General features: G+C 35.1%; 4 protein-coding genes and 1 long non-coding RNA gene across 20 annotated transcripts in view; 3 read left to right on the plus strand and 2 right to left on the minus strand.

The window, feature by feature from the left end:
• The first annotated feature begins 3,663 nt into the window (after nt 1–3,663).
• LOC109184648 lies at nt 3,664–7,823 on the plus strand. 8 transcript variants are annotated; one of them, XR_002054830.1, is made up of 11 exons: nt 3,665–3,815; nt 3,962–4,065; nt 4,285–4,930; nt 5,049–5,117; nt 5,375–5,473; nt 5,685–6,036; nt 6,196–6,355; nt 6,480–6,871; nt 6,964–7,011; nt 7,137–7,201; nt 7,433–7,820. It is a non-coding gene; the product is annotated as an uncharacterized LOC109184648 (long non-coding RNA). The 8 variants fall into 8 exon arrangements; XR_002054832.1 differs by having other exon boundaries at nt 6,523–6,871; nt 7,433–7,819; XR_002054828.1 differs by having other exon boundaries at nt 5,685–5,754; nt 5,867–6,036; nt 6,196–6,871; nt 7,433–7,819.
• A 9,815-nt stretch (nt 7,824–17,638) lies between these two features.
• On the plus strand, nt 17,639–20,652 carry LOC109184660 (auxin response factor 1-like). 3 transcript variants are annotated; one of them, XR_002054841.1, is made up of 7 exons: nt 17,643–17,863; nt 18,505–18,578; nt 18,826–19,071; nt 19,489–19,596; nt 19,702–19,785; nt 20,094–20,226; nt 20,306–20,652. XR_002054841.1 is itself a non-coding variant. In XM_019334686.1 (7 exons), exons 4-7 carry the CDS (start codon nt 19,562–19,564, stop codon nt 20,422–20,424), a joined length of 363 nt encoding a protein of 120 aa, XP_019190231.1. In that variant the 5' UTR covers nt 17,653–17,863; nt 18,505–18,578; nt 18,826–19,071; nt 19,489–19,561; the 3' UTR covers nt 20,425–20,652. The 3 variants fall into 3 exon arrangements, 1 of the variants encoding a protein (XP_019190231.1); XM_019334686.1 differs by having other exon boundaries at nt 17,653–17,863; nt 19,710–19,785; XR_002054840.1 differs by having other exon boundaries at nt 17,639–17,863; nt 19,702–20,226.
• A 13,516-nt stretch (nt 20,653–34,168) lies between these two features.
• On the minus strand, nt 34,169–48,639 carry LOC109184659 (putative pentatricopeptide repeat-containing protein At1g77010, mitochondrial). Of its 6 annotated transcripts, none has more exons than XM_019334684.1 (4): nt 48,605–48,639; nt 45,699–47,831; nt 45,322–45,392; nt 36,170–36,226 (listed from the first exon to the last, which is right to left on the minus strand). In XM_019334684.1, the coding sequence occupies exon 2, from the start codon at nt 47,789–47,791 to the stop codon at nt 45,926–45,928; it is 1,866 nt and encodes a 621-aa protein (XP_019190229.1). In that variant the 5' UTR covers nt 47,792–47,831; nt 48,605–48,639; the 3' UTR covers nt 36,170–36,226; nt 45,322–45,392; nt 45,699–45,925. The 6 variants fall into 6 exon arrangements, with proteins under 6 accessions (XP_019190227.1, XP_019190226.1, XP_019190229.1 ...); XM_019334685.1 differs by lacking the exon at nt 48,605–48,639 and having other exon boundaries at nt 45,699–47,652; nt 47,708–47,777; XM_019334682.1 differs by lacking the exons at nt 36,170–36,226; nt 48,605–48,639 and adding an exon at nt 34,169–34,544 and having other exon boundaries at nt 45,699–48,040.
• An 11,311-nt stretch (nt 48,640–59,950) lies between these two features.
• LOC109184647 (AUGMIN subunit 4-like) lies at nt 59,951–64,785 on the plus strand. 2 transcript variants are annotated; one of them, XM_019334672.1, is made up of 14 exons: nt 59,951–60,232; nt 60,427–60,689; nt 60,777–60,824; nt 60,973–61,098; nt 61,406–61,759; nt 61,954–62,053; nt 62,389–62,434; nt 63,207–63,300; nt 63,443–63,514; nt 63,674–63,732; nt 63,976–64,044; nt 64,125–64,176; nt 64,267–64,344; nt 64,438–64,785. In XM_019334672.1, the coding sequence occupies exons 2-14, from the start codon at nt 60,555–60,557 to the stop codon at nt 64,513–64,515; spliced, it is 1,311 nt and encodes a 436-aa protein (XP_019190217.1). In that variant the 5' UTR covers nt 59,951–60,232; nt 60,427–60,554; the 3' UTR covers nt 64,516–64,785. The 2 variants fall into 2 exon arrangements, with proteins under 2 accessions (XP_019190217.1, XP_019190218.1); XM_019334673.1 differs by having other exon boundaries at nt 60,003–60,232; nt 60,527–60,689.
• Nucleotides 64,786–70,210: 5,425 nt separating this feature from the next.
• Nucleotides 70,211–72,089, minus strand: part of LOC109184654 (WAT1-related protein At1g43650-like) — a 3,753-nt gene continuing 1,874 nt past the window's right edge. Inside the window, exons 5-7 of the mRNA XM_019334678.1 lie at nt 71,729–71,887; nt 71,466–71,617; nt 70,211–70,373 (exon numbers count right to left, since the gene is read on the minus strand). Coding sequence (XP_019190223.1) covers nt 70,241–70,373; nt 71,466–71,617; nt 71,729–71,887 — 444 coding nt within the window. The 3' untranslated portion in view covers nt 70,211–70,240. The remainder of the gene's footprint in view (nt 70,374–71,465; nt 71,618–71,728; nt 71,888–72,089) is intronic.

The following is a 72,089-nucleotide window of genomic DNA, read 5'->3' on the forward strand; positions in this document are numbered from 1 at the left end:
TCAGTTCGTTGTCTCTTGCTCCTTCTGAGCTGATCAGGCTCATTCTCACTCTGCGGGAAACGCAACTCAGTTGGTTCATCCCTTTGAGAGCTATTAGGAGACTTCAAGGGAAAGATGTTTTCAAAAAACTCGGCTTCCCTTGCTTCACACATAGACCGACTGTCTAAGTACATAAACCGGTATGCAGCACTATTTTTTGCATACCCAACAAAGACTGCATCTGCCGTCTTTGGCCCAAGATTAGGTCTTTTAAAGGAAGGCAGCCCAACCTTTGCCAAACACCCCCACACTTTGAAATATTTCAGATTTGGGGTGTATCCTTTCCACATCTCATAGGGCGTTTTTTCGTACCCTTTATGAGGTATCCTATTTAGGATGTGATTAGCTGTAAGTGCAGCTTCCCCCCACAGCGCATTGGGGGCACCTGAGCTTATTAAGAAAGCGTTTATCATTTCTTTTAAAGTCCGATTTTTCCTTTCGGCTACACCATTCTGTTGAGGAGTGTATGGTGCAGTTACTTCATGGATAATTCCATGATTTTCACAAAGAGATTTAAAAGACAAGGACTCATATTCACCTCCCCTATCTGAACGTAATCTCTTAATTTTTAGACTTAGTTGATTTTCTACTTCATTTTTGAAAATCACGAATTTTTCTTCGGCTTCATCTTTCGTTCTAAGCAGATAAATTTTAGAAAAACGAGTAAAGTCATCTATGAAAGATATGTAATACCTTTTTCCACCTTTAGTTTCAGTATTTCTAAAATCTGCTATATCCGAATGAATTAAGTCTAATGCACATTTTGAATTATGCTGCGCTAAGGAGAAAGGTTTTTTCGTAAACTTTGCCTCGACGCAAGTTTCGCATTTAGTTCCGTTTTCACTTGACACATTATGTAATAGATTCATACTTTTTAGTCTAGTCATGCATTTAGAGCCTATGTGTCCTAACCTAGCATGCCACATATCATAAGAGATAACAATGTAAGCAGAATTGCCAGTACCACTGGCCACATTATTTACTTTATTGGCATTATTTGTAATGTTCTCGTTGGTAAGTGCAATGAGAGGCAACACAAACAGCCCCCCACGCAAATACCCTTTTCCCAAGTATTCCCCCCTGCGACTCATAATCATTTTTTCAGATTCAAACACCAACTTGATCCCGGCTCTGACCAACAGCGGCCCCGAGACCAAGTTTCTACGCAGAGTGGGTACATACATTACATTGCTCAATAGTAAATTTTTTCCCGAGCACAACTTTATTTCTACACTACCACTACCTCTTACCTCAGCCATGCTATCATTGCCCATGTAGACTTGATCACCTTGTCCTCGAGCAATCGCCTGGAAGTTTTTGAAGAGGCCTTTATTGGAGCATAAATGACGTGAAGCTCCGGTGTCCATTACCCATTCCTTGGAATCTTCTACTATGCAGGCTTCAAGCGTTATTACTGCTGCTATCACTTCACTTTCTTCCACCACATTGGCTTGTTTCTTGGATCCGCCTTGATTCCCCTGCGAGTCATCTCCTCCTTTCTTGAAGTAGCACTGTGCTGCTTGATGACCATGCTTCCCGCAGACGTAGTATGCTCCCCTTTTACCTGTTTTGTGACTTTTATTCGCCTTGAAGTTGTTGGTGTTATTGGCTTTCACATTCTTCTTCCAGTTTTTATTTTGGCCAGCATTTCCATTTTTTGACCTGTCACTTGTTACTATTACATTAGCCTTCATTTTTTCAGAAAATGAAATTGTGCTTTGCCTGAGGCGAAATGCCTCCTCAATATTGATATGGTTTACCATTTCTTCCCATGTACATTCCTTAGACTCGTGTTTCATTTTATTTTGGAACTCTGACCATGATTCAGGTAGTTTTTCAAGAAGTGAATAAGTTTGAAGAGCGTCACTTACTGGTATACCTTCGGTGATTAAATCTCCAACCAAATTTTCATATTCATGCACTTGATCAATGACTGGCTTACCATCCATCATTTTGTAGTTCAACCAACGGGCAACGGCATATTTCTTCCGCCCTGCGTCGTCTGAGTCGTACTTCTTTCGCAATAAATCCCATATGGTTTTTGCGCACTTCTGGCTGGCATAAATGTCCAGTAGTGCATCGGACATATAATGAAGCAGAATACCCCTTACCGTTTTATTATCGCGCTCGTATTTCGTATGAGTGTCTTGGACTCGATCGTCTGTCTTGGACGAAGGAGGTGTCTTCGGATCTGCTGCTGCTGCATTCTGTTCAGTGACCGCATTCTCAGATTGTTCATTGTCAGTCGTGGCTGGTTGTGCAGGCAGGACCGCATCTAGCAGGTTCGCTGGTGGACCGTTGATGACGACGTAATCAATTTCGAGGGCTTCGAAATGGATCATCAGTTTCACCGCCCACCTGCGATAGTTGAGGCCGTTGAGTGGTTCGATCTTCGTGAGATCAGCAGCAGCTTTGGCGACAAAGGAAGACATATTGGTTTTTTGGTACGGAGGGATTAGCTTTTAACTATTGTGGTTTGGGGGTGTTTTGGAATGCGATATTTAAAAGGAGTTATTTGTTTAATTCTGTGACGTGTGTATAGACACACTGCCTTAAAAGCTAATTCCGGAGACCGTGCGAGTCTTTTATAACCGGGGCTTTCGACCAGCAAACACAGAGGATACTCACGTATAAATTGCACAGAGTATACGTATATTTAACGCGTAGTTGCTGAATGAATTGCAGTATGGGAAGGCTGGGTATTTATACTGGGTGTATACCAACTGCCTTCCCACTACCACCACAATAAAGAGCGCAAAAGACGGATAGGTTGCGCACAAACCATCCACTATGTGGCTCGGATTACTCCTGTCCACAAGAAGGTTTCAGGAGCGCAAAAATCGGACAAGAAGACTGATTCAAGAGCAAAAAATTAAGACAAAGAATAAAACTTTGACCTCACCACACCGCGAACCAAGCTGGGCGGGCGGCGCGCAAGGCTCCCCCTTTCCTCTCTCTAGAAAAGACTTCAAAGGACCCATTTGGGTTGGTAGTGAAATAGTGGGAAAACTATTCTTGGGAAACCAATGTGGGACAAACTTGTATGCAAAACCTCACTCTTGAATGTCTTATTCCCAACAGTAACTTGTTTTTCCGGATGGCCTGAAAATGATAAAATTATCAAATCATTAGTTTAGAGTTATTAGAATTATATCTCAACAAACATAATAAACTTTATGTAATTTATAGTGTAATACGATTGTAAAGAATTAAAAAAAAAAAAAAATCACCTTGATAATCTAATTATTTTGTACTGAAGCAGATTAGACTTAAGAACTGTCAAACCAAACCAGTTTAGAAATATTTCTCGTCCCCTTGGAGTAGGCAACTCAACACATTGCCTAGTGCCACTGCTGAAAATTTTCAATTTTCTGACCACTTTTCCGACCACTCACAAACATGGTCGGAAAAAGTGATTTTTTTTAGTTTTTTCGTCAAAGAATTAAGTGGGACGGAAAAGGATCGGAAATTCCGACCACCAGTTAAAATGTGGTCGGAAAATTTCGACCCATTTACATTTTTTAATTTTTTTTTTCTTTCGCATAGTTTTATGTAGCTTATACTTTGACGGTCAATATAACTTTTAACACTTCAACAAATTTATTAAAGGAGCTTTTGTTTTCGCCTCAGCCTTTCGCAACTCACCTCTACTCCGCTGCCGTTCCTCCACCTCCGCCTATCGTCCCTCCACCTCCGCCTGCCATTCCTCCATCTCCACAACGTAAATCTATTGTCCACAACAGGAAGTCTTCGCCGTCGCGCTTCGCCTGCTACAGGTTAGTTCTTCTATTACTCTCTAAATTTTAAACCCTAATACCTAAATTCCTAAATCTTAAACCCTATCTTAGACGAATTATTCTCGTGAAGTGCTCACAACATATTTCAGTGTTCTGGTTTTACGGTCATGTCATCTTTTGTATAGTGTGTGTGCGGTGGGGGGACTATTTTGTTCAAGATCAAGGCATTGTTCTGCTGAAAACTTGGAATGCTTATTTGCTTTTGAGAAGTTCCGATTCTGTTGCTTTTGTAAGTGGTTGCTCTTATTCCGAAACTTGAGATTGATAGGTGTATTAGTGACAGTGACTCACACAAAGATGTACAATCCAAAATAATAACACCAGCACTGCGAAAAATTCATTATTCACTCTGCAATTCTAATACTCTTATTATTTTTGTTAACCTTCTTCCTTCTGATCTTTTATTTCTTAGATAATTGTCAATTACATATTAACCTTTGATTTTTAGAGGAGGTAACTTGTGGCAGAAATGCATTGCCATTTTATGCTGCTGTGAGATTGAGAATGATTAGAAAAGAACTGCTCAGTGCTAATGACGAGGTAATGATTCCAAGTTACAATTTGTTAACATTTTGGCCTAAGGGTAAATTCTTAATCCCTTAAGTTTAATATTTTTCATTTCTGGTAAATACCATAATTTTTGACAATTTTGTACAAGGGAGATTAACTGATCAGTGTTGCCCAAGACTCCAGTTGTCTGCAAACCATCTGAAGCTAGATCAGTTTTGTACATGGCAGAAATTGCCACATTGCATCATGTGGGGAGACGATGCCAAGGCCCCATGGTCTCCCTTGCGAATCTTCGACGACAAAGGATGCGAGCGACGAGTCCGACGAAGCCTGCGAGTGACGAGGGCACTATTCCAGTCTCCAACGAACAACGGCTTGGCGACAGCCGACATGTATTTTTTTTTTGCTAAGAAGAATGTGTGCTTGCTAAGAAGAAGAAACAACATCCATCCTTACATGTGATTTTTTCTTCTTTTTAACCTTGTGCATGCAATAGTTGAATCTCTTCAGGAACATCATCCCCCTGTTTTTGATACATGTGATTTGATGAAGACAGATGATTTTTGCAGGCACACTTGTGTCGAGTAAGGATTAAATACAATACTATGTTAAAGTTCCTCTTTAATGTACCAATTATTTTGATCTGTCATATATTTTCATTAATTTGTTCTTATGTTCTCTTGTTTTTTGTGTTTGATCTAGATTGCTAATGAGCAAACTGCAATCTGTAAAAGCTAGACAAAAAATTGGTTGTATTAATAGACTTAGCAGGTACGATGATCTGAAAAACATAACTTTATATGTTGGGTTATTTTATTTTCTGTTAGAATGCAATGCACTTTTATAGCTTCATAGCTGCATATTGTAATTGGTTAGCTATTTTCTCTGGAGGCAGGACCTATTATGCTGCAGTTATTGAGAATTGTTCAGATTTTTATAGCTATTTTCTCTTGATGCAACATTAGTCATTCATGTTGATATTTGTCTCTTTTTGGTTTTTTTCTTTTCATCCTTCCGTTTTCTTATAGGCTGGTGCAAAACATGTTTATGCTGTAGAAGCATCTAAAATGGTAGAATATGCCTGAAAGTTGATTGCGGGCAATCTATTATATGCTGAAAGAATTACAGTAAGGCTTTCTCTTGTTTGATTAACCTTGGAATAGCTGTAGTATCATTCCGAGAAGAAAGGATGTAATAATAAAATGCATTTTGTTGTGTTAGCTACAATATCTTTCACTGTATGTAGTAACTGCCTCAAGAAGAGCACTTTCATTGTGTAAAGTTTCTATATGATAACTACACTCTGACCTTATGGTTATCCTCTTCTACCATATTCAGGTAATAAAGGGAAATGTTGAAGATGTTGAGTTACCAGAGAAAGCAGATATTTTAATTTCTGAGCCAATGGGTAAACATTTCGGTCACCATTCTTTTACTAGATGACAATGTCTTTGATGTCTTTATGCTTGCGATACCAATTGTAGTTCAAGCCAAGACACTAGTAGAAAAGTTTTGTACAGGAAAATTTTATAAAGCAGTGTATTTGTGGACATTACGACTCTCCATAGAAATGATGTGCACTGAAAATGGGTTCTCTTCAAACAAGGCTGCTCTGTTATCATTGTTTGAACTCCTTAGGAATGTTCTAATGAAGGTTTCTATATCAAAAGCAGAAAACTTGTGGCTTATGGTATGCAAAAGCCTTTCAGTTCTCTTGCTTTTAATTTTGCTTCCCATAGCACTGCTAATGAAAAGAGCTTTGTGGCTTGTGAATTTATTAAATGATTTATAATTTTTAATGGCATTACGTGAGCCCTCAAGTAACCCTTTTTTTCTGGTAAATATGTAGGCGCTCAAGGGGTTTTCAAGTCATTAACAGATTTTTGACAAACTGATAGATACTGCGGTGGCTTTATTGGCTAAAGATGGTGGATTTCGCTCTCTTCAGCCATTGTAAATTATGTTCTACAGAAGGATGGACTTCGCAGTGCAAGAGAGATGTACAGGAGGTATGTTGTGACATTTGATGCAATGATATTTTAGTACATTCTAGAATTCGAGTTTGACATTTGCTTATGACTTTTAATTTGTCTGGAGGAGCAGATAATAAGCACTGCAATTTTCTTGTTCCAGATGTTAGAATATTGAGCTACTCTACGTTCCTATCTAAATGCAGATTTATCGCACAACTCTCAACGGTTTAGAGTTCAGGCTTAAATTTGTGTATGCTAACCACAGAAATTTTGTTTTCTATTCCCCTGTTGTTGATGTTTTGAACAACTACCGAGTTCAATAAAGGATTCTTGGCCTTGTTGGGCATTTTCTAAGTTTGAATCCTCTCGATGCAACACCGCCCATCCAGGAGATTGGTATAGGAGGTAAATTGCAGGGAAAATGTCTCAACTAGCCAACAATCTTGTACACTAATGCCCACAATGTCTTGTTAGCAAAGCAAAGTTTATAAACTTATTTTGATTTAGTTGACCAGTTGACCCATAGCTGACCCTGAAGATAAGAAGCCAGAGGTATGCCTTCCTGATTTTCTTTTTTCTTTGTCTTTACTTGTATTTTAGACAATTGGTAATGAGTCTGATTACATAGTTGTGAATATCTTCAGGGGTATAATGACATCCCCAACGATATTTTTGATTCTAATGCTAAGAAGGTGATAATTTGATTAAAATGTTTATTTGTGTTCAGCATCTCTTTTCCTGCTTGAATAGTGGATCTGCATCATTTGTAAAAATCACACTTGCTCAATTATTGCTCACATTGGTTTTCAAACTACAGTTGCATTGCTTGGAGAAAAATGGGAAACAAGTAACAAGAATGGTTTCATATTGTGCATACCACAGGTACTTGCCTACTAACTCTAGCTTGATTAGAGTATGAAACATAGAATGGGAGAAGCAGGGGCGAGGAATTCAGATTTTTTGATAGGTTTATTTGTAGCCAAAGTTAATGTGATGAAAACTGTTTTTTGAAAGGGTTTCATGTTGTCATTGACAGTGCATTACATGTTGTACACTACAGGCAAAATATATATCACCTGTTCCTGAGTTTAATTTCTGTTATATTTTTTACAGGGCTCCAAATCCTGATACCGTTTTAATTATACAGACGCCAAAATGGGTCTTCTCTGCTAGAAGCCTTCTTCAGGCCAAGCGTACAGGTTCACGATTAATATCAACAAACAGATTGAAGCTTGAGGAATCTCCAGGTGCTGAGGTTGATGAAATTGACCCATTCTCAGCAGCTAGATGCCGTGCTTTTAAACAACAGAGAAATAAGGTATACTAGATTGATAATTTGACATAAAAGTGAAAACAGAAATGAAATCTTTAAGCTCACTAAGAAAGGGATTGATGATCTCTATGTTTTAGCACCAATTATGATCTATTCTTGTCACTATGTCAAAATAAAGGATATAAACTTTCTGGTGAGTAGATATTATGCTGATGTTGCTTCAAATTTATAAACTTATCATTTTGTGTCATCATCTATAGTCTATTAGTAATAAAAGGATATAAGATTTTTCTCCGGATCACATGGATAACCTGTTTATGATTCACATTCTATCAGTTAAGTTACTGGGATCTTTATGCTTTATTGGGTACTCTAGATGTCTGGATTTTTAATGTTGTCATACTACTACTTGAAAATATTTTTCTTTACAATTGCATCTAGTGCATTATTTGAATGTTTTGAAAATGTATTTTGGAGGGTGAAACAATTGCTACAACCTTAACATGTTTAGCTAATATATTGACAAATGTATTTTTGATGGTGAAACAATTGCTACACCTTGATTTAAATGATTGATTTCTTTAAATTGTTAATTGTATTGTAGAATTTAACATTGTGGTGCTGAAATTTGTATAATTGTAACAGGTCTAATTCATTTGATATTTATAGAATTTTAAATTTTACTTTTTTTGTTAGTAAATTTTACCGACCACCTAGTGGTCGGTAATTCAAATTTTTTTATTTTTTTCTTTGTAAATCTTACCGACCACCGGTGGATGGTAATTCCGACCAATTACCGACCACTAGTGGTAGGAAATTTGCTCTCTTTATCCGACAACTAATAGTTTCGACGTCTTAAAAAAGAAGCCGGTATTTTCGACCACCTTGACTAGTTGTCGGTAACAGCGAGGGCTTTTTTTCCGAATCCTTAAAGTGGTCGGTAAGTTGGTCGGAAACGGCATTTTCGACCGAAATTCTCCCTTTTCCGACCACTTTTTGGTGGTCGGAAAAATGCAGAATTCCAGCAGTGTGCTTGGCTTACAAACATAATAATGGCGGGATCTATCTCCATAGCACAAGATTCCTTGTTTAGAAGATGTCAATATCTTCATTTCGCGGAAACACTCCATAGAAATACCTGGAACCCCCAAGGATGGATTGATGGATACAAATGTGAAAGAACCAGGGCCGTTCAAATCAAAATTGGGATCCTGTGCAATATTTTAATTTGGGCCCCTTTTTTCAAGTAATTTTTATATATAAATAATAGTTATTCAAAAAGTTGTGTCAAAAATTCAAAATATAAATATTGTATTAAAAAATACATCTAAAATTTCATTTAAAAAGTGACATGCATCGTGCACACTTAGACGCAAGACCCAAAATCATAGAGCGTTATGTTGTGGACCTGTGTCCATCATGTGCATGGTGGACACGCTATACATTCATAATTTCTATACTGTAGATTCATAATTTCTATACTGTAGATTCATAAAATTTATAATGTAGATTCATAATTTCTATACTGCACATTCATAATTTCTGTATTGTAGATTCATAATTTCTATACTGTAGATTCATAAAATTTATAATGTAGATTCATAATTTCTATACTGCACATTCATAATTTCTGTACTGTAGATTCATAATTTGATAACTATGTTTCATAATTTGATAACTATGCAATTTAGAAATTATGAATCTACAGTACAGAAATTATGAATCTATAGTACATAAATTATGAATGTGCAGTATAGAAATTATGGATCTACAGTTTAGAAATTATGAATCTATAGTATAGAAAATATGAATCTACAATATAGAAATTATGAATGTACAGCGTGTTGACAAGATAATTTGCCCAAAATCATCTAATAAATTTGTGGGCTTGGCTTTGTTTAACTGCTAATCGCTATTCGCTGCCTGGGATCGCTGATATATATATATATATATATATATATATATATATATATATATATATATATATAAACTATAATTTTTTTTCAAATAAGGGGCCCCCAAAATTTGGGGCCCCTGTGCGCCGGCCCAGACTTGCCCAGGGCCGGCCCTAGTAAGAACAACTAAGGGGTTCAAGTTTTTCAACAATATACCGTATGAAATTCTTTGATTTTTCATTGTAATTTCTAATGAAGCACGGTTAGTCAACAAGACACCGTGCTTCATTAAGGATATTTTAAAAGTGGTCATACATTGTTGAGGAATGAGGAATTTAAGGATATTTTATCGGTGCATTGCGCGAAATGAATTTGTTATAATATTTTAAGAATATTTAAATTGATATACAAATATAAATTATAACAACGAATATTATATAGTGCAGTTGATGGAATGAGTTGGGTTGATTATGTTTTTTAATGTTATCCTTGTTTGAATTCGAGCAAATAATTACCCAATTTAATAAAAGTTTCTTTGCTTAAAAAAATAATTACCCAATTTTCTGTGTGATATGCGTGTGATGCACGTCCGTGCAATGAACGTGCGATGCATGGATAAATTTTCTTTTATTGTGACCTTTTAAATTTTTGTTCTTGACTTTGAAAAGTACTCATTTTGGTCTGGTGACTAAAACGTTTTCCGCAAAATTAGACCTTGCAGTAATAGTTTCGTTCAAATTAAATGTAATGAGAGTCAAATAAAATAATGAGCCATGGAATTGGTTGGTTGTCTTTAATTATATTTGTTCACAACTTGTAGCAAATTAAAGGTTGTCTATTAGTCAAGACCTTGTGGTCTAATGGCACCAAGGTTGGACTCCCATATGGGAAATTGTGGGCTCGAGCCTTAGTGGATGCGGCATCGACTCTTTGTGCTTCATTTGGTTGAGAAAGTAGTTTATGACCAGATACTATTAAGGATATATTGTTGTGTTCTTCTACGTTGTATGCCCACTAGTATTTCTACGTGTGCGATGCACGGAATGAATTTGTTATAATATAGTATTTCCACGCGTGCGATGCACGGAATGGATTTGTTATAATAATATTTCATTGAACTAGTATTTTCACTCGTGCGATGCACGAAATGGATTTGTTATAATAGTTTAAGAATATTTGGATTGGTATACAATTATATAAATCATAACATCGAATATTATATAATGCAATTGAAGAATTGAGTTGTATCGACTGTATGATGTTATCATTGCTTGAATTCGAGCAAATAATTGACCAATTAATAGCCAATGTGTAGATGTTCGCATCCAGTGTTGAAACTTTAAAAATTTTATATATTAGTATTTATGATTTGTATTAAGTGGCATAATTTGCTATCCTAATTTATTTGTATGGAATATATATTTTCTGTGTCCAATTTTGTCATCTTCGCATAAAAAGAAACATAATATCAATGGTTGGAATTACACATTATGAAAACCTCTTTGTAGATGACATTGGTAATAGCAACATAGTCTTGTCCATCCTTGTATAGAGCTAACACCATCAGGCCATCAGGATGTGTGACTCGTGAAAAAGCCACATACAATTGATCATTGCCCATTGCATTACTATTTTCACTGAGAAATCAATGAGCTCGGATTCATATGTATCTCATAGAGTTATTTGCACTTTTGGTACCACGACTATGGTGTCACTAACAACTTTGATCCACGACTTTCAAAACTTGCAGAATTGGTCCACGACCAGTGGCGGACCCAGAAAATCATCTGAGTGGGGGCGAATATTAAATGATGTTAGAAATATCAATAACAAAATATCAAACAACCATAATAAAGTTAAAATACAAAATATATTATAAATTACAATATATTTATGAGAAAATATGAAACATAATCAATTAGATAAAATAATTTGAATAACAATATATTCATAAATACTTTTAAATTTTAATTTCTTTTAGTTAGATCGATTTTTCTAAATTAATTCGAATACAATGAAGTATATTATAAACTTGTATACTACATTAATTAAATGATTTATAAAAACTAGACTAAAAGAGCATTTAATTTGTTAACTAAATGATTCATAAAAAGTAGACTAAAAATATTTAATTTATCTTGTGAAGAAATGAAAAAGAGAAGATAATTAAAAGTGGTGCTAATGAGATTTGAACCCATGACATAAGCCTTTTATAACATAAAATTTAGAGTTCAACTAACTAAGTTACTACAACTATTGGCATTTTCAACATAAATATTGATTTTATATAATATTTCATGCTATATATGTGTACATATACATACATATATATAAAGGGGTGGGGTGGGGGAGTGGGGGCAGCTGCCCCACTGCCCCCACACTGGGTCCGCCACTGTCCACGACTATTACTTTCTTAGAGAATTTGGACATTCCAGTGCATTCTCCGTTCAATTTTAGTCGGAAATTTTTGTCACCTTTTTAACATGGTTAATATTGTCTTTTTCCATCTCTCCATCAGTAAAAGTGTATTTTACGCTTTCATCTTCTTCTCTTTTTTTTTTTGTTTTAAAAAAAAAAATCTTCTTCTATTTAACAATATTACAAACCTAATTACTTACGATGCATTTGGCGGTTTACACAAAGTACGTATGCATTGTTCACTTTCGCATCTCTATCGACGTTGATTAAATGTTTAAATTTTTGAGAAAAAAAATGTTTAAATTAATAGTTAAATTGTATACGTAATTTGTGTATTATGTGTTTAAGTATATTTTATGTTGAACATGCTGACGGGCGGTAGAGATGCGAAAGTGAACATTGCACATTGTTTATCCAATTATGATAGCTACGAAAAATAAATAAATCGCTAAATGCATCTTTAAGTAATTAGTTTTGTAATATTGTTAAATAGAATAAATTTAAAAAAAAAAAAAAAAGATGAAAGGGTAAAATATACTTTTACTAATGGTTAGATGGAAAAAGGCAATATTACCCACGTTAAAAATGTGAAGAAAAAAAAAAACAATTTCGGCTAAAATTGAACAGACAATGCACTGGAAGGACCAAATTTGCCAAGAAAGTAATAGTCGTGGACCAATTCTGCAAGTTTTGAAAGTCGTGGATCAAAGTTGTTATTGACACCATAGTCGTGGGACCAAAAGTGCAAATAACTCTGTCCCATATAATACATATACTATAGTTAATCCGTTTTCTTTATGAAATAGTTAATCGGGGATCATTTAGAATTTTGAGTCAAATAGTAATATTCATTTCCTTTTTCAATTGCCCTAATTTATGTGCCATTTTTAATCATAGTCAATTAATTTTTTTAATACATATCAATTAGTTAATTATTAATAACAGATTTTTGTTTTTAATATTCCCAGTCAATTATCAATAATAGATGCATTTTCTAATTTACTTAATACTATTGTTATTCCGTTTCCTTTTCGAAATAGTTAATCGGAATCATTTTTAATTTTCAGTCAATTATTAATAATCATTTCCTTTTTTTAATTGTCATATAATTAACATAGTCATGCAATAACGTAGTAACAATCTTCTCTATGCAAAGTATTCTCAAAATAGTTTGCCCATTGCATGACTATTTCCTCTGGAAATCAATGAGCTCAGATCCATATGTATCCCATATAATACCTATATTATAGTTAATTCGTTTCCTGTTCGAAATAGTAGTTAATCGAGTAGAGATGACAATTTGCCCCGTCCCCGACGGGGACGATGATGGGAAAAATTTTCGGGAAACGGGGACGGGGATGGGGATGGGGATACCCCTCCCTGCCCCGACCCGTTCTCGAATAATTATTATAAATAAATAAATAAATATATAAATATATATATATATATATATATATATATATATATATATATATATATATATATATATATATATATATATATATATGTGGGGCACGCTCATATGCGAACTTGTGAATGATTATACCGTACTTACTACATGATTGCACTGCAAGGTCCTCCAAACATGTCTGGAAGTTGTAGTAGTGCAATCATGTAGTGCAATCATGTGCAATCGCCGTCTATTTAGTGACGTAGTATATAATAAAAGGCGCTTATTTAAACACCGCGATCTATTAAGTGACGTGGTATATAATAGAAGGCGGTTATTACCGCTGTCTATTAAGTGACGTAGTATAAAATAGAAGGCGGTTATTTACAAAACCGTCGTCTATTATGTGTCATAGTATAACAACATATATTAGAATGCAGTTATTTAAAAAACCGTCTTCTATTGAGTGACATAGTATATCATTTCTGTAGTAGTGTTAAATTGGTATATTCTTGTAGACATTTTATCAAGCACCTCTTAGGCATAAAAAATCTATTCCCCTTAGAAAAAATATAATACTTTTTGATGAAAAAGTAATACTTTTACATCAAAATATAAAAGTATTACATTTGCACTCAAAAGTATTATGTTTTCCCTTATAAGTAATAAACATTTTATTCCTAATTTAGTACTACATTTGTTAGTATAAGTATTACATTTGCATGAGACGATAAAAATCCATGAGACGATATGATCTCACACAAGTGTGATCCCAGAGTTCTGAGTTTCATCCCGAACAAGAAATTCTTTTCGAGATTTTGAGTCGTGCAACGTTAGAAACACTAGATACATTCAAAGTGGTTAGTAAGGAGTCAAAAGAGTTGGTTGAGGAATCGTGGTTCATTAAAAATTACACTCAAAAACAAAGAATTTCATAGGGTATATTGTTGAAAAACTTGAACCCCTTTGCTCTTGAACCCCTTTGCTGTTCTTAATTACACCTTTGTATCCATCAATCCATCCTTCGGGGTTCTAGGTGTTTCTATAGAGTGTTTCCGCGAGATGACTATTTTGGCATCTTCTAAACAAGGAATTTTGTGTTACCGATCAGATCCTGTCATTATTATGTTTGTAAGCCAAGCACTAGCCAATGTGTTGAGCTGCCTACCCCAAGGGGACAAGACATATTCCCAAATTGGTTTGGTTTGACAATTCTAAAATCTAATTCCCTTCCCTACAAAATAATCAGATTGTCAAGGTGAGTTTTTAAAATTAAAAAAAAAAAAAAAATCTTTACAATCTTATTACACTATAAATTAAATAAAAAAAATTTATGTGTCTTGAGATATAATGTTAATAAGGCTAAACTAAAGATTTGATAATTTTATCATTTTCATTCAAGCCATCGTGAAAAACAAGTTACATATGCGAGATTTTCGATCAAAATTGTGGGCATGGAGACAATCAAAAAATATCATAAAGGAAGGTTACATTGCAATAATTTTTCCTTTCAACCAAGTCTTTGTATAGGCGGCATAGTCTATTTGTTGACAGGTCGCAACACAATTTTGGCTTTCGACTTTGCAACCGAAACTCACATACTCAAAGTTTCCATGACCAATAACAGCAATCAAAGACAACAGAAGCTACTACTGTCAAGCAATCGCCGTTGAGTACAATGGAAAGCTAGGATTTACATTCATGTACAAATGGGATGAAGTGCATCTTTGGGGGCTAGAAGACTACAGGTGGGAGATAAAGAGAGTAGTGGGAATTGATAAGAAGAATAATAGGTTGATAAGGTGTAGTCTTGTGGACATGGCGCTGATGATGGGGTATAGTTATTAAGTGAGCGGTTTCGATTCCCATCAAAATATTTTTTTCCGTTCAGGTCAGATTGGGAGCCGATGGATCTGGAGGATAAATGCATGCTGGATGGGTTGGAAGAGATGTTCACTAGCCATGACATAATTAAAACATTTGCCAAGTTGGTTAGGTTGAAGCCTATTGACGTTCTTAATTTGAGTCAGTCAATTATAGCACCCTAGACTACTTTACCTCATGCATTGTGGTCCTTCCAGCTAATGGCTAGTAAACATCTCTTCCAACCCACCCAGCACGCATCCATCCTTGAGATCCACTGGCTCTCAATCTACCTGAACGGGAAAATACTCTGATGGGAATCGGAACCGCTCCTTGATAACTATACCCCATCTTCAGCACCATGTCCACAAGACTGCACCCTATCAACATATTATTCTCCTTATCAATTCCCACTACTCTCTTTATCTCCCACCTATAGTCTTCTAGCCCCCAAAGATGCATTTCATCCCATTTGAACACGGATGTAAATCCTAGCTTTCCATTGCACTCAACGATTGCTTCACAGTAGTAGCTTCTGTCGTTTTCGGTTGCCATTATTGGTCTTGGAAACTCTGAGTGAGTTTCAATTGCAGAGTCGAGAGCTAAAATTGTGTTGTGGCCCGTAAGCAAATAATCTATGCCGCCTATACAAACACTTGGTCGAAAGGAAAACCTACTGCAACCTTCCATTATGATGTTTTTCGATTGCCTCCATGTCCAAAATTTTGAATCGAAAATCTCGAATATGTAACTTATTTTTTCAGATGGCCTGAATGAAAATGATAAAATCATCAAATCATTAGTTTAGCCTTATTAGAATTATATCTCAAAACACATAATAAAAAATTGTACTTAATTTATAGTGTAATAATATTGTAAAGATAAAAACAAAAAAAAAAAAACAAAAAAAAAAACAAAAAAAAAAAACAAAAAAAAAAACAACAAAAAACAAAAACAAAAAAACAAAAAAAAAAAAACAAAAAACAAAAAACAAAAAACAAAAAAAAACAAAAAACAAAAAACAAAAAACAAAACTCACCTTGGACAATCTAATTATTTTGTACTAAAGGGGATTAGGATTTAATAAATGTCAAATTAAACCAAATCATTTTGGGAATATGTATCGTCCCCTTGGGTAGGCAACTCGACACATTGCCTAGTTCTTGACTTACAAACATAATAATGACGGGATCTACGTCGTCATCCCGCGGAAACACTATAGAAATACCTGGAACCCCCAAGGATGGATTGATGGATACAAAGGTGTAATTAAGAACAGCTAAGGGGTTCAAGTTTTTCAACAATATACCCTATGAAATTCTTTGTTTTTTGAGTGTAATTTTTAATGAACCACGATTCCTCAACCAACTCTTTTGACTCATTACTAACCACTTTGAATGTATCTAGTGTTTCTAACATTTCTCGTCTCAAAATCTCGAAAAGAATTTCTTGATTGGGTTGAAACTCAGAACCCATTGAGACACAATAGTATATGGTGGTAAAAGGAATGATGTTGATGTATCAGATTAAGAACACGACAGGAATTTGATGTTATGATGTTAGGGCAGGAAGACAAGGAAAAATAATTGCAATTTCAATGAGAATAAAAGTTACCGTCGTGTAAGAAGTTGTTGTCAAAGCCTTGCTTAAATAATCTTGGAAATAATGATGAATACTTCTAAACAATTAAAATATTTGGGTTAGAATTCTTAAAATGCATGTATATTAAAGAAATATTTAATTAAAGAAATATTTTAATTAAATCGAAGGAAATAAAATAAAATTTAAAAAGTTACTTGAATAGCAGATCAGAATAATCTGAGTACATGCATACTCTCCAATGTACCAACCAGATTTCTTTAAATTCATACAATGTATCTTAACTTCCAATATAGTAAGGGATTCAGAAGAACACAAAAAGTAATTTATGATGCATATATCTCCCAATCCATGAAAAATTAGAAGAAACTTGAATTATTTGTTCCTTGCGCTTCAAAAAATAAAAGAAATGAAGAATTAGATGACACGGGAATTATTTTCAAAAAAAAAAAAGATGACACGGGAATTATTTGTTCCTTGCGCTTCAAGAAATAAAAGGAAGAAATGGTGGATTTGAATTTAGAAAGTGACAGTGAACTTACAACCTTAAAAAAAAATAAATAAATAAATAAATTACAAAAAATATCAATAAAATCGACTAATTCGCGTCCAAAGTTAGAACTTTGAACGCCTAAAGTGTAATGCGGTGGCATTTTTGTAATTAAAATGTCACTATATAAATAATTTTTTTTTTTAATTAAAAAACAATATTGGCGTCCAAAGCTCTGTATTTTGCATGCCAATACTAAAAATCTTCTAATATTCGCGTCCAAAGCTGAGTACTTTGGAAGCGAATAATAATAAATCGCGTCCAAAGTGGCCACTTTGGACGCGATTTATTTATTTTTTTATCCCAAAAGCTAGGGCTTTTGGGATAAAAAAGCCCTAGCTTTTTTACGAGCAGATCGAGATCAGATCGTAAAAGTCATCTCCATCAGTAGCTCCGATCTTCCCCGTCATCTCCATTAGCACCGCCGTCCGACGCCGTCCATCAGTCTCCATCGTCTCCGCCGTCCACGCTCTCCATCTTCCCGTCGTCCATCGCCGATCTACGTCCCCGCCGCTGCCGCCCAAGGTCGCCGCCGCCGTGTACGCTCTCCAAAAAAGTAAGAATTAAAATTTCAAATTCAGTAATTATTTAAATTATATTTTGTTATTTTTATTGTTCTTTATTTATTTTGTTATTTACAATGAAACCTTGTATTTGGTTTTCATAGTTCCCACGCATTACTAAAGAACTAACACTTACCTCAATAGCTACACAATAGCTACACAAAATGCCCAACCTGCAGCAGTAATTCCACTCTGCTTACCTCAAGCCTCCTAGAGCTGACAAGCACAAGAAGAAATTCCTTCCATGAATTAGTACAAGAATTCTCTATTAAAATAATTAAAAATAAAGTAGTCTAATGATTGGATTTTCACCCTATGAAGGGGAAAATCTCATTTCCCATGCTTGGTGGTTGGAAGCATAGAAAATGGAGATATTCATTTTCCTTTGTTTGCATAGTTGGAAAAAAAAACAAAATTTCAAAATGGTATGAGGGAAAATATTTCTTTTTGGCATTTGCCTCTTATGCCTGCTGCCCTCTCCCTTCAGCTGAATAAATGAATACTGAAGATTTTCCAACTCTCTGATTTGGTATCTATTCTACCTAAGTCAATTCGATGCCATTTGATAAGAAATGTATGTACAAAATAGAAATGTTGCATTTTAAAGCATGAATCTCTCTGAATTTTCGTCCAGGAGTTGAATTGAAACCAGGAAAGCCATACACTCATCATTTCGACGGCGATAGAGGAAGGCTCCATGTTTCTCAGGTTTGTTTCGAAATGTTGGAGCTCTTTGAACTGTATTATTTTCGCTTATTGTCTAGCTGATAGGATATTCGGAATATTTTTTTTTTTTCATTTGATTGTTTGAGTTTGTGTAATAGAAGCATGTCTCCGAACTTTATTATATTGTTTCTAAAAAAATTTTAGCTTGTTTTGAGAATGGAATCTGTGACCTATTTAGGTATAATTTATATTGAAGGTTATTTAGTATAAACTTATTTTTTCTTTCCAGAGTGCTAATGGTTCATCCTAGAAATCTAACGGTTCACTAACAGAAAGCATACCACAAACAAATGGTAGAATCAGAACCCTTGCTGGAAATGAGTTGGATATGAGTTGGAGTCAGAAGGCTAATGAGACAGCTGAACAATATGCCATCTTCTGTTATATCAAGTCACACTATGCATCTGGGAGTTCTTGCTACTGCATCGCATGCCATAAATACTAGGACTCTTTTCTCTGTTTTTTACAGGCCAAGGTTGCTCTTTTTCTTTTGCATTTCATTGGACAATTTTGTGCTTTTACAGTGAAGACATCAATGTTTTATTTATAGGCCATGCAATTTCATTCTCAATAAAATTAATTGTTATTTCTAGAGCTTGTTATAAATCTTCTGTCATCGAAGTGATTCCTTTTATGTGACTGGAGGGGTGGGTGTTTTGTAATTTGGGACATTATCTTCTAGAGCATTTTAAGGGTTGCAAGAATAGTAGTGGATCATAGCACACCTATATTTCAAATAAGCATTAAATACTGATGAAACTTTTGTATGGAAAAGTATCTATTTATCTCACTTTTTTTTCCTTTTCACCTTTTTCTACTGGGTTCTTATTGTCTTGGCAAACCATATAACTTAATTTTTTGACCTTATATATGATGATTTTTTTTTTCCCAGGACAAGTCGGTCTGAGTTCATTGTGAGTGTGAATAAATATATTGAAGCTCAAAATCACTAGCTCTCAGTTGGGATGAGGTTTGAGGGCGAGGAAGTTCCAGAAAGAAGGTATTGACTAAAATTGTCCTAGTTTCCTATATCCATGGTATTGATATTGTTCATCTGAAATTTGCTTTAGATTAGGATAATATTTTACCTTTTTGATCTAAATAGTTGTACAGATTCAGTGGGACCATTGTTGGTGTTCAAGATAATACATCATCTAGATGGCCTGATTCTAAATGGAGATCTCTGAAGGTTATCACTCATCACACTTGTGACATCATTCATGATTATTTGAGTTTAGCTTAACTATAAACTGATGATTCTAGAAATATACAAGATCTGTCTTTTCATTTCCTCGACTCTTACAAAGCTATGCCTATCATAGCAGACAAATTGACGAAGGACATGTAATTTCTGTAATGGTGTTTTGCTTAGTATTTGGTGCAACATTTTCCCCCTTCCATTGACTACTTCCATATACCATATGAGAGCCATATTGTTATTTGTTTGTTCAAGTTCAATGGGATGAACCATGCATCTTCAATCGTGCGTCCTGATAGGGTTTCACACTTTCACCATGGGAGATAGAAGCACTTGTCACTTCGACACCTCAAACGCTCCAGCCTCCACAAAGGAACAAGCGTGCACGCCCAGCAAATTTACCTCCATCGGTATCTGAATTTTCTGCGCTAGGTATGAAGACTTCTCTTCTAGTGCCCTCTAGTTCTGTATGATTTTATATCTTGTCTAACTCTCGTTCTACAATGTACAGGCACATGGAAATCACCTATTGATTCTCCCCAATCGTTCTCATATTGTGATACATCCCGTGGGACAGATCACTTCCCATCACCTAAGCTGAAGAGGATTCTCAAACATCTTGATTCTTAACAACTTAGAGTATGGAATTTCTCTCTTATTTTGAAGTAGTGGAGTGGCTAGTGATCAGCGTGCCAGTTGTTAGAGTACATAATTTCTCTCTTATTTTGAGTTATATGTTATCTAGAGAACTTGTATTTATTATGTTCAATCCATGATAGCGAACTATTTGCTGATAAGGCCAAAATTCTGACCTTGTGTTCTTTGTTTATGTGATGGATGAGGAAATATTTTCTTGTAGCAATGGATCTATATGCTGTGCAGTTTATAATACGCATACAAAGTTCATGAACTTTGTACGCTACTAACACTATACGCGTCCAAAGTTCATGAACTTTGGACGCGTATAGTGTTATTTTTTTAATAAAAAATAGAGTTAATACCCAAAATCGTCCTCGACTATAGTGGTTTTTCTTAATTTCGTCTTAAACGACTTTGGTGACCTAATATCGTCCCAGACTTTTGTGTTTCGCTCAATTTAGTCCTCCATTTGTTATTTCGTCAAATTGGTGTTAAATAAAGGGACAATTCAGTAATGTCAATATTGATCTCTCTTTACTTTCAACTTGTGAAGTGCGAAATTCCTCTTTCTTGTACGAATTATACCCAGAATTACTCCCGGACCTACAAATCAAATTTTATATTTTCAGTTTTAGGAGTAATTCTGAGATGTAATTCGTAAAAAAAAAAGGATTTCGCAGTTCACATGTCTATGAGTAAAGAGATGCCAATATTAAAATTACTGAATTGTCTATTTATTTAACACCAAATGGACAGAATAACAAATGAGGGACTAAATTGAGCAAAAACACAAAAATCTGGGACTAAATTGAGCGAAACACAAAAGTCTGGGAAGATATTAGGTCACCAAAGTCGTTTAGGACGAAATTGAGAAAAACCACTATAGTCGAGGACGATTTTGGGTATTAACTCATAAAAAATACTATACGCGTCCAAAGTTCTTCAACTTTGGACGCGAATTATCATTTTTCGCATCCAAAGTTACTTTGGAATACAATTAGCGTCTCCTACATCCGCGTCCAAGCAACTTTGGACGCCTTTTAGCCTTAACTTTGGACGCGAATGACTGTTTTTGTACTAGTGCATGAATTATCCAACCAAAGAAATAAGACAAAAACTTGTGTGACATTTTCTCACAGATCTTTATCCTTAAAATGAGTCAGGTTATATACATCTGGTTGTGTAAATACCACAATTTCTATTATACGTATTACAACATTTATCATTAATTAGAGTTTTTTCCACTTTTGGTCCTATGACTTTAGTGTCTTTGTCAACTTAGGTTCACAACTTTCATTCCTGACATAAGTAGTGCTTGACTTTGATTTTTTTCCACTTTTAGTCCTTCAGGTCATCTGAGCGGCTACTTTTAATTGGAATCACTAAATTATCTTTTATGTTTAGATTTAAGAGGGGTAAATAAGTCTTTCACCATCACTTAAATAATAAACAAAAAAAATTAAAGCTATTTAATTATCTTCTTCTTCCCGTATCTTCCGTCTCCCTCTCTTACTGTAAGCACACATGTGAACAAAACCTCTACAAAATATTCTTCTCAATCAGTAACGCCTGGACAAATTCATGGAAGAACAAGTATAATATTGGCGTATTGGGGGTTATTGGTTAATTAGTGCATATTTTATTGTCATGAAAAGATTATTGGAAGCTCCATGACTGCACCTTGATCCTCTCCTCCTTCTTCTTCAACTTGCAGTGCACTTTCATCCAACAACCATTTCTCAAGAAATGTTAATAGAGGAGGGTTATCATTATCATTACTTTCCTACACGTTCTGCTTATTATTCCCACTGCAACTCTCACTCTCCATTCCATTCATCAAGCTTCCAAACATCATAATAGAATCCAAATACTCCTCCTTCGAGATCGCCCCATTGTTGTCGTTGCTCCCGCCTGTCGCCGCCGGGCTGTTTTAGTCTTCCTTCTCCTCCTGGCTGCCGCCATGGGAGGTCGCCGCCGTCAACCCCTTGGACGAAGAAGACGAGGATGAAGCTCTCATCCACCCCTCCAGTAGCCTGGAAATGTTCTTCGCGCTCGCGGCATAGAGAGGAGATGATGAAGTAGCGATCTGTGGCCCGCCGGTGAAGCTATTCTTGGAGACAAGATGATGGTGACTTATTTACCCCTCTTAAATCTAAATATAAAAGGCAATTTATTGATTCTGATTAAAAGTAGTCGTTTAGATGGGCAGAAGGACTAAAAGTGGAAAAAATATCAAAGTCAAGCACTACTTATGTTAGGAATTAAAGTTGTGAACCTAAATTGACGGAGGCACTAAAGTCATAGGACCAAAAGTGGAAAAAACTCTCATTAATTATGATCAATTTAAACTAAATAGTATTACAATTTAACATATAAGTATTACAATATCTATCATAAATAACGATTTATTTTTAATTCAAATTTATATTAAATTTTCTACAATAAGTATTACAATTTCATTCATAAGTAACATTTCACATATAAGTATTACAATAATTGTATTAGAATTACAATTTGAAACTACCACAATTTCTGTTATAAATATTACAATATTTATTATGAACAACAATCATTTTACCCTGATAGTATCACAATTTCACATATAAATATTACAATATCTATTATAAGTAACAGATTATTTATTTCAAAATAGTATTAAATTTTTTTGTAATAAGTATTATGATTCTATTATAATTGAAAGGAATGATAAATTGGTGACTTAATTACGAGAAAGCTTGAAAGGAAAGAGAAGATGATTTATTATAGATCAATAGGAGAAAATTATGTATAGGGAAAATGACAATTTTTCCCCCTATATTATATACTTATAGTACTTTTTTTCTCCTGAATTATTTAAGTGGTAGTTTTTTCCCCTGATATGTTAAATGGACATATTTATCATTAAAATAAATATTTCATTTATTTTTCTTCTCCAACAAATTATAACCACGATTTGGTTCAAACAGAACAGACACTATAGCAACCAAACAGAAAGGTTCTTATGACAATTTAGAATCGGAACCTGATATTTAGAGTTTATTAAAATCGCAAACCGAAATTGCCCGTTCATGTTCTAAATTGTTAAAATAAAATACATTAATTGTTGAATTTAGAATATTTTAAAAATTAAAATAAAGTTAATTAGAACCAGCAGTTCAAATTGGATTCGAAACTGTACGTGAACGGACGGTTCAAAATCAAAACCAAATCACGGTTATATATACTTATATGTGAGAATCAGAATAGTATCTGGTTCAGTCCGAACCGAACCGTGGTCATCCCTACGTATAAGCCATAATTTGTTGAAGAGAAAAAAAGAATAAAATATTTATTTTAAGGGTAGAAATGTCTATTTAATATATCAGGGCGGAAAAATCGCCACTTTTATAATAATTGAGAACCACAAACTACAGACAAATATAGTTTTCATGTTTATGTTATTCTACTCTTTTAGTTATTTTTTCTTGGAGCCCTCACACAACTCGAAGTGTGAATTCGGAGTTTGCCGTTACTCGAATACGATAGGAGTTAGATGTCTGCTCGAAAGGTTTCGTATCTGTTACAGTCCTATTTAGGGTCATAACAATAATTAACAAACAACTATCCTAGATTTAACATGTCTAACACATTTAAATTCGTGAGACAGTTTCACACAAGTGTGTAGAATAAAGAAGTGGACTAGAAGAACAAAAGTTAAAGCACTCAAAGGAGATGAAAGGAAGAAGATGAAATGCATTATATCTCAGATAATAAATATCATTAAAAGTTGGCCTATATATAGGCTACAGAAGCTAACTGAAAGAAAATAAACTGAAACATAACTCAAAGCACTACTGCACGATCATCCACTACTGCACGATCCGAAATCAGCTCCACGTAACGTCGGAATCAGTCTAAGCATATTATTGGTGTTGTAACGTTTAACAGTGTGACTCAAGAAATTAAAATGCAGATCGAAAAGCATGAAAGAACAAACACCCTCTAATTATTAGAAGCTTGCTAGTTGCTCAATTCTTCCATTCTTCTGTTAAAATCTCAAGTAAGGCCGTAAAACTCTTATCACCCCACTCATTCCCAGCTTTTAAGTTGAATAGTTTTAACACAGCTGATAACCATGTATATTTACTACACCCCGGCAACAAAGGTTTCTCTGCATCACTTGATAAGTTATTCAACTCTTCTGATCAATTAATGAACTCCTCTCCAACATCACCAATCATATCTTCTAATCGATCCTCTGTGTCCTCATCTTCATATCCTTCGGTCTCAACATAAGTGCTAGATGTATTTGACAGATCTTCTCCATGCCATATCCATTTTGTATATCGTGGATTAAATCCATTCCAAATTAAATGGTCGACTATATCATCTCTATCCAAAGTCCTACCATTACAACGCTTATCACTACTGGAAATTATGAAATTTCCGACCACCTGAAAGTGATCTTAAATCAAGTCGAAAGCCTTGTTCCGACCACTTTTAGTATCCAAAAAAACCTTCGTTGCTATTTTCGACCACTTTTTGGTATCAACTTGATTTAAGATCACTTTCAGGTGATCGGAAATTCCATAATTTCCAGTAGTGTATTCTTACAAGGACAAAGGAACTTCCGGCAATTGTTAGGAAAGATTCTTATTTGCAAATTCTAAAAATTGTTTACACCCGTCTACATACTCATTACTCATACCAGATGCTGTTATCCAACTCTTATGCATTAAAAAAGACTTCCTAAAACATTAAATTAATTAGCAATTAAAGCAAATTGATAGTCCAAGACATTAAATTAAGTAGATAGTTAAATGCTAGTTAACACTAATTAAACCTTTGTCAATATAATTAAATATCCGTTAACACTAATTCAACAAATTTCTAAAAGAATACAACTAACCACGGTGTGGCCAATCACGGGATGCATAAGGGAAAACCAAAAGCAAGGAAAAAAAATCGAGAAAGATCTTACCTCACTGCACCTATCAAAGAAAACTTAAAGGCTGCAAACGTTGATAAAGAAACCACGAATGAATGAAGCTAATAGTCCCCGTCTGTCACTATCAGTCTATCTCTAATAAACAAAATGGCAAAGTATCAAAGTCACAGAACATTGCATTGATCAAAAAGAAGGAGAAAAGACAAGCCCAAATAGAAAAGATAATCCTTACTTTTTTAAGAAGGCACTAATATCAATAAATATTTTCAATTTTTTTACTATTGAATATTTTGTTTTTATTGGGTTTTAACAACTTGACAATTTTCAGCACCAATTCATACTCTATGTAGTAGTCCCAACTCACATAATTTTTAATAAATATTCACTTAAAAATAAAATTAATTAATTATCACAAGTAGTACAATACTTAGTGCTTGTTGGAGGATAAAATAGCATAAGGCTATTTTTGTCAATCCTCCTAATCTTCTTCGGTTTTAACAACTTCATATATATCCTGTCTTATCTGTAATACACACTTTTTATCATAATAACAATCTTCTTCTTCTTCTTCAATTTGCTCCATCTCTGCTTCTCTGATGTAGTCAATACTCCGACATAAGTTGTTAAAACCGAAGAGGATTAGGAGGATTGACAAAAATAGCCCTATGCTATTTTATCCTCCAACAGTGCTTGGTACTCTCTCCCACTAAATTAATTTGGAAAAGTGGCACTATCTACTTAGGCTAGCTAGATATATAATGTGATTGGTGCAATTGTCACAATATTCTAAGTAAAGTTCAAATTAAGAAATTATATTGTTAATCTTCCTCACGTTATCAATTCAAACATTTGGGCCGGGGCACATTATAATCATAATACTTATAATATATTATAACAAATTAAAAAAATAAATAGCCGTATAATTAAAATAAAAATATTAAACATACAATAAATTAAAAAAAAAAAAAAGAAGTTTATACGGCGGTTATAGTATATAACCGCTGTATATATACTAAATTTAAAAAAAATAAATAAATAAAGTTACATTATATACGGTGGTTTTTTAACTACCATCGTCTATTAAGTGACGTAAGTACATATTAGAATGCGGTTATTTAAAAATCACCGTCTATTAAGTGACGTAGTGTATAATAAAAGGCGGTTATTTAAATACTGTGATTTAGCTATTAAGTGACGTAGTATATAATAGAAGGCGGTTATTTAAAAACCGATGTCTATTAAGTTACGTAGTATATAATAGAAGGCAGTTATTTACAAAACCGTTGTCTATTATGTGTCGTAGTATAACAACATACATTAGAAGGCGGTTATTTAAAAAACTGCCTTCAATTCTATTAAGTGACATAGTATATTATTTCTGTAGTAGTGTTAAATTGGTATATTCTTGTAGACATTTTATCAAGCACCTCCTAGGCATAAATAAATCTATACACAAGCGGTATAGCCGGAGAAAAAAGAAATTCACAAATAGATAATACATATTCTTGAAAAGAAAACATTAAGACATACATATCACATAAAAACAAAAGATTTTAAAAACCCAAAATCACATATAAGAAAGCACATGGATGAAGAAGAATGAGAATGTTGTAAAAGTATGGAACTTTTACAATATATATATATATATATATATATATATATATATAGGGGCACGCTCTCATGCAAATTTTTGAAGGATTATACCGTACTTACTACATGATTGCACCGCAAGGTCCTCCAAACATGCATGTCTGGAAGTTGTAGTAGTGCAATCATGTAGTAGTTGCGGTGCAATCCTTTACAAGTTCGCAATTCGCAGGTTAAGGTTGGTTCTCACGTGATTAGAAATCTACAACCATATACTACTGTTGTGTCTCAATGGGTTCTGAGTTTCATCCAAATCAAAAAATTCTTTTCCAGATTTTAAGTCTATCAATGTTAGAAACACTAGATACATTCAAAGTGGTTAGTAAGGAGTCAAAAGAGTTGGTTGAGAAATCGTGGTTCATTAAAAATTACACTCAAAAATCAAATAATTTCATAGGGTATTGTTGAAAACTTGAACCCCTTAGTTGTTCTTACACCTTTGTATCCATCAATCAGGGGTTCCAGGTATTTCTATGGAGTGTTTCCGCAGGATGACGATTTCGGCATCTTCAAACAAGGAATCTTGTGCTGCCGAGATAGATCAGATCCCGTCATTATTATGTTTGTAAACCAAGCACTAGGCAATGTGTTGAGCTGCCTACCCCAAGAGGACGAGACATATTCTCAAACTGGTTTGGTTCGACAATTCTAAAATCTAATCCCCTTCAGTACAAAATAATTATATTGTCAAGGTGATTTTTTTAAAAATTCTTTACCATCTTATTACACTATATATTCACTACAAATTTTTATTTTGTGTCTTGAGATATAATTCTAATAAGGCTAAACTAAAGATTTGATAATTTTATCATTTTCATTCAGGCCATGCGGAAAAACAAGTTACATATGCCAAATTTTTTATTCAAAATTTTGGACATGGTGACAATCGGAAGAAAAAAAAAAAAAAATCGAAGGCTGAAATAGTTTTTCCTTTCAAGCAAGTGTTTGAATAGGCGACATAGTCTATTTGTTGTCTGGTCGCAACACAGTTTTGGCTTTTGACTTTGCAAGCGAAACTCACTCAAAGTTTCCAGGACTAATAACGACAACCGAAGACTACAGGAGCTACTACTGTAAACCAATCATTGAGTACAATGGAAAGCTAGGATTTACATCCGTGTACAAATGGGATGAAGTGTATCTTTGGGGGCTAGAAGCCTACAGGTGGGAGATAAAGAGAGTAGTGAGAATTGATAAGAAAAAGAATTGGTTGATAGGATGTAGTCTTGCGGACATGGCACTGATGATTGGGTATAGTTATCAAGTGAGCGATTCTGATTCCCATCAAAATATTTTCCTGTTCAAGTCAGATTGGGAGCCGGTGGATCTGGAGGATGGATGCATGCTGGGTGGGTTGGAAGAGATGTTCACTTGGCAAGGTTGCCCGAGATAATTCCTCTTAATAATTTCCATGCAAAAAAATGTTTTATGTCATAGCTAGTGAACATATCTTCCGACCCACCCAGCATGCATCCATCTTCCAGATCCACCGGCTCCCAATCTGACCTGAAAGGGAAAATATTCACATGGGAATCGAAATCGCTCACTTGATAACTATACCCCATCATCAGCGCCATGTCAGCAAGATTGCACCTTATCAACACATTCTTCTCCTTATCAATTCCCACTACTCTCTTTATCTCTCACCCGTAATCTTCTAGCCCCCAAAGATGCACTTCATCCCATTTGTACACGGATGTAAATCCTAGCTTTCCATTGTACTCAACGATTTCTTCAGAGTAGTAGTTTATGTCATCTTCGGTTGCCATTATTAGTCCTGGAAACATTGAGTGAGTTTCAGTTGCAGAGTCGAAAGCCAAAACTGTGTTGCGACCCGTCAACAAATAGACTATGCCGCCTATACAAACACTTGGTTGAAAGGAAAAACTACTGCAACCTTCCCTTATGATGTTCTTCGATTGTCTCCATGTCAAAAATTTTGAATCGAAAATCTGGCATATGTAACTTATTTTTCTAGATGGCCTGAATGAAAATGATAAAATTATCAAATCATTAGTTTAGCCTTATTAGAATTATATCTCAAGGCACATAATAAAAATTTGTATTTAATTAATAGTGTAATAAGATTGTAAAGAAAAACTCACATTGACAATATAATTATTTTGTACCCAAGGGGATTAGATTTAAGAATTGTCATGCCAAACCAGTTTGGGAATATGTCTCATCCCCTTGGGGTAAGCAACTCAACACATTGCCTAGTGCTTGCCTTACAAACATAATAATGATGGGGATCTGATCTATCTCGGCAGCACAAGATTCCTTGTTTAGAAGATGCCAAAATCGTTATTCCGTAGAAACACTCCATAGAAATACCTGGAACCCCAAGGATGGATTTGATGGATACAAAGGTGTAAGAACAACTAAGGGGTTCAAGTTTTCAACATTATATCCTATGAAATTATTTGACTTTTGAGTGTAATTTTTAATGAACCATGATTTCTCAATCAACTCTTTTGACTCCTTGCTAACCACTTTGAATGTATCTAGTGTTTCTAACGTTGCTCGACTCAAAATCTTGAAAAGAATTTCTTGATAAAGATGAAACTCAGAATTCATTGAGACACAAAAGTAGTTTTTGGTGATAAAAGGAGTGTTGTTGATGTATCAAATTAAGAACATGACAGGAATTTGAGGTTATGATGTTAGGGTAGGAAGATAGGAAAATGAATTGCAATTTCAATGAGAATAAAAGTTGCCCCGCCGTGTAAGAAGTTGATGTGAAAGCCTTGCTTAAATAATCTTGGAAATAATGATTACATAACCAATTAAAATATTTGGGTTAGAATTCTTAAAGGCATGTACATTAAAGAAATATTTAATTTTTTTTTTTGGGAATAAATATTTAATTAAAGAAATATTTTAATTAAATAGAAGGAAATAAAATAAAATTTAAAAAGTTACTTGAACAGCAGATCAGAGCCGTCCGAGTACATGCATACTCTCCAATGTACCAACCAAATCCCTCTAAATTCATACAATGTTTCTTTACGTGCAATATAGTAAGGAATTCATAATATTTTTAAAAGGGAAAATAACACTTCTTCCCCCTAAGTTATATACTTATAGCACTTTCTCCCCCTGAATTATTCAAGTGGCTGTTTTTCCCCCTAAAATGTTAAATGGACATATTTACCCTTAAAATAAATATTTAAAATAAATATTTCATTTATTTTCCTTCTCCAACAAATTATGACAATAATTTGGTTCAAACCAAACAAACACTATAGCAACCAAACCAAAATATTCCAATTATAATTTAGAATCGAAACTCGATATTTAGAGTTTATTAAAATCGTGAACCGGAACAGACGATTCATGTTCCGAACTGAAAAAATAAAATACATTTATTGTTGAATTTAGACTATTTAAAATAAAAAATAAAATTTTAAAATAAAGACGGTTCAAAATCGCGAACCGGATCCAGAATCGCCGATTCACGGTTCAAGATCCAATTTTTTTATTCATAATTTTAATAAATTGAAATTCAAATATTAGGTTCTAGATCTGAATCATAACCGGAAACTTTTAATTCAATTGCTATAGTGTCTGGTTCAGTTTGATCTGAACCATGGTCATCCCTACGTATACGCGATAATTTGTTGGAGAAGTAAAATAAATAAAATGTTTACTTTAAGGGTAGAAATGTCAATTTAATATATCAGGGGGAAAAACTACCACTTTTAGAATAATTGAGGGGACTAATGTGCTTACCTAAATAATTGAGGGGGAAAAATGACTATAAGTATATAACTCAGGGGGAAAAAGTGCTATTTTCCCTTTTTAAAATTTTCAGAACACAAAAGGTAATTTATGATGCCTATAATTAGGGGTGTTAGCGGACAGAGCTTTCGGTAAATTACTCGTGTTCGTATTCGGTAAGTGTTCGTTTATTAAGGTAAACGAACATTAACAAACAAAATTTAGAGCTCGGTTTATAAGCGAATAGAGTTTGAACAGTTGTAAGTTCGTTTGCTAAGAGATCGTGAACAAGCTTGTTTGTGTTCGTTTAATAATGTTCGCGAACAAGCTCGTTTAGTGTTTGTTTAATAATGTTCGCGAACAAGCTCGTTTAGTGTTTGTTTAATAATGTTCGCGAACAAGCTCGTTTGTGTTCGTTTAATATTTGTTTGTATTCTCTTTGTAGTTGTGTTACTTGTTTGGCTGCGCTATTTTTTGTGAATATATATTATTTCTTGTTCACGAACGAATTGTAATCATGAACATGTTCATATGTTTAGTTATTAAGCATTCACAAATGTGTTTATAAACGTGAACGAACATGTTCATGAACGTGTCTGTTAACAAACATGTTCGTGAACGTGTTTGTTAATGTTAACGAATACGTTCGTGAGCGTGTTCCCGGACGTTAACAAACACTAATAAACGCTTAACAAACGAACACGAACATGATTTTCAAAAAAACTTAACAAACGAACACGAACACTCTGAAAAATCTTAACAAACGAACACGAACAACCTCTGTTCATTTATGTTCGGTTCGTTAACAGCCCTACCTATGGTGCCTATTTCTTCCAATCCATGAAGAATTAGAAGAAATTTGAATTATTTGTTTCTTGTGCTTCAAGAAATAAAAGAAATGACGAATTAGAAGACACGGGAATTATTTGTTTCTTGCGCTTCAAGAAATAAAAGTAAGAAATGGTGAATTTGAATTTAGAAAGTGACAGTGAACTTACCCCAAAAAAAAAAAAAAAAAAAAAATGTATATTACATTAAACCATGAATTTTCCAACCAAAGAAATAAGACAAAAGGTTGTGTGACATTCTCTCACATATCCTTATCTATAAAATGAGTCAGGTTGTAGACAACCGGTTGTGTAAGTACCACAATTTCTATTATACGTATTACAACATTTATCATTAGTTATGATCAATTTAACCTAAATAGTATAACAATTTCACATATAAGTATTACAATATCTATCATAAGTAACGATTTATTTTTAATTCAAATGTATATTAAATTTTCTACAATAAGTATTATAATTTCATTCATAAGTAACATTTCACATACAAGTATTACAATATTTATATTAGAATTACAATTTGAAACTACTACAATTTCTATTATAAATATTACAATATTTATAAGTAACAATCATTTTTACCCTAATAGTATCACAATTTCACATATAAATATTAGAATTCTATTATAAGTAACAGTTTATTTATTTCAAATTAGTATTACATTTTTTGTAATAAGTATTATATGTGATTTCTATTATAATTGAAAGGATGAATCAATTGGTGACTTAATTACGGGAAAGCTTGAAAGGAAAGAGAAGATGATTGATTATAGATCAATAGGTGAAAATTATGTATATCATAATATATCATTACCTTGTATTTATAATTAATTTGGTAGTTTAATTATAATTAGTATAAATATGTTTATTGTATATGAATATTGAGAACCACGAACTATAGAGAAATATATTGCGACAGTAAGTTGAGACATCTGGCCTGACTTGATGAGCCTAGCGCGCCGGTGATGGAGGACTATATTTCCGCCGCCGTATTCCGCCCGAGCGCAAGGTGCAGAGTCTCATCCGCCATTGACGAGACCAAGAGAGAGATGATGGTCTGGTCTTGTTTCACCCAGGCCTTGTAGGCCGGATTCGGAGTGGCCGGAACAGCATGGCTGGAGGAGGCGTCATCTGAGGCCGGTGTGCCGGCGATCTGCTCCGGCGGGCAAGGGTGGGTGCCGTCGACGAAGCCCAGGAGCTCCTGGCCTCGGAGGAAAGACACGATTTGCATACGCCAGAAGAGGTAATTCTTCAGCGTTAATTTCATCGTGACGTAGTGGTGAGCCCCGGCGAGGGAACCGCCGGCTGCCGGAGCTCAGCCGTCTGTGGCCGTGCGATCTGAGTCGGATGACATGGTCGATTGAAGTGCGGGAAGGGAGGGGATAATTTGTGGTGGAGGTTGGAGAGATCGAAAAATCCTAGTCTGATACCAGATTGGAAAAGGAATTTCGTTAACAACGTAACAACAGGATTACAGAGTGTATCTAACTCTAACTAATCCTATCAAATAGCTAAACTAAGTCAAGCTATCTAAGCCACATAATATAAAACATATAAGACAAATAGTAATAATAATAACTTATACTAACAATTCTACTCTTTTAGTTATTTTTCTTGGAGCACTCACACACTCGAAGTGTGAATTCGAAGTTTGTCGTGACTCGAATACGGTAGGAGTCAGAAGCCTGCTCGAAAGGTTTCATAGCTGTTACGGTCCTATTTAGGGTCGTAACAATAATTAACAAACAATTATCCTAGACTTAACTTGTCTCACAGAGTCACAGATTAAGATTCGTGCGACAATTTCACACAAGTGTGACTCAAGAATCGAAAAGCATGAAAGAACAAACACCATGTGATTATGAGTTCTACTACATGTACTTCCAAATCTTGGCAATTTATATCCTGCACCAGGGCGCGCATTGCATTGTGCGCCCTGATGCAAAACGACGTCGTTTCAGAATTAGTTTTTTTTTTTTTTTTAATTTTGCTACCCTGTGTTGGCGGGTTAATTTTCTTTTAAAAAAATCTCATGTTCAAAAATGTACATAATTTTATATTATAATACTCATAATTGTATACATGAATGTACCTAATTGTATAACAAAATACACATCCTTTTTTTTTAAAAGATAATACAAATAATCTAACATAATACATAATATACATAAACTTTTAACATAATAAACATCAACTCTTAACATAATACACATAAATTTCTTGTTTCGGATGTACATAATTGTATAAAAAAAGATACACATGATCACGTCAACTCCCTACATAACTTACCAAAACGACGTCGTTTTGGGAGGCGCAGGGCGCACAGTGCTGTGCGCGTCGTGGTGCAGGGTAAACGATTCTCAAATCTTACTCCCTCAAATTTACTCCCTAATGTGGCGGGCTCTGATTGGTTATTTTCTTCATGTGGACCCCGGTAAAAGTGTCTATATCAATATTTTAAGTGTGGGAGTAAAAGTAAGGAGTATGAAATGGGAGTAGATGTAGTATTTTCCATGGAAAAATATTCATAGGGTAACGAAAACCACTCTCTTAATTAATACAATTGATGCCTATACGCCATCATCAACACCATGTCCACAAGACTACAAGTCTACAACCGATTAACCTATTATTCTCCTTAACGATTCTCACGACCCTTTTTACCTCCCAATTGTAATCTCTTATGTCTTCTAGCACCCAAAGCGATAGGTCATCCGACATGTAAATCCTAGCTTTCCCTTGTACTCCATAATTCGTTTGTTCTGGTAGCTTTTGTCGTCTTTAAACGTTGTTGTTGTTGCCAATAACTCCGAGTGTGTTTCAGTTGCGGAGTTGAAAGTCAAAATTGAGTCGCAGTTTGTCAGCCAATAAACCACGCTGCATATACAAACATATGGTTGATGGCCAAAAAGTGTGCATTGTCCCGCTACAAGGACTTCTGTCCGCCTCTAGCTCCAAATATAAATAGCCTCAAGCACAAGAAAAACATCAACAGCAAGCAGTAGTAAGTGCAAGAACAATTTTTAAAATAGTTTGTGTATTTAGACCTTATCCCAAAAATAATGGGCAAATTATATCATAGACTACACAGTACAGTCTACACACTACAGTCACATAATATGATAACATCATTCACTCTGTTTATGTCCATAAAATGCATTATATATGTTCATAAAACCAAACTTTAATTTCTATAAACTACACACCAAAATTACATAATGTGGTAATGACATTCACTCTATCTTATTCTTACAAGGGATCTAGTTCATAGAGTTTAAGTCAAATAAGCTAAGGTCTTCAATATTATTGGACCTCATGTTAAATGTTACGAAAGAGGCTATTGCAATGATCCAAAATTCTCTAATCATGCGTATGGACACAAATCAGTTTTCCACATTTCTCTGTTCGTTATACTTGGACGTGCGGAACACTTGTGTACGTGATTGGCGCAACATTTATCTGCTTAATTGTTTTCATGAAACCTACATGGTGCTACACACAGGGATCATAAGACTATATATTGGAATTGTGTAAGATTAAGACAATCTAAGTTTCAAAAAACATTGTTTCATAGAATACAACTCACACTGAAATCAGTCAAGAAACTTCAATGGGCATATCAGATCTGGAGTAGCAACTCCATATCCGACTAGTACAAACATTATTGAGAAAAGAGGTTAGTGATAATTTGTATAGTCTAGATGATTAGCTCAAATTGTACGTCTTTACATTTTCACAAAGTTGTTTACAAGACCTATTTAAAAAGGTGCCAATCCTAATTTAGAAATTTATTGAATCTTGTAGTGTGAAAATTTTGAGTTGCTATTCTTGGTGCTATTACAGTTAGTTTATAGCACTAAGAGTAACAACATTCTGAAAAATTAGAGCTGAATAGTTTGAGCTAATCCTCCAAACTACACAAATTGTCACCAACACGGTCATTTCTCAATAATGTTTGTACTAGTTAGATATGACCTGCTACTCCATATAATACTCTTATTTGACCTTTGAAGTTTTTTGCCTAATTTCATTGCAGGTTGCATTATGTGAAACAATGATTTATGAAACTTGGATTGTCTTTATCTTACATTGTCCCAATAATCCAATATATAGCTTTTTTACCCTTGAATGTAGCACCTTGTAAGTTGCATGAATCGCGTACAGAAGAGTTGAACCATTCTTGTTCGCACATTCAAGCATGACCGGCAGACAATTGCGGAAGACTGATTTGTGTCCAAAACTTATAAAAACAATCATGCAAATAAACAATATAAGCATATAAAGATTAAAAAATAACCAACATATATACTTTAAAGAAACCATTTTAAAAACATTATAAACATTGCCCTTAGATCTCATAGCTTCTACCAATCACAGACAGATGGTGTAGTTCATCAAAAGCCTTTTTCAACACTGTAAAGAACAGCCAGGGTGAAGTGTGTGTGTGAATAGATGAATATTAGAGGTGTGAAGGCTAAGGTGAACTGGTGGTGGTGGTGGTGGATGATCTAGGGATGTAAACGAGTCGAGCCGAGCTTGAGCTCGAGCTCGCTAAGGTAGGCTCTGCTCGAGCTCGGCAATTTTCGAGCTGCTCGAGCAGCTCGATTGTTCAAGCTTTGATCTTGAGCTCAAGTTCTAGCTCGAATTTCACCTGTTTTAAAATTTATGTTTCAATTAAAAATAAACTACTTTGTTTTATCCGTACATAAATAATAAAAACATCAAATCAAAGCACTCAAAATAAATTCACAACAAACTACAAGACACAAGTCAACAACATTGTTCAAACATCAAAGCACTCAAAATAAGTTCACAAGTCACAACTTCACATCAAAATACAAGTCAACAACAGTGGCCCTTGATTCCTTGTAAATAGATATTTCTTCCGGGATAATCAGTTCAAAACAAGAAATATATGTTCAACTTGCAAAAAATATGAATAATATTAGATAACAAATGAATGTAATTAAAAATAGTCAGACAAGTATGTTACTTAGTAACTTACTTTCATGAGTTGGATGCCGGAAGAAATATTTCTTGGAATTATTTATCTTTTTGAAAAAAATATATATAAATAAGTATACAATTAAACAAATGTTTTAAAAAGATAATGTATCATTTAGCATAAAAGTTAGCTTACTTTATTTTTGTTAACTCCATATATATGTCGAAGTCAATCACCCCCACAAAGTAAAGCTAGTGTTGTTTTAGGCAACAAGGATGCACGACACGAATCAATTATCCTTGTCCCAGCACTAAATGTTGCTTCTGAAGCCACAGTGCTAACAGGTATAATTAAAATATCTGCTTCCATTCTTGACAATATTGGATACTGCAGTCTATCCATCTTCCACCAGTCTAAACAACAAAAGTTGCTAGGAACCTCAGTAGTCTTAAGACACCCTTTTTCTAGATAGTCTACTAACTCTGCGTTTTTAGGCTCTGAAGTTTCAACTTGTGCACAAAATCCCTCAAAATCTTCCCAAGCATATGTAGACTTTTCATGGCTGACTTGACTTCCAAAAGTGTTAGAAGAACCTAAATTTTCAGAATTTTCTTTGTCCATTGATTCAGCAACATACTCTTCATAAAATCTCATTCACTTTTGCTATATTCTCCTTAGCTTCCTGATCAGAATAAGTCTAGGGAAACAGAATTCAACTGCAAGCATTTTCTTTGTTGGATCAAAGACAGCACCTATAGCCATCAACAAATTGTGCTCACCCCAATATTTATCAAACTTCTTCTTCATTCTCTTAACCAAATCCCTAATAAAGTCATCTTCATCATCTACATAACTATCCAATGTTGATTTGATTTTTTGAACTTCTTGAAGAAACAAATTTGAAGTAGGGTACTCAGAACCTGAAATAAATTTGAATTAAGATAATCACAAGTCACAATCTTAACCAATTTAAAAAAATAATAATAAAAAAATTAAAAGAAAAAAACCTGAAATAATATGAGTAGCTGTCCAGAAAGCCTCTAAAATTGAGCAAACTTTGGCAACCTTGTTCTAATCATCTTCCAATGGACAACTGTCAAAGAATGGATCACGATCTTTTAGCATCTTAAAAGCTTCTTTGAACTTGAGTGCACAACTTAACATCTCAAAAGTTGAATTTCATCTAGTTTTACAATCACTAATTCCTATCTTTCATTGCAATTGTTGTACACAGTTAGCAAATTGTATACGTCTTGATTCCGACCGGTTCACATATTCCACACTATCTCTAACATCACTAATGATGTGCTGAATCTCATCTAATCCATCTCGAACACACAAGTTCAAAATGAGTGCACAACAACAAACATGAAACAAACGTCCCCCACATACCAAACTTCTTGACCTTTGGAGTGTATCCTTCATGTACCGAATAGCAGAATCATTACTTGAAGCATTATCAACTGTAATTGTAAAAACTTTTCAATGCCCCACTCTTTCATGCATAAAAATATAGCATTAGAAAGTTGAAGACCTCCCCTCGGTGGTGGAATGTTAATGAAGCTTAAAGCTCTCTTCTGCAACCTCCGGGAAGAATCAATCCAGTGACAACCATATACTCAATCTTTTGATTTTTTTATTTCCAACAATCTGTTATCAAACTTACTTTACTAAAACTTTCAAAATTGTTCTTCAGTTTCTTCTTTTCAATCTCATAAACCTTCAAACAATCTGATTTGCTGGTATTTCTACAATTACAGTTGATAATGCTTCAAGTAATGATTCTACTATTCGGTACATGAAGGATACACTCCAAAGGTCAACAAGTTTGGTATGTGGGGGACGTTTGTTTCATGTTCGATGTTGTGCACACATCTTGAACTTGTGCGTTCAAGATGGATTAGATGAGATTCAACACATCATTAGTGATGTTAGAGATAGTGTGGAATATGTGAACCGGTCGGAATCAAAACATATACAATTTGCTAACTGTGTGTAACAATTGCAATTGAAAGATATAAAATTGATTCGTGATTGTAAAACTAGATGGAACTCAACTTTTGAGATGTTAAGTTGTGCACTCAAGTTCAAAGAAGCTTTTAAGATGCTAAAAGAACGCGATCCATTCTTTGACAGCTGTCCATTGGAAGATGATTAGGACATGGTTGCCAAAGTTTGCTCAATTTTAGAGTCTTTTTGGACAACTACTCACATTATTTCAGGTTTGTTTCTTTTATTTTTTTTTTTTTTAATTTGGTTAAAATTGTGACTTGTGATTATCTGAATTCAATTTTATTTCCAGTTCTGAGTACCCTACTTCAAATTTGTTTCTTCAAGAAGTTCAAAAAATCAAATCAACATTGGATAGTCATATAGATGATGAAGATGACTTTATTAGGGATTTGGTTAAGAGAATGAAGAAGAAGTTTGATAAATATTGGGGTGAGCACAATTTGTTGATGGCTATAGGTGATGTCTTTGATCCAACAAAGAAAATGCTTGCAGTTGAATTCTGTTTCCCTAGACTTATTCTGATCAGGAAGCTAAGGAGAATATAGCAAAAGTGAATGAGATTTTATGAAGAGTATGTTGCTGAATCAATGAACAAAGAAAATTCTGAAAATCCAAGTTCTTCTAACTTTTTTGGAAGCCAAGTCAGCCGCGAAAAGTCTACATATGCTTGGTAAGATTTTGAAAGATTTTGTGCACAAGTTGAAACTTCAGGGCCTAAAAACTCGGAGTTAGTAAACTATCTAGAAAAAGGGCATCTTAAGACTACTGAGGTTCCTAGCAACTTTTGTTGTTTAGACTGGTGGCTAGCAACTTTTGTTGTTTAGACTGGTGAAAGATGAATAGACTGCAGTATCCAATATTGTCAAGAATGGCAGCAGATATTTTAGATATACTTGTTAGCACTGTTGCTTCAGAAGCAATATTTAGTGCTGGGACAAGAGTAATTGATTCGTATCATGCATCATTGTTGCCTAAATCAGCACAAGCTTTACTTTGTGGAGGTGATTGGCTTCGACATATACATGGAGTTACCAAAAATAAAGTAAGTTAACTTTTATGCTAAATGATACATTATCTTTTTAAAATATTTGTTTAATTGTATACTTATTTATCTTTTTTTTTCAGAAAGAGAAATAATTTCAAGAAATATTTCTTCCGGCATCCAACTCATGAAAGTAAGTTACTAAGTAACATACTTGTCTGACTATTTTTAATTACTTTCATTTGTTATCTAATATTATTCATATTTTTTGCAAGTTGAATGTTAGAGAACTGGGAGAGAAAAAGAATACCTCTTGAGAGTTCTCCCTCTTTCTGTATGTCTTTAGGGTTAGTCAACCTCCCCTTAAATACTAGCTTGATCTAGACTGATATGGTATGCTAATATTCTAGTTTCCTAAAATATAGGATACTCAATCACACAGAATATTCTATAACACTCCCCCTCAAGTTGGAGCAAAGACATTGATCATGCCCAACTTGTTACACAAATAACTGACTCGGGTTCCAGTAAGGGCCTTCGTGAATAAGTCCCCAAGTTGTTCTCCTGTCTTCACAAATCCTGTGGAGATTAACCCTTGTTGTATCTTCTCACGTACAAAATGACAGTCAATCTCTATGTGCTTAGTTCGTTCATGGAACACCGGGTTTGATGCAATATGAAGAGCAGCTTGGTTATCACACCATAACTTTGCAGGAATTGGAGCTTTGAAACCAGACTCATACAAAAGGTTGTGTATCCACATTACTTCACTCGTTGATTGTGTCATCGCTCTATATTCAGACTCTGCACTCGAACGAGAGACTACATTCTGCTTCTTACTCTTCCAGGAAACCAGATTACCTCCAAAGAAAACACAATATCCAGTTGTTGATCTACGATCCTCTTTGGAACCTGCCCAATCCGCATCAGTAAAACACTCAATCCGAGTGTGACCGTGATTCTTATACAAAATTCCGTGTCCCGGAGCTCCCTTTAAGTAACTCAAGATGTGCTCTACAGCTGCCCAGTGATCAATAGTTGGAGATGACATGTACTGACTCAAAACGCTAACTGGGTATGCAATATCTGGACGGGTTACGGTCAAGTAGTTTAGCTTCCCAACCAATCTCCTATACCTCTCAGGATTTTCAAACAATTCCCCTTCCTTTGACAATTGCAAGTTCGATATCATGGGAGTATTGCATGGTTTAGTACCTAGTTTTCCTGTTTCAGAAAGTAAGTCAATAACATATTTTCGTTGGGAGAGTAATATACCTGTTTTGTTCCTCATAACTTCAATACCCAGGAAATACTTTAGTGGTCCCAAATCTTTCGTTTGGAATTGACTGTGAAGAAATGACTTGAGAGACAAAATCCCTTCAGTGTCGCTCCCTGTAATGACAATGTCATCTACGTAAACCACCAACCAGATGATACCTGTTTTGGACCACTTGTAGAACATGGAATGATCCGATTTGCCTTTCACCATCCCAAACTTCTCAACAACTTGGCTAAATTTTCCAAACCATGCACGTGGACTTTGTTTCAGCCCGTACAACGATCGCCGAAGACGACATACTTTCCCAGACTCCCCCTGAGCAACAAACCCAGGAGGTTGCTCCATGTACACCTCTTCATGAAGATCCCCATGCAAAAAGGCGTTCTTGATATCAAGCTGATGCAAAGGCCAATCATGAATGGCAGCCATTGAGATGAGTAACCTGACAGAAGTAAGCTTAGCCACAGGAGAAAAAGTGTCAGAATAATCAACTCCATAAGTTTGGGCATATCCCTTAGCCACAAGACGAGCCTTCAATCGAGCCACAGACCCATCAGAATTAACTTTGACAGTAAACACCCATTTACAACCAATAGATCTTTTACCCGCAGGCATAGTGACCAACTCCCAAGTACCATTGTGATCCAAAGCGTTCATCTCCTCAATCATGGCATTTCGCCACCCAGGATGGGACAAGGCATCCCTAACAGTCTTAGGAATGGAAATAGACTCAAGGGAAGCAATAAAAGAACACGAGGCATGTGACAACCTATCATATGATGCAACAGAGGATATAGGATAAGTACAGGTACGTTTACCTTTCCGGGTTGCAATCGGACGGTCATCAATTAAGACTGGATCTGATGACATAGAGGTGGTGTCAGGGCACGGAGTCTGTACCGAGTCTGGAATGGGAGGCGGTGCCGGTACGAGTGTGTCAGGTCGAGGTCGACGAGAATACACTTGCAAGACAGGAGGGGTAGGAACAGGGGAAGGAACAGACGACGTTACCGTATACATCAATATATCATCCTCCTCCCCCTTACGAACAGCATCTGGGGATGAAGGAAAGAAAGGGACGTTCTCATGAAAGGCAACATCAATGGAAACAAGGTACCTACCAAGCTCAGGAGAGTAACACCGATACCCTTTCTGCACACGGGAATATCCAAGAAACACACACTTCAAAGACTTGGGATCTAACTTGGTGACATGGGGACGGACATCTCGAACAAAGCACACGCAGCCAAATATACGCGGGTCAACATGGAACATAGGTTTTGAAGGATACAGAGTATGGAAAGGTGTTTTCCCACCCAAGACCGCAGAGGGCATCCGATTAATCAAGAAACAGGCTGTGGAAACGGCATCACTCCAAAACTGCTTGGGAACCCCCATTTGAAACATCAAGGCCCTTGCAGTTTCAAGCAGATGCCGATTTTTGCGTTCAGCGACCCCATTTTGGGAAGGTGTATCAACACAAGAGGACTGATGTAACATACCCTTCTTACGCATATAAGAGACAAAGGGAAAAAAAAAATATTCTTTTGCATTGTCACTACGTAAAACTTTGACAGGAACACCAAATTGAGTCTCAATTTCAACACAGAATCCACAAAACACCTCAAAAAGTTCAGAACGAGACTTCATTAGATATAACCATGTTATTCGGGAAAAATCATCAACAAACGTAACAAAATATTTAAAACCAAGTTTAGAGGTCACAGAACATGGACCCCAAATATCAGAATGTACTAACTCAAAAGGAGCAGACGCTCGTTTGTAAACTCTAGGACTCAAAGGCACACGATGGTGCTTGGACAACTGACACGACTCACAATGTAAAGAAGACAAACTAGAAAACTGCGGACACAATTTCTTCAACAAGGGAAGGGAAGGATGCCCCAAACTACAATGAGCTTCTACTGGAGTGACAGCACCTGAACAAGCAATAAGTTCTCGCCTCGTGGTGTCAAGAACGTAGAGGCCCCCAGACTCGCGCCCCTTACCAATAACCCTCTTCGTCAAAAGATCCTGAAACAGACAATAGTCAGGGAAAAACGTAACAGAACAGTTTAAAGTTCGGGTAAGCTGGCTGACTGAAATTAAGTTGAACGAAAAGTTAGGTAGATGCAAGACAGAAGACAAGGGGAGCGAGGGGATGGGCGTAATGGTACCGGACCCAAGAACATGGGAGGTAGAACCATCTGCTAAGGTGACGGGGGAACTATGTGGGCGAGAAGAAAGTGTGGAAAACAAACTAGAGTTACCTGTCATATGATCCGTGGCACCCGAGTCTATAACCCACTTGGAGGAGGATGAGAGAAGGCACGTAGTTGCATTACCTGAGTCAGCAATAGCAGTGACTGAAGAGGAGGATGAACGCTTTAAAGATTCTCGATACTGAGAGAACTCAGCAAACTCATCAGCAGAGACAGTGACCGTCTTGGAAGACGCCTCAGCGGTGGATGCAACATTAGCAGTCGGATTTCCTCGTTCCCTCAACCATCTCCGACAATCCCTTTTTATGTGGCCAGGCTTATGGCAATAATGACACACAATACCACCAGAAGTGTATCCCTGAGAATTTTTACCATTCCCACTGCGAGGATGACGGCCAACAAGAGCATTGTTTGACGGGATAGTAGCCTCAAGCACATTTGGTTGCGATTGCACCGATCGACTTAGACGTGGGAAAACATCAGCAAGAGAAGGGATTGCAGAGCTACTAAGAATTGCAGACCTCGCCGTGTCATACTCAGAAGGGAGACCTGCCAAAAAACTCAGAACACCCAACTGTTCACGTTGGGTTTGCTGCTCTTTAATGTCAGCAGTGAATGGCATAAGCTGATTAAGTGCCTCAAAAGTCTTCTTAAATTCCATAAAGTATGCAGGGAGAGACAAATCACGTTTTTCAGCACGGAAAAAAGACTTGCAAACATCATAAACTCGAGTGACATTCCCCTTTCCAGCATACAAGTATTCCAAATACTCCATTAACTCCTTAACAGAGGCACAATGACTAATGAACCCAACAACACCCTCATCAATAGAATTACGGATTTGTAGGAACAAACGGGCATCATCTCGAACCCAAGAAGCATCTTGGTCAGCCAAAGGTTTGGACAAGTGGTCACTCTTATCCAAACTAGTAAGATAAAGTTTAACGACATGAATCCATTCCAAGTAATTAGAGTCATTAAGCTTACAATCCGTGATTTTAGAACTAACAGGAACTATATCAGTAACAACCACAGACTTATTCTCAGCCATACCCACAAATATTTGAGCCCAAACAGACCAGAATTTATGCCTAAAAGTGAGCCTGGAGGGGTACGAAACAACCTAACCTTAGAACCGGAGCGGCGATGGTCCAAACTAAGTCCAGAACTGAGAAGAGGGGACTTAGGCGACCCAGAAACTGTCGTCGGAAAATTTTTCCGATGGCCGGAGACGGCCCACGCGCCGGCGCGTGGAGGGGGTGGCGGCGGCGAAGGTGGCGCGTGAGGCCCACGCGCAGGGCAGTTCGTCGGGAAACTTCTGCAGCTGTGGTCACCGGACTCCGGCGGACCCTTCTGAACCGGCGGTGACGACAGGAGATCGACGGAAAAAAAAATTTATTGAAGTGGCTCTGATACCATGTTAGAGAACTGGGAGAGAAAAAGAATACCTCTTGAGAGTTCTCCCTCTTTCTGTATGTCTTTAGGGTTAGTCAACCTCCCCTTAAATACTAGCTTGATCTAGACTGATATGGTATGCTAATATTCTAGTTTCCTAAAATATAGGATACTCAATCACACAGAATATTCTATAACATTGAACAATATTTCTTGTTTTGAACTGCTTATCTCGGAAGAAATATCTATGTACAAGGAATCAAGGACCACTGAATTGAAACATGAATTTTAAATCAAACAGGTCAAATTCGAGCTAGAACAATCGAGCTGCTCAAAAACTGCAGAGCTCGAGCTCGAGCAAAGCCTCCCTTAACAAGCTTGAGCTCGTCTCGACTCGTTTATACATCTAGTCTTGCTTTGCGCTTTGGAAGATTAGAAATGTTTTAGGAATTTTGAGTTTAAAATTTTAATTTTTAATTGTTATTTTTATATATTATAATATAATTATATTATATTATATTATATTATATATTATATTATATGGCTCAACGAGCCACGAGCCTAGAATATCTAGGTTCGGCTCAAGCTCAATTATTAAACGAGCCGCTCAGTTTTGACAGAGCTCAAGTCGAGCTTTAACCGAGCAGCTCGGCTCATTTAAACCCCTAGGATGATCTAAGGGTTACATCTCATTCTCCCAGTGGTGCCAAAAGGCAAGTGAAGAACCCAAACACACCAAGCTGCTCAATTGATATAGATTTTCCATCATCAGGCAGCCAAAAAAAAAAAATCAAAAAGAAAACTACACAAATTTCAGGCCGGGGTGGGGAATTCCCAACCTCTGTCAACACATGATTACATCTGAGAACTATTTAGCAATTGAGTAAAAAATTAGAGTGCAGAAGTGTACCTGGATTCATGACGAAGATTTAGGAGATGCTTAGCTTGATGGGTTTAGTGATTTTTTAAACCATAGAGTTTCTGTGGATAAGAATTTCAAAATTTAGCAATTAAATACACAGGATAAAACTTATCCTTAGCCTTAACTAAGCCTCCTTGGAGTAATCTGATTAGATGGAAAACTGTCCAAGTATATGGGTCCAAAATGAACTAACATGGACTTAATGACTAAGTACCGTATATCAATATACATCAATATATATGCATACGAGTATATACGGCCATATATGCATACATATATATACACATTCATCATCACTACAGCAATATTCCGGTATCAAATCATTTATCAATTTATTTAATAAAGTTAATTCCTTTGTCAAGTACCTTGTAATTCGATGGCATCATATAGCTTTTCATAAAGAAGGTTTCAGGTTCGAGTCTCATCCCAATAAGACCAACAACTCCATATAGTCTCATGATTAGACTAACCATATTTGTACAGAAATCCTGTTGTCATAATAATACCATAACATCCAATTTTGCCCAACAAGCTTCATATATGTCTCAAAGGATTATTCAGAAAATCTTAACAGTCGGATGTTGGGGCAAAGTCAAATCCAAGTATCTCTCCGGCTTTGTCCAGGAATTTTATGAACTCCCTTTTCTTTCATCACATTCCAAACCAAAGCTGATCTTTCCCATTTCCCAGAAGTTGCATATATACTTGACAATTGTGCAAAAGCACTCGAATTCTCAGGATCAAGCTCTGTAATTCTCTTAGCCACTTGCTTTCCTAGGATTTCATTACCCTGAGCTACACATCCTCTCAAAATTGATGACCATATGCTTGCATCTGCTTCGAAAGGCATTGTCAGAGTGATATTCATCGCCTCCTCGAGGCACCCTGCTCGTACATAAAGATCTACCATGCACGAGTAGTGTTCAATGCCTGGATCAGTATGATAGTCATGTCTCATCGCATTAAACCACTTTTTTCCTTCTTCTAGTAGTCCACAGTGATTACAAGCGGACAAGACTCCTGTGAATGTGATATTCGTGGGCAACACACCAGCACATCTCATTTCACAGAATAAGTTCAATGCTTCTGTTCCATAGCCATTTGTAGCATAACCCATCAACATAGAATTCCATGAAGCCTCATCAGGTTCCACTATTTGGTCGAATATCTTCCTAGCTTGTTTTACTAAGCCACACTTGCAATAAAGATCGAGTATGGAGGTAGAAACAATCTGATCAAAATCAATCCCTATGATGATAGCTCTTGCAAAAACCTGTTCACCAAGATCAAGTGAGGAGATGCTGGCACATGCGCTAATCATGCTTGCACAACTAAACCTATCCATCCTTATATCCATCTTATTCATTTTGCAGAAAATATCCAGGGCTTCTATTGGTAAGCCATTTTGACAGAAACCACCAATTATTGCATTCCAAGATATCAAGCTTTTATGTGGCATGGACTCAAAAATCAACTTGGCATCTTCAACTCTGCCGCAGCTGCAATAAATGGTAATCATAGAATTCAATAAAATAGTATCATGCATTTTAAGCTCACCAAAAATTTTGCAAGCATCGCATGAATATCCACACTTCGCATATGTGTCAATTAAAGCACTAGCAACTATGAGATCGTCTACTAATCCGAGCTTGCAAGCAAAAGCATGTACTAGCTGACAATTCTCGACAATCTGTGCACTACTGCAGGCACTTAAAACACTAACCAAAGTTGAGGAGTCCCCTGTAATTCCTGCCTTGTGCATCTCATCAAACATAAAAAATGCCTCTGAAGTATCACCATTTGACACATATCCTGTTATCATTGAATTCCACAATACAACACAAGGATCAGTTTTAACATCAAAAATTTGTCTCGCATCCTTCATTCTACCACAATTTGCATATGCTAAGATCATAGCTGACAAGGAAAAATCATCAGGAATCAGCATTCTACTCAGAATATGGTGAGCACTTTCCAGATCGCCACCTTTCCCATACATGTTAACCAGTGAACTAGCCAATGTAGAATCAATTTCCACTTGATCAACTATAATGTGAGCATGAATCTGCCTCCCCAAACGAAGACTTCTTAAATTCGTACAAGCCTTAACAACCGTAGTCAAAACAAAGGGATCAACGCATGACTTCTCACCTGTTATACACGCACCAAAACAAGAAAACTCCCTAAACAACCGCAAAGCAACACCAAGAAATCCAGTCCGTGCAAACCCATCGATCAAAGCATTCCAAGCGATAGCATTCTTCCTTGGCATCTCATATGAAAGGCGCCGAGCAGTGTCTAACTCCCCAGCATTTACGAGCCCCAAAATGGCCACATTCCAAGAAAAATCATTCTTTTGGGGCATACTAGAAAACAACCGCAGCGAGTCACTTATCATCCCGCATTTCATGTACCCTTCAAGTAGGGTGTTCCAGGTGAAGTAGTTTCTCTCGGGCATTTCATCGAACAACTTCCGGGCATCAGAAATTTGCCCGCACCTTGCATACATCTGGATTAAACGGTTAGCTATGGTGAGAGCAGAATTTAGAACGCCCCTTTTTAGGAAAAGAAGGTGGAACATCTTTCCATGTAAAAGGGAGTTGGGGGTGTTGATGCTTTTGACTGAACGAGCTTGCAAATCAATGTCCATTTTTGGTGAACTTTCATGCTCTTGGACAGTTTCTGCTAAGAAACACTTGTTTAGAGTATTATCGTGTAAATTTTAATTGGGAAATGCTTACTATTTAAAAATTATAAAGTATACCACAAGTTAGCAATGATTATTAATGTGTATTAATACCCAATTTAATTAATTATTGACTATAGTGTTTTTTTTTTGTATTTTGTGTCTGTATTTAGTTTTAAACAATTTTTTGTGCATAATTAAGTCATCAACTTTTATGATTTTATTCAATTGAAGCTTGTTAATTTCAACTCTATTAATACTCAATTTATTCATTGATTATAGTAGTTTTACTCAAGTTAGTCTTCGACTATAGTGATTTTACTCAATTTATTCGTCAATTATAGTAATTTTTCTTAATTTAGTCATTGATTCTAACAATTAATGACTCAATTAGATAAAATTATTGAAATCGATGAACTAATTAAGCATAAAAAGTCATTTAAAACTAAATCAAAAAAAATACTATAGTTGAGAATTAAATTGTATCTATTAAAAAAAAATCAAAAAAAAAATGTCAAAACAATTTATTGGAAGTTATCCCCTTCAAAGCCTGATAAATCTTTTGATAAAATAAAATAAATTTACCTTTATATATCATATATTTTTCCTATGCCACACATCCCCAATCCCGGACTCTGAACAGCCAAGATGAATTGTTGGGGATTTTTGTATGAATCTAATGTTTATTATTATTATTATACATACCTTTTGACTTCAGTTCCTTGATGTCTTAAGGTTTTTTTTTTGCATCCATATGTACCATGCCCAATCGTTATACTGTGCACCAGGACGCACATAACAATGTGCACCCTGCGCTTCTCAAAACGATGTTGTTTTGTTAACGCGACAAAAATGTATGTGCATTCAGTTATAAAATTCTTTGTTTTCAGGTATAAAATTCTGTACATTCAGGGCAAAAGATGGATCAAAATTAAAGGTGGATATCTTTATTGTTTTTGAAGGAGAAGACGCCTGCCCTGGTTGTTCTTAGTTTTCCTGCTTTTTAATGTTTATAAAAAATAAATTCATTAATCATAGTCAAAAACGTTTACATCAAAGTTCAATGAAAATATGGAATGATAAACCATTTCATACAATCTCACACAGAAACAAATTCCCTAACTTAGGAATCCCAGCTTCCAAATTGTAAAGTGAACTATAGCAATAAGCTAGAAATTCGTGGTTTAAAGAGCTTTTAAACTATACAACTTGCTCCAATGGTGATCTACAGAGGAACTCCGATGCTCACTCTCGCATTATAATTGCAAGTTTTGGATGCACCAGCTCTTCAAGATGATTTCTAACTGAATCTGGTGGATTGGGAATCTCAAATATGTGTTTATTTATGGACTGCATCAAATAGCAAAGTGAGTTAAATTATAAATTAACATTTACTGATATTATTTATGGACTGCATCAAATAGTATCTGTTATGCTAATCTTTGATGTTATTGCATTGTTTTGTACTTTGTTTGAGTCTAACATAAAAGAAATTTGGAGCTGCAATATCCATAAAACAACAAACTTTCTTCCTTTTCAACTGCTAACTCTTAGAAATACAGTAAAGCAATGCCTTACCAAAATAAGAATATGTTATCCCAATAGTAATTAAAGCATCTCAAAAGAACACATCTCTTAACAGTTCAAACTCCCTCTTATTTTCTCTAAACTATCTGAACAGATCAAAGGCTTTTAACAATACCTTCTTTCATATATACTATTCAACCTCCTGCTGCACGAGATGAGACAGTTGGCCAAGCCCTTCTTGAAAAACAAAGTTAAAGACCAGTGCAGACTTTTCACAACCTTGATCAATTGCAACTAAACTATTGGTAGATTTCACAGTAAAAATAATTATTACTACATAAGTGTAACACTGATCTTGAGCTTATTGCAAAACAAATAAAAACATGAAATTTACAATTTTTATTGTGTTACAATAAGCTCAAGATGAATGTTACAATGGTGACAATTATGCAACTTTACCTCCAACAATGGTGACAAAAGATTAATAAGCAAAGGCCAGATTAATCCAATCCAGCAAAGCTGTGATGACCAAAGTTTTATAATAATAAAAAAATCCAAGGATTTGGATCTAATCCATGGTATAAAATGTCACCAAAGCATAAATCAAAAGGAAATTATAATGGTAAAATTGCAATTCTACCATAACCTAGATCAACTCACAAGTCACAAACGAAAAAGATCGTTAACATCATACTTTTAAAATTTTTGTTCTTTGTCCTCTCCAACAAAGGAAAACCAATTGTGAATTAAAATAACATATCAAAACATAATTAAAACCATTTAGATATAAAAATCACCTTTCAAAACATAATTGAAATCATATTTCAATATTATTGTATGCATACCACACAAGGATCAATTCCAAACACAAACAAAAAATCAAAATATTCAAAAATAATTCCTCAAATAAAAACTTCACAACAGTCAGAACAAAAGATTAAGAATAATCAACCCAAATACTAGAAAGAAACCATAGATTTAAAAAAAAAAAAAAAATGCCCTCAGATCTCATAGCTTATACAAATCACAGACGGCTGAATACTGATGCCGTTCATCAAAAGCCTTTTTCAACGCTGTAAGAGCAGCCACGGTGAAGTGTGTGCAAATGTGTGTGAATATTGACGATGAAAGGAGGGGGGAAGGAAAGAAGGAGATGCGATGGTACTGGCACGCGCTTACAATGCTGAAGGGCAAATGATGAACACAGAGACACCAGGCCGCTCAATTGATATAGATTTCCATCATCGGGCAATTGATAATCGGGAAGAAAATTACCAGATATATACACAAAATGATGAAGAAAATAACAGAGAATCATAAACACTCATATCTCATCTCATATATACAGATAAATAAATACATGCTAGGCAAAAACTCAGAGGCGAAGTTGCAGTTGCAAGATTCCTAGCGTGCGGCTATATATATATACAGGAGATGCCTAGGGTTTATTGATACTGAGATAATGTCATCCGTATACATCGTAACTGAATCCGGACTTTGTTATTGATTGGGCTTGGGCTGTTAGGCTATAAAAATGAGGGTTGAAATAATAATAACAATGTCTTCCTGTAAAAATGAGAATTCATCATAGTTGTTCATTATGTTTCATTAAAGATCCCTTTCTGAACAACATAGACCGGATTTAATCAAGTTAGATCGGAAATTGAGAAGAGAACTCGAGGATGTACTGTACCAGGAGGAACTGTTGTGGTTCCAGCGATCAAAGGAAGATTGGATAGTGTCTGGGGATAGGAATACCCATTTTTATCACGTGGCCACGGCAGTTAAGAAAAATACAATGAAGGTGAATCGGTTAAAAGACGAGACTGGACGTTGGTTAGTTGAAGAGGGGGATATTAGGGATCATATTAAGGACTATTTTAAGAAATTATTTTCGGAAGAGGATAGAGGGTCAAGTGCTACCAGCATGCAGGAGCAATTTCTGAGTTTATCAGACCAAGTTTGGCAATCAGTGAACATATCTTTCACGGGGGAAGAGATTAAGGAAGCTTTATTCAGTATGTCCCCATCAAAAGCACCAGGCCCGGATGGTTACAATGCGGATTTTTTATCAAAGTTTTGGAACCACGTAGGGGATACAGTAACACAGTTTGCTTTGGACTTCTTCAACAATGGTCACCTCCCTCAAGGAAGCAACGATACTTTAAATGCCCTCATTCCGAAGGTCCCCAGCCCAGATTCAGTTAAACAACTTTGGTCGTGGCCTATATAATGTCTCCTATAAAGTTATATCAAAAACCATGGTCACTAAACTAAAAGGTAGTATCGCAGAAGCTGATTGGGCCGTATCAAACGAGCTTTGTCCCCGGGAAGCAGATATCCGACAATATATTAGTCTATCAAGAGGTGTTGAATGCAATGAAATCAAAAAAGGGTGCCACGGGGTGGATGATTCTAAAGATAGACCTTGAAAAGGCCTATGATCGCTTGGCTTGGGATTTTATTGAACTGACTAAATCATATTTGGTGTAGGAACATCATGGAGTGTGTTAAATCTACAAGGCTAGCCATTAACTGGAATGGAGAAAGATCGGAGTGGTTTAAATCAGGAAGAGGCATCCGTCAAGGATACCCCATTTCTCCACTACTATTTGTTTTTTGTATAGAACGGCTTAGTCTTTTAATTGATTATTGTGTCAATGCAGGACATTGGAAGGGGATCAAGTTGTCAAGGCAGGGTCCAGTGTCTCCCACTTGCTGTTCGCAGATGACATGACACTGTTTGGAGAAGCGACATTGGAGCAAGCAACAGTGATTAGGGAATGCCTTAATTCATTTTGCAGCTGCTCAGGAGAAAAAGTGAACTACCAAAAGTCCTCCGTATATTTCTCCAATAATACTCCCTCGAGTCTGCAGCAGGAAATCGCGGGTAATCTGGGTATCCCCATGGTCCAGGATCTAGGTAAATATCTGGGTGTCCCCTCACTTAATGGAAGAGTTAAAAAGGAGACTTATGTTGCTCTCATTGAAAGGGTTCGGGATAGACTAGCAAGTTGGAGAGCTAGGTCGCTGTCGTTAGCCGAAATGGTGGTATTAGCGCAATCTGTTCTGTCCACTATTCCGTATTATACAATGCAAACTGCGTTGATTCCAAAAGGAGTGGTCACCAATATTGAGAAGCTGATTCGAAGCTTTTTTGGGGTGGGGTGGGGTGGGGGGGGGGGGGAGTAAAGGCGAAAGGAAAGTTCATTTGATCAACTGAGAAATGTTAACGCGGAGAAAAGATCAAGGAGGCTCAGGTCTACGCAGATTAGAGGGGATGAATTTAGCGTTTCTAGCCAAGTTAGGTTGGAGGATTATGAATAATGAAGAATGTTAGTGGGTTAAAGTATTTAAAAGCAAGTATACCATTAATGACAGTAATCCGGCTTCATGGCGACTTAAGGCAGGCATGTCAAGAACTTTGAAGGGGATTCTAAAGAGTGCTTCTATCTTGCAGGCTGGCCAAAAAATTGTTTTGAATGGGCGTAATACGTTGTTTTGGCAGGATGCATGGTTAGGCAACCACCCTCTTTGTGACGTAGCATTAGCGGAGATTCCTGTTGCTGAATTATTTGCATCAATAGCTGATTATTGGAATGTTTACACTGGTTGAAATTGGGCAACCCTTAGCTCGTTGCTACCAGAGTTCATCTTGGACAAATTAGCTGTAATAATGCTATCAGATGATGACGAGCTCCAAGATAGCATTTGCTGGAAGGAAGAAGCTTCAGGCAAATTTTCTGTTTCACGGCATATGATTTGGCTGTTGACAGGCAAGACTTAACAGTAGAATTTGGGTGGAATTCCATCTGGAGCCTAAAGGTGTCGAACCGGATGATAATTTTCCTTTGGCTAGTAAGACATGATAGAGTGATGACAAATCTTAATCAAACAAATTGGGGCCTCACATCAGACCCCAACTGCTGGTTTTGTAGAGATAAAATAGAAGATATCGATCATCTACTGCGAAAGTGTCCAAAGGCAATGGTTATTTGGGAAGCTTTGATGCCGAATCTTTCTAGGCGTATCCACTCTCTCCCATTCAGAGTATGGCTCGACCAAAGGGTAGCAGATAAGGCACGAGGGAACCATCCTTACAGTGCAGGCTCTCTCTTTGCTATAATAGCTTGGTGGTTGTGGAAGTAGCGCAACGAAGCCATATTCACGAATACACAAAAACTTACCAAGGACAAGATTTGGTGGATTAACTTCCAACTGAACCAAATAACGCAGGCCTATATGACATCTCAAGGTCCTAGGGCCACGATCCCCTCATGGCAGTGGCAGTGTTTATCTTGGAGAAAGCCTCAAGGTTAATTTGTTAAGATGAATATTGATGGCAGTTCTCACAGTAATAGTGTAACACCCCACTTTTCTAACTCCTAATTATAATTCTAAACAACATTAACATAAACTAAGCAGCGGAAATAACTAATAAATAAATAGTGGGAGTGTCACCGCCACAACCACTACTGCGTGGTGATTGCACAGGCTAAGGGGTAAAACTAGAAATAAAGTAAAAGTATGACATCCATCATAAAAACCGAAAACATAAGGGGGAAATAACATCACCCCAATAGTCTACAACATCCTCAAATCCATAAAACTAATATGTCTAGTCATCGAAACATAAACATAAAAAAGAACTAGAGTTTAGATATCTCTATCTACGAGACTAATCTAACTCGACTTCTCCACACTGCTGGGTCCACCTGAAAGGGATTTTGCAAGCAACACATAGACAAATAGGAAAACACCCGTTAGCACGAAGCTAAGTATAACCACACTCAACCCTGTAAAGTACTATAGAGTATACTTTGAAAACATTTGATTTCACATGTATACAGCAAACTCATCTCATATACATCTTTAAATCTATCACATACTTTCTAGATGCTTGCACCTTATAATATCAGCTAGCATGCTCATATATACATAAAACTATACACTTAGATTCAACAACATTATATTTCCTCAAATAACTTGTCAAACAATTCATACTTACATATAAGATCATGCTAATAAACCATATAACGGGTATACTCATGCTTTCTTAATCTCATCTCATAATTCGATAAACAAGACTTCTAATACAACAAACGATTATAAATCAACATTCACATTATGTACTCTCATGCGATCTTTACTCAAATGCAATCTTATGCAATAATATACTCATATGCAATCTCGTGCAACAATATACTCATACTTATATGCAATCTCGTGCAATAATATACTCATACTTATATGCAATCTCATGCAACAATATACTCATACTTATATGCAGTCTCATGCAACAATATACTCATACTCATATGCAATCTCGTGCAATAATATACATATATATACTCATGTACACTCGTTGTAAAAATAGAGTACTTTCTGTGGAGGTCTATTGAGTCTCTCTTGACTCACTTTCTTTCTCTTGAGTCTCTCTTGACTCGCTTTCTTTCTCTTGAGTCTCTCTTAACTCGCTTTCTTTCTCTTGAGTATCTCTTGACTCGCTTTCTTTCTCTTGAGTCTCTATTGACTCTATTTCTTTCTCTTTTCGCTCGTAGACGGCTCAGGGTTTCACCGTAGCGTGAATTGCCCCGTCGGGAACGACGTAAGTCCGACCCAATATCTTATACCGTCTACGGAACCAATCTCGTGGTTCACGCGCTGTGGAATCAGGTATCGAACTTTCAGTGTGCACACCCCCTGACTAGGATTCCAAGCCTGGCGGACAGTTTCCAACCTCGTAACGTGGGAATACGCCGCGTTACATGTACTGGGATCGCAATGTCCATAAATATCTCCCGAGAGGACATAGTCCAAACGGTATCCTCTAAAACCTCACCAATATAAATAATACATAAATATATCTCTCATTCATCAATCTTATGCATGCAACAACTTTACTACTTCTCAAATGCATCAAAGAATGCTATACACATGCTCATGGTTTTCGAAAATAATACTTGGGCTCACGTTGGCCCCTTATGCATTTTTGAAATATGACATATGTGAAATGCTAAAATGCTCTATAACATGCTTCTAAACCATGTATGAAATAACATGAAATACTTATGAATATAACGTCATGCTCGGTTTGCAACATAGCAAATTCTATTCATTCTATCAACAACATGAGCTTCATTTCACATTGATCAAATATCACAATCTAGTCATGCTTTCATAATAAATCATATTCTCAATTGATCATGCGCCTTTACTCAATAAAAACATCATAGATCACTTAGTCAAATAATTCTTCATACACAGTGAACTAGCAAATATATACTCTGTATAGCAAATCATCATTAAAACCTTCATAACATACTCATTTTAGATCCAAATTCAACAAAACCAAAGCCAAAACGTGCATCAAGACGGTCCCGAAGAGCTGAGCCACAAGGGCCCGTAACACTCGGCCCGAAACGACACGTAGCTGAGCCACAAAGGCCCGGCCACTGCACAGATTCTTCTCAGAATCAAAGTCAGGGACCTGGGGCGGGACTCCTCATGGTCCGCCCCTTGTATCCCGTCACTTCATCGAGACTAGGCGGCGGCCCTCCTCTAGGGGCGTGCCCTAGTCCCGTGCATGCACGGCTCTAGCCGGCAGCCCTCCTGATGGGCCGTGGCTAGGGCCGTGACTCTGATCTGGTGCACACTTTGTTGTGCACCAGAAGGTTTTTCATCTGCAAAATCCAATCCAAACAAGTCCAAAACAATCTCAACAACTCACAAACAAATACTAAATCACTTCTAAGCATAAACAACACAAAATCTCATAGTTTTTACTCATTTCTACTCAAAGCTAAGGCTTCACAGAGCCAAATTTTAAAGAGGAATCCACGGGGTTATACCTCTTGTAGACTTTCTTCTAGCTTGGATCTCTTCTTCCTCTCTATCTAGCTTGTGCCTCCTTCACCACCTATACTTCCCAAACACCATACAACCTTAGCCTAGAACCTCAAAGATTAGAAGAAACTAGAAGAGAAATGAAGGCTTGGATTGAAGAAGGAAAAGAGCTTACTGTGATGTTGTTTTCTCCCATTCTCTTGGCAAACAAAATTGTGTGGAGAGGCAAAGAAAGAGATCAGGGAATCAAGATGGAATAATGGAGTTTATATAGGGTCCAAAACCCTAGATAGAAGGCCAATGATTGGGTGAGGGCAAAATGGTAATTTGGAGTGGTTCTAGCAAAGATCAGACAAGGATAAAGTTCTTTGTGGTCCACCTTGCAACATGAACCATAGACTAGAAATGCTATTTTAAATACTTTGGGGTAGAAAATGAACTTTCTCAAAAATCTATTTAGATGAATCCTTGTTTAAAATCTTTTTGGATACTCCCGGTCTCACTCAGAATAATTTCTCGATTAAAATCTTGATACGCGAAGTACCCGAAATTTAGGAATTTTCGAAATAGAGTCAATTTTGGTGTCGAATTAATTTAAAATGTGACGGAAATAATTTATTCAAACACCAATTAATCACAAAAAAATTTAATGGAGTGAAAATGACTATTTTGGAATTTCTTAATACCGGATTTATAAAATAAAATTTTGGGTTGTTACAGATAGTGCCGGATGTGGTGGTCTAGTTAGAGACAGAAGTTATCTGGATTAAGGGCTTTGTATGTGGCTTTGGGGCAATGCTTCGGTGGAATGGCTGAAGCTTGGGGATTGCTTAGGGGAATCCAACTCGCAAAGTTGCTCAATCTTCAGCAGATTATCTTCGAAAGCGATTCCATGGAGATAGTTGATTATGTGAATTCTAGTATCATAGCCAACAATGCAATAGGGAACATCATTCGGGCATGCAAACATGAACTAAGTGGCATGGTAAATTGGCAAGTTAATCACATCTTACGCGAACAAAATGCCGCAGCAGACATTCTGGCTAAATACGCAGCATGAGGTCGTAGAGGTCTCAACAGTCAACATTCTTGAGCTTGAGCATCCCCTGAGTTTATTAAGCCCTATTTGATTTGCGATGTAAATAGCTAGCCAGTATGGCGTCAAGCTACCCCCTTTTGATTTATTCATGGGTATCCCTATTCCGATTGATTCATAAAATGATTGAGAATTTTAGTAAAAAATTACGTGATCAATTTTATAATTATTATAAATTTTTAAATTTGTAATATTTATAAAATTAACCATACTCATTTCCTCCTTATTTTTTTAACAACACTCAACCATTGATCTACTCAAATCAATGAATCAAATTCATTCACTTTTTACCTGTGAACATATTTTTACTTAACCTATCAACTATGTATGACTTTCTGCCTATCATCGAAAGAAAAAAATTGTTACGAAATTTGAAATTATTCTTCCTTTTAGAGGATTAAATGACAATATATGTCACACTTATTATTTACTTGTCCCTAGACAAAAATAATGAGACGTTTACTTGCAAGGAGAAATTGGCGAAAAAAACACTTACAATTTTATGAGAGAAGAATATTGTGGAATAAAGTGAAAATTTAAATTTTAGTGTCTTTTATTTACAAGAATAAAAATACTTGAAATTTCAATTTTAATGATTGATATCTTGAAAATTAAAAGAGAATAAGTAGTATGAAGGCCAAAATGTAATTATTATTATTATTATTATTATTATTATTATTATTATTATTATTATTATTATTATTATTATTATTATTATAAAGCAATATGGTCTTGTGAAAATTAAATGTTGATATTAATGGTTAAATGTTGGTATTAATTACATGTTGGTATTATAGTTAAGATTTAGCAAGTTTAGCAAACACTTTTTATATGAGTGAAAAACATATGATATACAACAGGAAACAAGTGAAGAAAATGTTTAGTGCAATACAACAAAAAAATATGATACATTACCCATATAATTACATGTAAATAGTGAATTTTGCAACAAAAATAATAATATAGCATTAAAAATGATGCCAAACCAGATATCAAAGGGAAAACTACTCCTGAAAACTATTTATAAAATATCAAAGGGAAAAGAACACAAAAGTGAAGGGAAAACCAGATAAGGAAAGTAAATGTTAACACTTGAAAATCATTTTTAACTCTAAAAAAACAATTGAAATCTTAACTATAATATAGCCATATGATTTGGTGAGCAATTATTGTTACAATTATTTTTTAAATGGTGATGATGATTAATAGTCATTTATATTTATAAATAATTGTTTGATCTTTAAAGGTCAACTGTATGTTGCTACATCTAGAGTTAGAAATCTCAAAGGTCTAAAAATTTTGATTGTGGTGACTCTAAAATTGTAATTCAATTACTATTGTAATTTACTAAGTTCTTAAAAAATTGTAATATTAAATACTATGTGCTAAATTTTTAATATAGTTTAAGATTTGTAATAATCACCCACCTTAAATATTATTTTAATTGTAAATATATTTATGTTCATAATTTTATCGTAGGAATTCACACATAATAATTATTAAATAACAAAAATTTTATATATGAATAAACCTCATATAGGGTATATTTTTATAACATATTTTCCATGCATCGCACGGGACAAATAACAAGTAAATTTGTGTCAAAACTATAACGCAACACAATTATCAATCGTTATACCCTGCACTACGGCGTGCGTAGCACTGTGAGCCCCGCGCCTCCCAAAACGACGTCGTTTTGGTAAGTTATGTAGGGAGTTGACGCGATTATGTGTATTTGTTTATAAATTATGTGTATTTGTTTATACAATTATGTGTATTTGTTTATACAATTATGTACATTTTTTATACAATCATGTATATCTTTTTTTATACAATTATGTACATCTGAAACAGGAAATTTATGTGTATTATGTTAAGAGTTGATGTTTATTATGTTAAAAGTTTATGTATATTATGTATTATGTTAGATTATATGTATTATCTTAAAAAAAAGTATGTGTATACAATTATGTACATTCATGTATACAATTATGTGTATTCTAGTATAAAATTATGTACATTTTTGAACATAGATTTTTTTTAAAAGAAAATTAACCGCAAACACAGGATAACGAAATTTCAAAAAAAAAAAAAAAATCTGAAACGACGTCGTTTTGCATCAGGGCGCACAATGCAATACGCACCCTAGTGCAGGATATATGCAATACGCGCCCTAGTGCAGGATATAAATTGCCCACAATTATTATTTGGACACTTTGAATATAAACTTGTATCACTAAAACATATTTAATAGTTACTAAAATTTACTTAACCATGCAACATTAAACTTCATAAGCTCACATAAAAATAAATTTTCATAAAAAATAAAAGTACAAAAGTTTAGTTTTTTTAACACATACCCGACCCACAATCCGCTATCATCCATAAAAAAAATAAAAATCGGACCTATGCAGGTGAATTCAAGTGCATATTCATGAGAGGCGAATTAAAATTGCCATTCAATTTTTTTTATTATTTTTTTTTTGGCTACAAGAAGAGGGGTTAAACCCGTGAGGAGGTCCTATAAGGCATTCACATCCTCTCGCCACCACGCCGGGAAACCCAAAGAGATCGCCGGAGTCACGGACCACCGTCTGACACCCATCCGCCATTCCTCAGGCCACCGTCAGTCTCACAGTCATAGACCACCGCCAGGCTCCAAGTCCACCGCGAAGTGCTGCTGCCGGCCCGCCGACGTTCCTCAGAGCATACTCCAGTCGGGAGTCTCCACAAGCCACAACCAGGTAATTTTTTTTTGTTTTGTTTTTTTTTTTTTTTTTTCAATCGTCTCTGTTGATTGATGTTTGTTTTGATAATTTTTGCTTGTTTACCATAGTTGTTAGATAATTTTCAATTGAATTGAATTGAGGAGATAATTTTCATATTGTTGAATTGGGGGGAAATATTTTTGATTGTCTGATTTGTCTCTCACTTTTAGCTATCAACAATTTTGAAAGGGAAGATAGACATCCAAACCCTTCTGTTCAAATCTGGGTCGATTCAGCAATTATTTTGAAATGAAATTGAAGTTGCAACAGTTTGCGTAGATTGATTGTTGGTCGAAAAATGGTGAAGGAACTCGGCGCCGGCGCTCACAACCTGCCAGCGGATGTTACTCAGTTGATCGACCAACTAGAGCGCCACTGCTTAGCTCCCGATGGTTCTCTCATTTCCAAATCCACCTACTGTGATCTCCAACTCGTACTCTCTCCATCTCTAGAATTCCAACATTCTCTTAAAAATCGAAATATCTTTGTATTTTTTTGACGTGCTCGTAACATGGTGCAGGCGAGGGAGGAGATGACGAAAGAGCGACAGCGATATTTGGAAGCGTTGGTAGGAGATCCGCAATTTTCAGTAAATTTTGATAATTTTTATGTTTAGGGGAAATTAAGCCTGTGATTTGTGGTTAATTTTTAGTTTTATTTATTTATGGTTTGCTTATTTGTGCACAATTTGTTCCTTTTATCGATCAATAATGCAGGCAGTTTACATAGAAGCAGTTGGGATGGTGGAAGAATATCAGCAAGCTCTTTCTGTGGTGAATCTTGGTGGTATTCGAGATGTCCAGGGCCACTACCCTCAGATCTGTTTGAAAAATCCTCCTCAGGTTCCTCAATTTTGCACTGTTACTAACTATATTGCCAAAAAAATGCTGGTGAATCATTAAAAAGTAAACTAATTCGCATTTGGAAAACAAATTGGGATCAATATGAAGAATGTGTGATGCTAATAATCTTGTTTGTCTCATCCTTTTTGTGAAGCACTTGCATGTAAAAAGATATTGAGATTTGAATTTCACTCGAAGCATAACCTTGATAAACCAAAAATTCATATTTAGAGGAAAATGGATATGCTTAATAAAATGGATCAAGATTTGTTTTGTGATAGTGACACAATACATGAACATATTTTAGGTTTATGAAGCTCTTGAGCATCGGATGGTAGTTGCAGAAGCTGCTCAAAGGTTGAGGCTACCTCTGATTTCCAAAGATGGTGAGGTTCAAGATGATGAAATTGAGAAATGGAGTATACTCTCAAGAAGTTCCCTTGACAGTTCAGGCACCAGTGTTACTGTGAGCTCCAGCTCAATTTCAACTAATTTCACTAATCTGTCTGCAAGTGGCGCTGCTGCTGCTGGAATTAGTGCTCCATCTAGTAGTGCTAGTGATGCTTCAGAACCTTCTATTGGAGGTGTTCCTAATCGGTACCTTGGAATAACACCTACTTATTTATGGCAAACTCAACTCCTGCAGTCACCACTATCCATGGTATGACTCTTGATTTATTGGATTTGTAGGACATGATTGTGGGATTGCTAAGCAACATCTATTGAGTTGTGAAGTGTCTGAGTTGTACTTATTAGCTTAGCTCTGTCTAGATGTTGTATTGCTAAACCAATTACTTTCTTGAACTGAGTAATTCTTATGGAATAGTTAAAACTTCTATTCTTCTGATGATGTAGGACATGGCAGAATACCAGATATTGCTTTCACGTGAGGTTGGGAGTCGGTTAGATGCTAAATGTGATAAGTTAGCAAATGTTGTTGCTATAGACGACATCGGTCAGTCTGCATTGCTAATTTCTTCCATTTATTTATGTTATTGCATCTACACAAGTTACTAGCATTATGATTTTATCCATTTTGAAATTTTGATTTTTAAGTTGAATCTTCATATGCTAGTAGCTCGTGTAGATGCACGGTCACCTACTCCACACAAGACTGTCTTGCTATCTACTATTGTCCACTGTTTGGGTGTAAAATAAAATATCTAAAGCTATGCGCCTTTAGATATTGGTCAATGTTTGAGATACATGCTATTGCAAATCATACTGGTTTTGCCCTGTTTTACCAAGCATGTAGAGTTTCTATTCTGTAACCCAACTTTGATTTCACAGATCCATCAGCTAGTAATCAAATACCAACTGCTCGTCTTCCAGAAAGGTTTTTCCTTCTCTCCCCAAATTATATTCTTGTTATGACGTTCTTTTCATGAGTGACTCCTATATGTAGCGAGTTTATGATTGAGATACTATGTTTGCTTTGGTCTACGTGGAAAATTTGGATTATTACTTATTAGGGAATGATTTAAGTGGACTCTAATCCATTCTTATATTTTATCCTTAAAAAACTCAATTATACGTTAAGCATATCTATCTACCTAACAAATTGGAAAAACTATTTTGTAGTGGTGGCCTGGTGGGGGAAATTTTTTCTATTTTAGGTGAACTAGCAAATATCTAGTACTATTTAAAAGGTTCATATCATGCAAATAGAAATACATGTTCAGTTTCTTTTTTGACTAAATGCAATATATGAAAAATATGGATTTAAGTTGGAAAAGAATGTTTACAAAGTGTCATTTTTTCTTAACCTAAGATATAGATTAATCATAAAAAGTATATCTTGAACACTATGTTGTCTATTTCTTGACATCTTGTAAAATATAAGATGTTGTTTGGTTACAAATCTTTTAATCTCTTGCAAGCAATCTCATAAAAAGTTTTTTAGAACTCTATTTTATACATTTCTTTTAACCAAGTTTGGTATTTGGTGGTGGCCATCCCAAGACAACCAAACATGGCCTGAAAGTAAAAGCATTTGGATGTAGAAAATGTTGTAATTATTATATCTCTTACCTTTTATATTTTGTTTTATTAAAGAATTTTTATTAAGTTCTTCACTGTTTGATAGCTCTAACTTATCATCTTAACAGGGTAAAATTGATAATTGAGGAGATTGAGAGAGAAGAAGCAACCCTGCGTGAAGATTTGTATTCATCAGACAGAAAATTTGCAGAATATTACAACGTTAGAACTTTCCCACATCCAGACTGCATTTTATCTTCTCATTCCTCTTCTTGATCTCTGGACCCAACTGTGCCTTCTACTATGGTTAAAAGATCTTCGTTTCATGGCATACAATCTGAGTTATAATCTCTTTCAATTCAAGGTTTTGGAGCAGATACTAGGAGTGCTTATCAAGCTTGTCAAAGATATAAAGTTGAAACATCAGCATAAATATGTGAGTTCAGTACTGTATCTTGTTTTCAATAGAAAGTATTTTAAGTTATCTGCATGAACATTGTCTTGAAGGTATATATTGACTATTGAGTGTGGTTCCTGGTCTTTTACCCTTTACTAGCACAGATGTTTAATTCTTTTTTTATGTATTTACTACTAGGATGAGCTGCAAAAAACTTGGCTGAGCAAAAGATGTGATACCATGAGTGCAAAATTGAGGTATGACTTACCCATTGCTAATTCTTGTTGCTTTTAAAATTATTTTATGTACTTTTATTCTTAAACATGGAGAAATTGATACAGCTGTTTACATGGTTTAATATGGAATTGCTGAAGGTTTTAGTCATGAGTCACTTGTTCACACTTAGCTATCGTTCTTGACATCACTGATGCAAGGACCAAGACCTTCTTGAACCACTGATCCAAGGTTAATAGGTCGTGGTATTTCTTGTTACACTTCAGGGTTTTAGAGCACATTCTCCTGCTTGAGACTTATACACCAGACACAATTCCAGCACTCCATAAAATAAGGTAGAGAAACGAGACTTGTTCCATTATTAGAATATATACTTCTGAGAGTAGAAACTGTGCTAAGTTGATCAATCTCCCAGGAAATATTTGGTTGAATCTACAGAAGAAGCTTCACTTGCATATAATAAAGCGGTATATTTCTCTAACTCTTCTGTTCTTAAGTTGAACACTGCATGTGTCCACATGAAAACCGACCCACATTTAATATTTGATTTGAAATAGGCCACTCGCCTCCGCGAGTATCAGGGTGTTGATCCGCACTTTGACATGATTGCCAGACAATACCATGACATAGTCAAGGTAAAGTAGTGTATATTTTGAGCATTAGTTCCTCTGTCTATTCCTTTGCCCTTCTGAAATAAGCTCATATACGATTTCTATTAATTCTCGCAGAAATTGGAAAATATGCGTTGGACTATCCAGCAAGTCGAAATGGACCTGAAACGTTTGCCTGCTTATCCTGGAGCCTGAGGTATATTGATTCTGTCTTTCCACTCCAGGAGATGAATGCAGTAGAGGATTTAAGTTTCAAGAGCTCATTGTTGTGTGTATTGCATTTTATCAAGTTGTCTAATATACACATCCTGTTGCAACAAGAGCATTTAGAGTTGCAACACTAATTTCTAATAGTAAAATATTTGATTAAAAATTTGGTCTTAAATAGCATTTTTTATTTCCCAATGTATAGTTCTGTAGCATTTTTTATTTACTTGACGATCAATGCCCGTGTTGATACTTTAAGGAACTAGGCAAGTATTACTTCTGTCCCATTTTATGTTTGATTCGGTTAACGAGACTTAATAAAGTTATTTTTAACAATTTTTCATGATGTTAAGTTTAATATTAATATATAAAATTTATATATTTAAAAATTACATTAAAAGTATTATTAAACGTAAAAAAAATTAATTTAAAAATAATAAAGAAAATAAACAAACAAGAAAAATTGATTTGAGTAATGAATAGTAAGTAGGACATGTAAAAATGTATAATCAGAGAAGAAGTAATAAAGTTTTTTAATTTTAGTGGATCTTTTAATGTTAAAAGTGAAGTTATTTAAAAAATGTTCATTTTGACGAAAAATATTTTTCTAAATTCTTACTAAAAAGACATTTTCTAGATCCTTGAATCCTTTTCTTTCTTGGCTCTCTTTCTCTTCCGCTATCACTCTTAGCTTGGGTCTCTTAAACTCTCCTCCATCCACTGCTGCCTCACTATTCACCATAGTCGACTAAGTCCAGATATATATTCATCTTCTTCTTTTTCTTTTCATCTTTATCTTTAAGTATAATAAGTTTCTTCGAATATGTATTTGTTAAATTTCCAATTTGTTTGTTTGTTTGTTTGTTTTGTTTTGTTTTGTTTTGTTTTTTTTTTGTTTTTTTTTGTTTTTTTTTTTTTTTTAAGGTTTCTGCCTTTAACAAGGCAGAATTCAATTTTGATTTGCTTTCTTTAATGAAGGCAAAATTTTGTTTCAATTGAAAATTGGTTTCCGACTTTCCGCCACCAATTTACTGGATAGCAAATTAATTAATTTGAGAGTTCTACTACATATACGTTCAAATCTTATTTTCTAAATTTCTCCCTAATTTTCTTTAGTGAGAAGCACACTACCTCCCCAACGACTACTTAATCCTCCTAAATCTTGCTCTTCCCGCATCAGCATGAAGAAGCTCAGTCATCCCGTCAGGTGGACCCTCCAAAGTCTTAGTCCCCCCTAGGTGGTTGTTTGCCCAAGATTAGCCAGAAAGTCCACGCATTTATTCCTTTCTCTCAGCACATGCGTGAAGCCCACACGGTCATAATTTTTAGCAAGAAATTTACAGTCCTTGATAAGAGAGGAAAGAGACTCCCCTTGTCGAGAGCTATCCTTTATCACTTCAACAATACCTTCAGAATAAAGTTCAATGCAAAGATTATGAAAACCCCTAGCTCTGCCTAGCCGTAAATCCTTCCTTGGACTGCACAGTTTGTTAAAGAAAGTATCCGTATTCCCCACATTCACAATGAACCCCATGATCAAGCTCCTACAGTGATCACGAAATAGCCCCCAACACTAGTAAGACCAGATGACGTAAATTTCTCCATAATGTGACAACACTGGTAAGCTAAATTTTTTCATGTGGGTCCCAATACAAATATTGACATCAAGATTTTGTGTGTGAGAATAAAAGTTAAGAGTAAAAAAATAGAAATACACATAATATTTTTTACTAATTTGATTTCCACCATTGAATAGTGATTGCAGATTTTTCACGTCACAAAAAAAAACCAAATTATTGGTTGCTGCATTTATAAAGGCATAAATCAAAGTTGTATAATAGTTTATGTGTGTAATAAGATTAGTTGGGCTAATTTTGTTTGTTTTCTTTTATGTGTGTATATGTATAAACCTTTTTCTTTTCTTCTTGTTTGAAACACTCACGATTTAGTATCTTCAATTTTTTTCGACCTAAAGAATCAATTTTGCCACCAATGAAGTTCAATTCTATAACCACCCATTTGAAATAGGTGGTCACATAAATTATTACACAAACCTTATTTTTTTAAATGATTACACAAACCTTTTTGATTTGTGTAATATTCTATAAGAAATAATTTTGTAATTTTTTTGGTTTATTTTTTTTTTTTAAAATAACCAAATAAAAGAATGCCAGAAAAAATGAAAAATTTTAAAACGGAAAATGACACTTTTATCCCTGAATTATATGCTAATAGTATTTTTTCTCCTAAGTTATTCATGTACTCACATTTGCCCCTTCAATTATTTTAAAAGTAGCAATTTTTCCTCTTTTGATGTTAAATGGACATTTTTACCTTTAAAATAATTATTTCATTTATTTTTCTTCTTTAACAAATTATTATTTATATGTAGATATTACCACAGTTGGATTTGAACAGAACCAGACACTATAGCAACCGAACTGAAATAGTAGGGACGGTCCTTGTTACGATCCACTGAAAAAATAATTGTTGAATTTAAACTATTTTAAAATAGAAAACAAAATTTACAAAAATAAATAAATAAATAAAATTTGAATCGGCGGTATAAACCAAAACTCGAATCAGAATAAATGCAAACCAGAACCAAACAAATTTATCATTTGCAAGCGGTGTTTACAAATCTATTCGGTTCTGGTTAACATTTATTATGATACCAGTTTCGGTTTAAACCGTCGATTCAAAATTTATTTATTTATTTATGTAAATTTTATTTTCTATTTTTAAAATAGTTTAAATTCAACAATTATTTTATTTTATTTTATATTTTTTTTGGTTCTGAATCATAATAAGAACCATCCCTATTATTTCAGTTCAGTTGCTATAGTATCCGATTCGATTCAAATCGAACAATAGTCATCACTACATATAAGTAATAATTTGTTGGAGAAGAAAAATAAATGAAATAATTATTTTCAGAGTAAAAATGTCCATTTAACATCAAAAGGAGAAAAATTACCACTTTTAAAATAATTGAGGGGACAAATATAAATGCATGAATAACTCAAGGAGAAAAAGTACTATAAACCTATAAATCAGAGAGAAAAATTGTCATTTTCCTATTTTAAAAATAATCATTTCCTGGAATTATTTTCAAAATTTTTAACGTACCTTAAAAAAGTATCTTTGGGAAAATTTTCAACAAATTTTATTTTCATTCAATATTTAATTAATTTTTAAACTCTAATAAGAATTTGTCACAGTCACCTCTATTTCTTTTATCTTCAAATTTGCTATGGCCGAACAACATTGTTGACACTGAAATTTTGATAAATATTGATTATTTATTAATATTAATATATTTGAATATATTTATAGATAATATTGATATTATCTAATTTGTTAATTAGATAATATCAAAAGAGTTTGAGTTTATCAAAACTCTTTTTTTATCCTACATTATAAATATGACATTTTATTTCTATGTATTTATCCAAGAAAAAATTTATAGAATTATTTATTAATATTAATATATTTGAATATATTTATAGATAATATTGATATTATCTAATTTGTTAATTAGATAATATCAAAAGAGTTTGAGTTTATCAAAACTCTTTTTTTATCCTACATTATAAATATGACATTTTATTTCTATGTATTTATCCAAGGAAAAATTTATAGAAACATCAAGTTTATTCAGAGATCACAATAAAAAATGTGATCCTGAAAGTAAAAGCCCCGATTCTGAAAGTAAAAGCCCCGATTCTGAAAGTAAAAGCCCCTCCTCCAACCTGTTGATCCAAACCTCCATTGAAGATTCAAGCCATTTGAACCCGGAGGCTCTTCAATGAAGAACAAGCTATATATACAGACTTTTTGTTTTTTGAAGATTAAGCCACTTGAAACCCGGAGGCCCTTCAATTGTGGAGTGTTCAGCGCATCTAATTGAAGAATCAAAGGACCACACAACACAAAAATCTTTAACCACACCGCATTGATACTTGACATGTAATCGGAATTTTGAATTTTGAATATATATAATTCAATTTTCTTTGTTCACAAATATTTCAAACCTTTTTAAAATCATCATAGAAACTAGAAAACATCATAGACTCCATCACGTGACTAAGATCATCTCTTTCACTCATTTCCATCTTGCACTGTGCGCCTTAACCAAAATGACGTCGTTTTTATTGTTCAGATTTTATGTGCATTATGTTAAGAGTTTATGTGTATTTTGTTATGAGTTTATGTGTATTATGTATTATATGTTAGATTATGTGTATTCTGTTATGAGTTTATGTGTATTATGTATTATATGTTAGATTATGTGTATTCTGTTATGAGTTTATGTGTATTCTATTAAGAGTTTATGCGTATTATGTTATGAGTTTATCTGTATTATGTATTATGTTAGATTATGCGTATTATGTTATGAGTTTATGTGTATCATGTATTATGTTAGATTATGTGTATTCTGTCATGAGTTTATATGTATTACGTATTATGTTAGATTATGTGTATTCTGTTATGAGTTTATGTACATCCGAAATAGAGAATTTTTTTTTTCTTTTGAATTTAACAGTAGAAACGGGAAACAGGATTTCTAAAAAAAAACACATGATCAAAACGACGTCGTTTTGGTCAGGGTGCACAATGCATTGTGCGCCCTGGTGCACGGTATAATTTGCCCATTTCCATCAATGTCCTAGAATTGATTGGGAGTGTGTCTTTCTTCTTGGTTTTAGTCTTTTGTAGACCCAAATCTATCTTTTAATGTGGGGAAAGTAAAAATCACATTGCTTATTCGTAAAGCATCTTCAACGGTTAGAGATTTCGTCAGTATTTTTTTTTAATCAAAAAGTTGAATTTTCAATTTTAAGTACAAGAAACTTGCCCACTAGATTTTATCTGATTTTTCTTTTTCTTCTCTCAAAATGTTGAATTTTTAATTTTAAGCACAATAGATTTGTCCACTTTAAGCATAATTCCTACATTGTCAATGCTAAGATTCAAACATTGATTTCTTCTCTCAAATACTGTCTACTAAACCATTAAGCTAAACAGATATGCATAAGCTTTTGTCAGATTTTTTTATGCCACATAGAGAGGAGGGAGAGAGATGAAATGAGAGAAAGGTGATTTCTTTTGTTCACCCAGACAAAAAAAAATAAAAACAAGTACAAATAATTAAAAAAAAAACTTATTAATGCGCCCAGCGGGCCACTCGCACTAACGGATCTCTTCTTTTACGTACGGATCCATAAAAAAAGAGTTATACTACATAGACTCTCAAATTATACTCCTTAAATTGATAGTTATTTTTTTATGTGGATTCTAATACAAATGTCTACATCAAGATTTTGTGTGTGGGAGTATAAATAGGAAGTAAAAAAATGGAAGTATATGTAGTGTTTTTCATTATTTTCTTCCGTGTTTGTTTCTCTTCCCTCCCCTTCACGCTCTTTTCCCTCCACATAACAAAAAAAAATCATAGAAAAAACACTGCTGAAAATGCTGAATAACAAACAAATAAAAGCATATACAGTAATTTAAAAGAGAAGAAATTAGTAGCAACAGAACACACAGGGTTGAGTTCTACTTTATATAACTGTACATACAATAATACAACACGTTTCCTAGTTAATATCTTCTATCAAAGGGGGAGGAGCCCAGGGCTGCCGGCTCCATCAAAGTTGAATTGCATGCCAGTAAACAACATATATATATATATATATATATATATAATGAGTTATGTTGTGTATATAGTGCAGTCCATTGTGGATTCCTCTTTTGGATCTAATGGTTGCAGCTGCTTTGCTTCCATGTTTTTCCCCAACAAGAAGCCATACAGGCCCACTATCAGCAGTAATCCGCCACACAAGCTTCAAAACACATCAAAACAAAACTTCATCTCACTATCAGCAGTAATCAGGACTATTTTGGTTTGGACAAATGACTATTTTAAGTAAAAATTGCATAGTTAGGGATGAAATTGAACAAGTTTAAAAATAGAGGACCAAAGTGGTGAAATCCTAATAGCCGAGGGAGAAAATCAAGTGTTAACTCTTATTGGCATAAAGATAAACAATAGAGCAAATACCAATTTTGGTCTCACGAGTATTAGCAGCGCAAAATGTCAGTTTTGATTCTCATGTTTAATACTCACCAATTTTCATTAATGACTATTGTTTTACTACCAAAATTCATCACGCTGGTCACCCCTCCGTTTAGGATATGGTGGAATATGAAATTATTAAGGGTATTTTCATCCTTTCATAATTAAGATCCCATTTTGAGCATAAATAAATGGATTTAAACCCTAAAATCTCAATTCGCCGTTCTCCTCATTATCCTTCTTCTCCTCCTTATTCATTTAAGAATTTAAGGATGAGGAGGAGAACGACAAATTGAGATTTTAAGGCTTAAATCTCTTTATTCATGTTTGAATTGGAATTTTAATTATGAAAGGACAAAAATATGCTTATAATTTCATATTCCCACATGTTTTAAATGGAGGGGTGACTGGCGTGATGAATTTTGACACAAAAATAATAGTTGTAGATGGGAAAAATTGAACATGTAGATTAAAATTATCAATTTTTTTTTTTTGTTTTTTTTTTTTTTTGTTTTGGTGTAAACCACAAGGTGGTCCGAGTCTCCGGGTCTGTCTCTGTCCGTTTAATAGTCAAGTCTACCCGACTAATCCCCATTCGCTCTGGGAGGCACGGGAGCTGACCCAAGGGGAATCACACTCGAATTGTCCCAAAATTCTCCCCACAAAGAGAGCTCATTTGACACTTGAACTATTAGGTTAAAATTGTCATTTTGTTAATAAACTGTCTTTCATGCGCAAATGAGGTCGGGGTAAGGTAGAACCAATTCACCGTACCCAATTAATTCAGTAATTTCCGATTGGTAATAAACTAAATAAATGAATCCACAATCAAGGATATGCATTACAGTAAATTAAGTACCTTCCCAAATAAAGTTTTTCCTTCCACAAAAATGCAGAAACTACTGCAGTTACAATGAGTGCTAGTGGAGTAAACATGGCCACGAAGACTGGCCCTTTCTTATCCACTGTAAAAAGTTGTAACCAATATGTAATGCCCGTCACAATTATGCCCTGCACCAATATTTACACAAAATATCTACTCAGTCGAGTTAGATGCTTGCAGTTATAAATTATTACTTATATGTGAGAATCAGAATAAATACAGTCTAGATAGAAACATACACAATAGGCGACTGAGAGGAGATTAACATCCCAGTGAAGCTTCCATGATGAAGTATCCCTTACCATTGCCATGGCCCAAACCAAAGACTGCACGCAGCTAAACAAACACTGCAGAGTTGTGAGGCGTACCTTTGCCGGATATTGTTTTAGCACATGTGCCTGCACTATACTGTGTTAGAATCAAACGCTTATTACTACGTCAAAAGCTATAACTCACAGCAAAAACGTAACTTTATTTTCTTATATATTGTCACATTTTCTTATCCATCCCAGGCTAACCCTAAGGGCCTCACACCCCCGACAGCAGACACGTCAAATACCGGTGGACACAAAGGATCTGCCAACTTTAGACATAATCTTT

Source organism: Ipomoea nil, unplaced genomic scaffold, assembly GCF_001879475.1.
Source record: "Ipomoea nil cultivar Tokyo-kokei standard unplaced genomic scaffold, Asagao_1.1 scaffold1274, whole genome shotgun sequence".
NCBI lineage: Eukaryota > Viridiplantae > Streptophyta > Magnoliopsida > Solanales > Convolvulaceae > Ipomoea > Ipomoea nil.

Excerpts from the sequence above, each read along its gene's own strand:
- LOC109184660 (XM_019334686.1), top strand. The coding sequence starts at position 19,562 with ATGAGGTTTGAGGGCGAGGAAGTTCCAGAAAGAAG. Across the intron at positions 19,786-20,093 it reads CTAAATGGAGATCTCTGAAG|GGTTTCACACTTTCACCATG; the intron begins GTTATCACTCAT and ends GCGTCCTGATAG. Across the intron at positions 20,227-20,305 it reads ATCTGAATTTTCTGCGCTAG|GCACATGGAAATCACCTATT; the intron begins GTATGAAGACTT and ends TACAATGTACAG.
- LOC109184659 (XM_019334682.1), bottom strand. The coding sequence starts at position 47,983 with ATGGACATTGATTTGCAAGCTCGTTCAGTCAAAAGCATCAACACCCCC.
- LOC109184647 (XM_019334672.1), top strand. The coding sequence starts at position 60,555 with ATGGTGAAGGAACTCGGCGCCGGCGCTCACAACCTGCCAGCGGATGTT. Across the intron at positions 62,435-63,206 it reads ACTGCTCGTCTTCCAGAAAG|GGTAAAATTGATAATTGAGG; the intron begins GTTTTTCCTTCT and ends TCATCTTAACAG. Across the intron at positions 63,733-63,975 it reads ACCATGAGTGCAAAATTGAG|GGTTTTAGAGCACATTCTCC; the intron begins GTATGACTTACC and ends GTTACACTTCAG.